General features: G+C 29.8%; 2 protein-coding genes and 2 long non-coding RNA genes across 4 annotated transcripts; all 4 read left to right on the top strand.

Moving 5' to 3' along the window:
* The first annotated feature begins 622 nt into the window (after nt 1-622).
* LOC124937039 lies at nt 623-1446 on the top strand. The gene is made up of 2 exons (XR_007099213.1): nt 623-957; nt 1040-1446. It is a non-coding gene; the product is annotated as an uncharacterized LOC124937039 (long non-coding RNA).
* Nucleotides 1447-20885: 19439 nt separating this feature from the next.
* On the top strand, nt 20886-21479 carry LOC124934972. The gene is made up of 2 exons (XM_047475450.1): nt 20886-20952; nt 21070-21479. The coding sequence occupies exons 1-2, from the start codon at nt 20886-20888 to the stop codon at nt 21477-21479; spliced, it is 477 nt and encodes a 158-aa protein (XP_047331406.1).
* A 17855-nt stretch (nt 21480-39334) lies between these two features.
* LOC124934971 lies at nt 39335-40934 on the top strand. The gene is made up of 3 exons (XM_047475449.1): nt 39335-39657; nt 39741-39981; nt 40857-40934. The coding sequence occupies exons 1-3, from the start codon at nt 39335-39337 to the stop codon at nt 40932-40934; spliced, it is 642 nt and encodes a 213-aa protein (XP_047331405.1).
* A 7548-nt stretch (nt 40935-48482) lies between these two features.
* LOC124937055 lies at nt 48483-49378 on the top strand. Its single transcript, XR_007099217.1, has 3 exons — nt 48483-48600; nt 48710-48889; nt 48972-49378. It is a non-coding gene; the product is annotated as an uncharacterized LOC124937055 (long non-coding RNA).
* Nucleotides 49379-72089: the final 22711 nt, after the last annotated feature.

Here is a 72089-nt window from a genome sequence, read left to right as displayed (position 1 = left end):
TATCTTTCTTTTTCGTCCTTCGCCTTCTTATAATAGTTTCCCATCTCAAATCAATGAACCAGCTCCGATCTCAAGCCGTCTTCTTCTTCTAATCATGTCGTCTTCCTCTCCTAGTCATGTAGTAGTCTCTGATCTTTTAATTTATTATAGATTACACTTTACTACACTTAGAAACAATTTCAATGATAAAAGGTTTCGATTTCGGTGTTGAAATCGTAAATATTTATTTTATATATTAGAGAAATGTTTTTTTGAACTAAATGAATAATTTCAATTTGAAAATAATTTCAATTTGAAAATAATTTCGTTGTTTTATTTTGTTAGACAAACCCAATATAACAAATATTTGTATATCCTGTTTATTATAAGTTGGAGGTGAATGTTAATTCACTAACAAATAATTGATTAAATTTTAAAATCTAAATTTATCTAGGACTTCAATATAATTTATACCTACCTAATTGCCCTAAACACAACACAACTGGGCCGAACGACCGGGCCCATAAGAAATGTCGGAATTTAACCTAGGAACATTTTCTCTAGCTAGCCGCGGCGGCTTCACTTCAAAATCTATAAATAGATTGTTATCACAAGTAATAGAACACAAGTAATTGATAGATGTTACAGAAGATTAAGATTATCAATGGAATTTTGATTGGAAGATGAAAGGTGAGAATCTTTTCTTTGAAAAGTTTTTTGTATACGGATTAGAAATCTTGAATTTTAATCTAACTTTTTTTTCTCTATCTATCTTATTCTCATCTATCTTATTCTCAGACTGAGTTCCGATTAGAAGATGAAAGGTGAGAAAATGATCATTGAAAAGGGTTTTCAATTCAGATGCTCAAGGACGAGAGTGATACCAGAATACGACCACTTCATGCCTACGATGGCGTATATAGAACTTGAAAAACTAGTGCTAATTAAGGAGGAGAAGAAACCGTCCTGGAATGCATGGTGAGAATTCCTAATTAAGTGCTGTTTACGATTCAAATGTTTTATAATTTGTTTCTTGATTTGTGTTTTTCTTATGATCCAGATGCTGAGGTGATTGCTTTGTTACCTGACGTTGAGTTCCAAGAGACGACGTTGAATAGGGGAGAGGACGTGAGGGAAAAGTCTACATTTGTCCTGAGCGCAGTTGCAAACATCACGACCCGAAACAAGCTTTGGGCGATATCACAGCAATACGCAGAAAACACGGCCTAGAGAAGAATTGGAAGTGTCCAAAATGCCTCAAGAAATACGCAGTAGAGGCAGAGACAGAGACCGACGCAAAAGAACACCTCTTTGTGGGTGAGAGAGGAATAAAAAGATGTGTAAATTATAGGGTATAAAATTAGGGTTTTCATTGGTGTTATTTTTTATTTCCAACTAATTATGTGTTTGGTTTGGTTGTGATTTTGAACATTAATGAAACCTTGATTTGTAGTTTGTTTCCCTTTACAGAATGATACAGTACTCTTATTAATGCAATAAGTTTTAAGTTAAATTTATCTACAGTAATGATAACATACTTAATAAGATTAAGTCAAATTTAATATTAAGTAAACAACATTTAAGAAAAATAAAAAAATGTAAATCAAAATTATTTATAACAATAATTAGATCAAAATATGAATTCACTAAGACCATAGACAAATAGGGCTAGGGCCAGCAATTTTTGACACGACAAGAATACACGACTCGGGCCGAATACGAAAAAATCAGGTTAGAGTCAGGTATCTTTTTGTTCGGGTCAAAATCAGGTCGACCTGTTTAATCTAATTAATAAAATGTCAAAATCGGGTCGACCTGACATGACCCAAAATAGACCTGATAACCCGTTTACAAGTTTCTTTTGTTGAGTTTTGTGTTATTTTTTTTACCCACTCGCTCATTTTCTTTTGTAAAATTTTGTATAAGTGAATTTGTGATTTAACTTTATTTTTATTTTGTATTGATGTCATTTTAATTTGAAATAGTGAGATATAAATTAATTACATCGAGTTTAGTTCGAGTTGGGTTAGGTAAATCGGGTCAAACGGGTCAGAATTATGTCAAACATAAATAAACAGGTTAAGTTTAGGTTAGAGATTTTTTACCCGAAATATTAAATATGTCAAATTTAGGTTAGAATAGTTGAACTCATTAACCTGTCAACCCAAACTCCCACAAGTAGCTCTATATAAGTGGTCTAAAAATAACAAAATTTTTATTTAATATTTAAAACAAATTTAGTATAAAGATGACTCATTTAACAAAATTAATCTTTTATAAATTTATATATTTATTAATTTAATATTATTATCTTTCTCTCTCCTTATTTTTATTAAATAATTAATCAATTTCTCATTTTACTTTTTTCTTTATTAATTAATTAATTTTGTTATTTATTTATAAATTTATATATTTATTAATTAAATATTTTTTTATTCTCTTTCCTTTTTTTTATTAAATAATTAATTAATTTTTCATTCTACTTTTTTCTTTATTAATTAATTTGTTGGGTCAAATTATTTTGACTAAGTGTTAAAATAATTTACCCCTGATATTTTGATGATGAAATAATTTATAAGTTTCAATACAGGTGTATTGAGACAACATGTCTCTAGACTTGGATCTAATGAGGGCAATTAGACCGATCTTGATTTTTATTCGCATAGAATTAGACGCACAGTCTAACTCATCGGAGTTAGACGTGTAGTCTAATAGACGTGTAAATTAGACGTAAGTCTAATGGAATTAGACGTATAGTCTAACTCATCGGAGTTAGACGTGTAAGTCTAATATATGTGTAAAGAATTAGACGGATGGTCTAATGAATGCACGGAATTAGACGTAAGTCTAATAGAATTAGACGCACAGTCTAACTCATCGGAGTTATACGTGTAAGTCTAATAGATGTGTAAAGAATTAGACGGATGGTCTAATGAATACACGGAATTAGACGTGAGTCTAATAGAATTAGACGTACAGTCTAACTCATCGGAGTTAGACGTGTAAGTCTAATAGATGTAAAGAATTAGACGGTTGGTCTAATGAATACACAGAATTAGACGTGAGTCTAATAGAATTAGACGTACAGTCTAACTCATCGGAGTTTGACGTGTAAGTCTAATAGATGTAAAGAATTAGACGGGTTGTCTAATTAGTGAAAGTTAGACGTGAGTCTAACTCCTTCAGATTAGTCTGAGGTAGAACCGGAATTAGACGTGGTAGTCTAACTCAGTGGAGTTAGACGTGTCGGTCTAATGGTTATAATAATTAGACGGGTTGTCTAATTAGTGAAAGTTAGACGTGAGTCTAACTCCTTCAGATTAGTCTGAGGTAGAACCGAAATTAGACGTGGTAGTCTAACTCATTGGAGTTAGACGTGCCGGTCTGATGGTTATAATAATTAGACGGGTTGTCTAATTAGTGAAAGTTAGACGTAAGTCTAACTCCTTTAGACTAGTCTGAGGTAGAATCGGAATTACACGTGGCAGTCTAACTCAGTGGATTTAGACGTACCCGTCTAATGGTTATGTAAATTAGACACGAGTCTAATTATATTAGACCAGGCGGTCTAATATACGTTTTTCATCAAAAGGAGTGGACTTATTTCACTAGACTAATTTTCTCAAATCCGTCTAACTAAAATACATCTAATGTTCTGTTCAAGCAGTACACTTGAATTTAGCATTTCTCTTACCCACGTGTTATAGTTGTACCCTACTCCTGCTCCACTTTCCAGTGAAGATTAGTACAACAGCTATATGCATTCAATCAAGGAATGCCACGTAAGAGAATTTACCTCACATTACCCGTTTTGCAGGTACATCCCTGATGGAATATTCGGCGCACTACCAGTTCGGTACGGCCACGATCCTTGTGCTCAGTACCTGCTGTGTACAATGGAGGCTTTCCAATGGAGGAGCGCCACGTTTCATTCTTGAAGATTCGATCGCTAGCCCCTGCTCAGTACTTAAGCAATCCTAAGGACAACGGACAATCTCCCTCAACCATTCTTACGAACAAGCATTCTGATTTTGCAGAGAGACTACTCAATCATCTTGCTTACTAAACTTATTCTGTGAAGCTTCTTTCTGAGTGTACTGTGTGTGAATCGAGAGAGAGAGCTAGAATCAAAACACCATTAGCTGAGTGATATTCTTCATCTTGTAATTGAACAGAAAGTGTTCTGTTCAATAGTGAGCTAAGTGTGTGTGCAAACTGTATTTGATTCTCATCATATTATAGTGAATCCTTCCGGTGGTTGGAAGAAGGGGTGACGTAGGAGAGTTTCTCCGAACATCCATAAACAAACTGCTGTGTTCTTCATTTCTATTATCTTTTCATATTTCATCTTGTGCTTCAAACCCAAGTAAACAATTCCGCCTTGAATCTGTTTCAAGTGTTTACACAAGTTTGCGTAGAATAGAAAGAGATATTAATCCCTAACAGGATTTCTATCAAACCGTTTTTCATAGGCCTTCATCATTAGCTAGACCCCCGTCTCTATTGATAAAGCCGATCCTATCAATTGGTATCAGAGCCCTGTTTCTATTCTCAAACCTTTCCTGAAAAATATCGAACATACCCAAAGATGCCAGTGCTACAGCCATTCCAACCTTCTCTCGTGAAAACTACATTGTTTGGAAGAAAAGAGTTCGTGCTTATCTCTCTTCTCTTCATGATGATATGTGGAGTGTTATCACAGAAGGTCCTATCAAGATTGATAAGGAGAAGGCCTACTAGACTGCTAATGAAAAGAGGTAGAATAACCTCAACAACATGGCTCTTGATGCTCTGTACAGATCTCTCGATGACAGTATGTTCAACTACATCATCGAATGTGACACTGCCAAAGAAGTCTGGGACAGACTCACTCAACTGTGTGAGGGCAACGAGAAAACCAAGGAAAACAAGATCATGGTTGCCACTCAACAGTTCGACAGCTTCAAAATACGTCCTGGTGAAACAATGAACGATTTCAACACCAGATTCAGCAAGATCGTCTCCTCTCTGTCCATCCTAGGCAAGACCTATAGCAACCGGGATCTTGCTATCAAGGTCATGCGTGAGACATAAAGACTATGGCGATGAGAGAATCCAAAGATCTGAACAAGATCTCTCTCTTTGATCTCTCCGCTAACCTCAAGGCCTATGAGTTCGAGCTGAACTGTAGGATGGAAGAAGATCAACCCTCGTCCGTTATTATTGCCAAAGCGTTGGTGACTGCTGAAGAGCCACCAACTACTCCGGATGTGAAGATGGCAGCTCAGCAGCTCAGCAGCGATGCCATGTCTCTCTTTGTGAAGAAGTTTGGTGACTTCATGAAGAAGAGCAACTCAAACTCAAACTCTTCAAATTCTAATGATAATAGAAAATCTAAAGCTAATGTAACTTGTTTTAACTGTGGTATTAAATGTCATTATGCATCGGAATGCCGGAAGCCAAAGCGTGAAGATTCCAAGGAAGATGGAAAAGAGCTGAAGGCTCTTATGGCCGGTGACGGAAAGAACAGAGGAAGCAGTCGTGGCTCGTACTTCTAATCTAGTGAAAGTGATGAAGAAGACATGGCTTGCTTCATGGCCAGAGAAGATGAGGAAGGAACTCAGGAAACTGATGTATTTGATTTCTCAACCGAAAGGTTTTCAAGGGAACAACTGGTAGCTGCACTAGATGACATGGTCATCGAGTACAGAAAGCTAGCAGAATCTCTAAATGAAACTAAATCTTCATCAGATTTAAATAAACCAAACCTGTCTAAAGAGGAAGAGTCACATGCTTTTGAAAAGAAGATTGAAGAAATCTCATCTGAAAATGAGATGCTCAAAGAACAGATTCAAACTCTTTCATCTGAAAACAAAAGGCTTAACTATGTTGTCTGTGCATGGACAAGGTCTGGTGATGCTGTCAAATATCAGATCAGCATGTTGAAACCTGCTGGATCTAGATCCGGATTGAGATTTGATAGCAATGATCCTAACCTGTCATGCAAAAAGTCAAAGCCAAATGACAAACTTAAGCCAATAAGTTTTGTCAAAGGAAGTATGACTGACATTGAATCTGATCTCATTCATGAAGAGTGGCTTTTAAAAATGAAATAGTCTATGTTCCACCAATTGTTAGCTGGCTTAAGAATAAGCTAGAAAAAGCTAATAAGTCTGGTAATTTAAAACCTGACTCTAAGTCAAGGAGTTTTAAAAGAAAACCTTCTTCAAAAGTCAAAGGATCAGTGGCTAGTAGGAAGTCATCTGCTAAGTCAAAATCTTATGCATTAATCACAACACAAAATGGGAAATCCATCAGAATAACTCAAATATGGATTTCTAAGGGACTAATTGATTGAGGACCCAATTGAGTGTGGGTACCAAGATTTGTAAATAGTTTATTTTGTAGGTGATGTAGGAGATAGCAGGAAGGAAGCTAGAAGAGTACTCCTCTGAGTACACAGCTTGGAAGATCAACAATTGCACTTGCCATTTTGGAAGAATAATTGATTTTATTTGTTAAAAATGTTTTTGGTCTTTGGACCACAAAAATTGTTTATAAAACTCTAATGTCCATATTCATTTTTGAGAAGAAAAATCTCTTTGGAATTAAAGATATTCTCTAAACGAATATCCTTAATCGGTCTAATTAGACAAGATTGTCGAAAAGAAACAGTATGTACTTAGACGTATTTTTACTCACAATCCATACATCTAAGTCTATATGTTGAGATTTTATATCCACGCAATTAGACGGACACGTCTAATAGACGTTAGACGTTTTTACGTCTTGAGCAAAAGGATGCTCACGTCTAATAAACACACGTCTAACACGTGTTGTTTATGCGGAATTAGACGTACACGTCTAATAAACATTAGACGGATCTGTTATAAACACGGAATTAGACGTATGCGTATAATACACTCATCCGTCTAATAGACGCTGTGTTATTTGTGAAGTAAGAAAAACGTCTAACTACGTGCCGATTAGACTGATCAGGGACAACTGTCACACGCTGAGAGCTATATGCTTTTCCCGCTCAGAATATCGAACAGTCATTTCTTAATAACATGAAGACACGTGTCTATCAAGTTTAGAGAAAATGACTGATATACCCTCATTTTTAATGATTACTTCTTGAAAAAGGACGTCTAACATTTATTAATGGGACATACCCCTAGAATAGACGGTTATTCTGTATTTCCATTTTTCATCTATATAAGGACATTCCTGCATGATTTTGAAAACTTTCAATCTCTCAAAATCTCCAAGAACCCTAGTTTCCTTGCATTTCTCTCACTAAAACTCTCTGGAATATCGTATCGATTCACATTCTCTCATAATGGTGAAGAAAATCATGCTCGGTCACTGTACTCTGCAGGTGAACTTTCCATCGGTGTATTCCTTTGATCAGCCGGAAATAGTGAAGATGTTCCAAACCTAGAATATTCTGGGTTGAGGAAGTATCTGGGCGGACCGTTCATCTTCTATGAAGATGAAGTTCGCGAGTTCTTCAAAACGGTAGTTATGGTGGATGATTCCATCATAGCAACCGTTAACGGAAAAGAGATCTCTTTTGATGAAGCGGTGTATGCGGAGTTCTTTAAACTTCCAACAGAGGGTCATCTGTTCGACTTGGTGCTCCCTTCAGAAATCATGGAGGAAATGAAGACTTCCTTCTCCGCTGACGGTTCTAAGATCCATGTGAATGGATATAAGAAGGTATTCAAACCCCACTTTGTTCTCCTAAACGACGTGGCGGCGAAGGCGCTGTAGGGGAAGGCCGGCTCTTTCAATCTCTATAGTCAAGACCGTTTTGACTATATGTGCGCCATTTCTAAAGGAATCCAAGTGAACTGGGGTCATACCCTGTTTCAGAATCTGTGCTACTCCATCAGCTAGACGAACAAGGAGAGTATCACGTATGCGGCTCAACTAAGTCACCTGTTGAAGTTTTTGGGAGTTCCTGTTGGTGAACCGACGCAGATTAACTCCGCAAGAGTTTTTACTACTTCTACGGTGGCCAACACTTTGATTAGGATGAAGAACAACCTAGAGTCTGCATCTGGGACTTCTAGTTTCCAGACTGGTGGAAGGCCTTCCACCTGATCAAAGCCATCTGCTTCTGTTATGTCAACAGGGGCAAAGAGAACCAGAATTGTGAATGAATCGGAGGCTAGTTCCTCCAGCATGAAAAGCCCAAGTCAGAAGGACACGAAATCTGTTGATTCAAGGGTGAAGCAAGGTTCAGGCGTACTTGCTACAACCCCGATGACATCATTATCTACTCCCTCTACCTTCTTGAGGAAACCTTAGAGGTCTTGTGCCTCAAAGGAGAAGAAGACAAAGGCGCCCCGCGCGTCTAAATCTGCTAAGGTAACGTCTTCTAAATCTTTGGCTACTGTGCCAAAATTTTTTGTTGCCGAAGTGGAACAAGCTGAATCTGTTTTCTCTCCCTTGAGAGAATCTGCTGAAGGGCCTGCTGTTGAGTCTGCCGGTCCAAATGTTGAATCTATTAACAGGGCGGAGTCCCCTGTTACTCAATCTGATCATGTAGCCGCCGGTGCTACAAAGTCGTTGATACCAGAACAAGGTGTTGTTCCTACCCTTGTTGAATGGTGAACCCGTCATTCCTGCTCCCAAGGATTCCTTGGTGGTCGGAAAAATTGTCTGTAGAGAGCTTCCTGCTGAGCTCTGTTTGAAACCCAATCGGCCTTCGAACTGTTGCGGGCCAGGAAAGGGACAAAAGGAATCGTTATTGGTGAACCAAGACCAGCTCCAAAACCTATAGAGGTTGTTGGAAAAGGAAAGTCTACTGCTTTTCAAGCTCCTGAAAAGGTATATGAAGCAAGAGGAATCGTTGATCTCATATTGGATCAAGTAAAAGTTCTTTCATCTGAAAAGTTAGGAATATATGATTCCTGGTGTACTGAGAGGCTTTCCTCTAAGTACAACGACTCTCTATCCAATACTTCCATAACGAAAGAATGGAAGAAGAGAGTGGCAAACGAGAAGAAAGTCCTAAAATGGGCAAGAACTTCAGATGTGGGTGAAGCATTGAACAAAAGAGAACTGGTGGAAGCTTGCATTCTTGGAAAAGCCCTGTTTCCAATCTATGAAGCCAGGAAAGCAAACTTCAACCCTGACGCAAGAGGAGCTGATGTTGAAGCAAAAGTGCTGAAGAAGTTGAATGATATCATAGAAAACTATGTTTTTGCTGCTTGCAGATACATTCATGGCGCTGATTGCTCTAGCGCAGAACTGTTCAACGAAGAAGAGGCCATGGACATTCCAAACGCCGATGAATCAGATGCTGCTCTCCTGATCGAATTCGGGACCCTGTCTGCCGAAGAGAGACGTATTCTAGATCATCATGTTCAAGAGCTTCCTAATGAAGAAAAGGGAATGGTGAATGTTCAAGAGCCTGAACAAGCTCTTGAGACAAATGTTGAAGAAGCAATCTTGGAAGATGTAGCTGATGAGGCTTTGAAAGCTCCTATTGAAGAAGATGAAATTGTAACCCCTGTTGCGAGAACAGAGGGTGTTCAAGAGAAATTGGCTGAGGTCACTCATCCTGAAACCGCAAGAACTGAGGGGGAACCCTCTAAAAAGAAAAATGATGAAGAAGAAAGTTCCTCGTCTGAGGAGGAACAAGATGAGCAAACAAAGGTTGTTAAGACCTACTCATTTCCTGATGGCGTTGTGGGAAGTGTTCACAAAAACATAACCACTCCCCGTCACTATTCTGGAAGTTTTCTCGAAAGATTTGAAAGGGCACAAAGAGAAATTGACGAAGGAGAGGCGCAAGATAAAGCGGCTAAGGATGCTGAAGTAAATCAATCAGCCTGAGCAATCCTTGCAGGTTCATACAAACTTTGAGCCTATTCAAAGTATGGCTGCAGAGTCAGAAGAAGTGTCTTCTCACGAAGGTCCATCTGCTGGAGGAGATAAAATGTTAAGATCTATGAGGTCTATGCTCTCCTCAATGCAACAGACTATGTGTCAGTCAATAATCTCCAGGGAGAGGAAAGAGCGAAATTCAGTAACATCTTCAAGATCGTAACTGAGCTAGATAAGACCCTGAAGATGAATACTTATGAGACCCATGTCTCGAATGTAAAGTTTTTAAATTTTCAACAGGAAAGCTTTAACCACCAAAGTGAACTTTTTGACATTGAGAGGCACATCAATGACGAACGCCACAAGGAAACCTTGGATGAATTCAGTTTGGTGAAAAATCAGCTGGTTAAAATGCAAGGTTGCATGAACAGAAATGACAATGAACGACAAGCATTTTCTGAGACCATTGCCAGGAAGTTTCAAGCAAAGGAGGATGCTTTGAACAATGCTAAAAGTGCTCAACCTCGACCAGTTCAAGGTGAGTCAAGCAGAAGGAACGATGGTGTAGCAACCGGGACCAGATCCAGGCAGGCCCCAAGTTCTGATGACAATCCTAGGCCAACCAAGAGAGGTGGTGGTCGAAGTGGTTCTGAGCGTGGTGGAAGAAATGGTGGCGGTCGGAGTAGGCTGTCTAATGTTGATCAAGGTGGGCGTGGCAATGTTGCTGAGCGTGGAGGAAGATCGAGTGCAGGAGGTCGTGGTGGTCGCGGCTATCCTCATTTTATGAACATGCTTCCCGGGCAAGAAATGAGCCCAACCGATCCTCGAGTGAAAAAGGAAGAACAATGATCTCTCCTCTTTTATTCTGCTTAACTTTATTGAACATGGTTTTTGATAAGTTTTTCAAATACTGGTTCTTTTGGATGAATGGATGTCTTGTTATATGTATGCAGGTTTAAATTTCTTCATCAAAAAGGGGGAAATTGTTGGGTCAAATTATTTTGACTAAGTGTTGAAATAATTTACCCCTAATATTTTGATGATGAAATAATTTATAAGTTTCAATACAGGTGTATTGAGACAACATGTCTCTAGACTTGGATCTAATGAGGCCATTAGACCGATCTTGATTTTCATTCGCATAGAATTAGACGCATAATCTAACTCATTGGAGTTAGACGTGCAGTCTAATGGACGTGTAAATTAGAAGTAAGTCTAATGGAATTAGACGTACAGTCTAACTCATCGGAGTTAGACGTGTAAGTCTAATAGATGTGTAAAGAATTAGACAGATGGTCTAATGAATACACGGAATTAGACGTGAGTCTAATAGAATTAGACGTACAGTATAACTAATCGGAGTTAGACGTGTAAGTCTAATAGATGTAAAGAATTAGACGGGTTGTCTAATTAGTGAAAGTTAAACGTGAGTCTAACTCCTTCAGATTAGTCTGAGGTAGAACCGGAATTAGACGTGGCAGTCTAACTCAGTGGAGTTAGACGAGCCGGTCTAATGGTTATAATAATTAGACGGGTTGTCTAATTAGTGAAAGTTAGACGTGAGTCTAACTCCTTCAGATTAGTTTGAGGTAGAACCAGAATTAGACGTGGCAGTCTAACTTAGTGGAGTTAGACGTGCCGGTCTAATGGTTATAATAATTAGACGGGTTGTCTAATTAGTGAAAGTTAGACGTAAGTCTAACTCCTTCAGACTAGTCTGAGGTAGAACCGGAATTAGACGTGGCAGTCTAACTTAGTGGAGTTAGACGTGCCTGTCTAATGGTTATGTAAATTAGACGCGAGTCTAATTATATTAGACCAGGCGGTCTAATAGACGTTTTTCATCAGAAGGAGTTGACTTATTTCATTAGACTGATTTTCTCAAATTCGTCTAACTGAAATATATCTAATGCTCTGTTCAAGCAATACACTTGAATCTAGCATTTCTCCTACCCACGTGTTATAGCTGTACCCTACTCCTGCTCCACTTTCCAGTGAAGATTAGTACAACAGCTATATGCATCCAATCAAGGAATGCCACGTAAGAGAATTTTCCTCACATTACCCATTTTGCAGGTACATCCCTGATGGAATATTCAGCGCACTACCAGTTCGGTACAGCCACGATCCTTGTACTTAGTACCTGTTGTGTACAATGGAGGCTTTCCAATGGAGGAGCGCCACGTTTCATTCTTGAAGATTCGACCGTTAGTCCCTGCTCTGTACTTAAGCAATCCTAAGGACAACGGACAATCTGCCTCAACCATTTTTACGAACAAGCATTCTGATTTTGCAGAGAGAGACTACTCAATCATCTTGTTTATTAAACTTATTCTGTGAAGCTTCTTTCTGATTGTACTGTGTGTGAATCGAGAGAGAGAGAGCTAGAATCAAAACACCATTAGCTGAGTGATATATTCTTCATCTTGTAATATAACAAAAAGTGTTATGTTCAATAGTGAGCTAAGTATGTGTGCAAACTTTATTTGATTCTCATCATATTATAGTGAATCCTTCCGGTGGTTGGAAGAAGGGTGACGTAGGAGAGTTTCTCCGAACATCCATAAACAAACTGTTGTGTTCTTCATTTCTGTCATCTTTTTATATTTCATCTTTTGCTTCAAACCCAAGTAAACAATTCCGCCTTGAATCTGTTTCAAGTGTTTACACAAGTTTGCGTAGAATAGAAAGAGATATTAATCCCTAACAGGATTTCTATCAAACCGTTTTTCATAAGCCTTCATCATTAGCTAGACCTCGTCTCTATTGATAAAGCTGATCCTATCATAATTAATTTATTTATATATTTTTCTACATTTTTAGGTTCATATTTTAGTATTTAATATTTGATTATTTTAATTTTATATTTTTCTTATTATTTTTCTAAATTTCCATATCAACATTGAATATTTTAAAATTATTTATCTTTTTAAGGAGGTAATACTTAAAAATTAGTCAAATTATAATGACTCATCCCCTTTAACAACAAAATATCACTTAATTTGAATAATAATGTATATTAATTTATCAAACATAATAGTAATAATCAAGATTATAAAAAAATAATAACTCAATGTTTTTGTTTATTATTATTATAAACACGAATAAAAATTTAAATAAAAAAGACTATTAATTTTATTTTTTTATATTAAAGAAAAAAGAAAAAAGAAAAATCTCACAAATATATTATGAATAAGAAGAGAAAATTTTCACAAAATATTATCAATAAAAAGAGAAAATTTTCGTAAAAATATTATGAATAAAAAAGAGATAGAAAGAGATAAATAAATAAAAAATAAGAGGAAGAAATTGATTAATTAATTTATAAAAAATAAAAAAAATGAATATATAATTAAAAATAAATTTTAAAAAAAATTAACTTTGTTTAGTAATATAGGCTAAATTAGTCAATTTTTATAGTATATATATGTATATTTAAATGGATTTTTATTTGTGTATAAATAAGATATTTTGTTTCCTATACTAGCGATAAATGTACATATTTCAAAACTCAATGTAATTATACAAATGCTATAAATTTGAATCTCATCTTAACATAAATTAGTTAGAATTATTTTAAATATTAATGTATTACATATATACAAATTGTTAGTTTAAGCAATGAGATTATTATCACAATTTATATAAAAATCCTTCCATTTCACGAGCTAGATGTCCTGCTTTTGCAATTTCGTGTTTTTTTGTTAGGCATATAGACTCAAAGAATGATTGTGATTTAGTGGTCTTTTGGCTATGTTTGTTAGGTAATATTTAACTAATAACTATATTAAATTTGGTTAAATGTTTGATTGAAATATTTTATATAAATATTATTTAAAATTTATATATTTATATATTTTTAGGTACAAATTTGTACTTAGAAACCGTTACAAACTAGTATAAAAATAATACTTTTATATGTACCCTTTTATTTTTATTAAGTTTTTTCTTCCCTAAATTTTTTTTTAGAAAGTTCATTCATTTTTTCGTCTATATAGTAATTCTTTATTTTTTCTTTTCATCTCTTTTCATCTAAAATCTTTTTCTTCATGGTTTTCATTTTCTTGAACTATTTTTCATCTAAACATGGATTTGGGGATATTCAGATAAGATTAAGGAAACTCATTACTACGAACATAAATTTGAGGAGATCCAGAGAAGAAATGAAACTCATTTCTTCAAGCATAGATTTGGAGAGAATCAGAGAAAATTCAAGAAACTTATTTCTACAAGCAAAAATATAGAGAAATTCGGAAAAGATTAAGGAAACACATTTCTAAAAGTATATATTTGGGGAGATTCGGAGAAAATTCGTATAAGATGATAACCTAAGAAGTTGAGGACGAACCCATTCAATTCTATACTTAACGACAACATTCAATTTATAATGGGTTTCACAACAATACATAATATCGATATTACAAAAATTAAAGTAATTTGGCGATTAACATGGATTAATGTAAAAATTATTGCACTCTAATACAAGGAATTTCTATACAATAGTTGAAAAATATTTACCAAATATACCATTCGATCCATCATAGGTTTCTCAACAATACATATTATTGATATTGCAAATATTACAGCAATTTAGTGATATATTGTAGTTGAAAGTTGAAAATTATTTGCTAAACAAGACATCAACAACATTATTCGTAATAATTTCCAAAGATAAAATAGCTAAGAAATTGCAATTGTTATAAATTTAAAGATATAATTACATTTTATAAAACCAAAACTATGAATAAATATTACAACAAAATGTTGAAAGCCAAAAACATAAGACATCAATATATTAAAACATAACCATAAAATATTTAAAAATAAAAACTATATTAACAAGACATAAATATTCTAAAACTTCAAAAACATTAATCAAAAGAATTTAAATATCAGTCATTTTTCTTACTTTTCTTGCTTCCATTTGAGCATTCTGGTTTATCCATGCTCATTTTAATTATTTTCACTGTCAAGTCACCCACCACATAATAAATCAAGCTATTATCAATCAAAATCACATATTTTATCTATCAAATTAATAAGCAACAACAAAATATTCATCAAAACTCAAACATGGTAACATATATATAAATGTACAGTAGTTCATATTATGCATAAAGAATCAAAAGTCTACAAATGAAATGAAATATTTTCGTCGTCTTCTCTTGGATGATGCAGATAGTTGTATGATTGATTGTTTGTATATCCTCTAGGAGAATATCAACTATTCGTTTATTGAAAGACAAATTTTCAAGGGCTAACAAGTTGTTATGCGAATGAAAACTTTTTTATGTGAGGTGTTGTGCACACATTCTAAATCTTGTGGTTCAAGATGGGTTGAGAGATTATTGACATCACTAGAAAGATAAGAGAAATTGTGGATTATATTAATTGATCGGATGGAAGAATCATTCTTTTTCAGAAATAGTTTATGATTGTATGTGTAACTTTCTAAATGTGGTTTCACTTCAACTTTCCAAATTTGATTTTCTAGTATTATATTTTCTTTTTATTAACTTATATGTTTCTTACTTAATTAATATATTTTATATAGTGATTTATATCAATTTATATTTAAATAAAAAAAATTAATCTTATTAACAATTGTTGTAATAATATTTTTTTCTTAAAAAACTAAACATGTTTACCAATTACTTGCAAGATCAATATAATCCTTTTTAAAAACAATATTTAAATTACTTGCAAGATCAATATAACTTTTTATTATAACAAATCACTTTTTAAAAGAAGTTAATAATTAATTTCAAAACAACTTTTTCTTTATCAATATTATTAAAAATAATAAATAAATAAATTGTATATATTTTTTAAAATGTTAAGTATATTATTTGTTGTACAATTCAAAGTTAATATATGGTATGATTTAATAATAAAATAAAAGTGTCCGTACTCTACTTATATATATCATGGATGTCATATTAAGAAAGAACAAAAATAAAATATAAAAATTATCCTAATATATTTTTTTTATTATTAATCCTTTCTTCACAAATTTATACATTGATTGATTAATTGGATATTATTATTTAACTAATTTTTTACAAGTGTTATTAAAAGAATTGTCCTTTCCTTTTATAAAAAAAAATTGTCCTTTCCTTTTATAAAGAACACACATTTTATGTGTCAACAAAATGATGAGAATATCGTACAATCAATGAAAGACTTGAAAAAGGAACAAATATTTTTTTTTTACTATATTTTTTATTAAAGATAATTTATGAACAAAATTAATAATTAAAATATTTATATATTTAATATATCCCAACCAAACAACATATGGATTTTAACAATTCAAAAGACACTAATTTCTACAAATTTAATTGTTCATATGTCTTATCAAAGCTTAGAATACATATTTAGTTTTTTCTATTCAAATTAATTTTTTTTATAATTAATATATATTCATTAGGGTTTATTGTTAAGATTAATGATATATATTAATGTTTTAATTATCAGATTATTATATAATTATTTTAAATCGAGAGATCTTTGTTATTAGAATTAAATGCATTTATATAGCTTAATGTTTAAAAATAGATAGTTAGCTGCTATTTAACTTTTAAATAAAGAAAAAACTAAATAAGTAGTGAAATATACCACCGTGAGATTATTTATATGCATCCAAATGCAATGAAAGATTTAAAAAATGTAATTAATCAAACTAATAGTTAGTTAATAAGATCTCTAAAATTAAATTAGAAAAATATAAACCCAACAAATTATAGACATGAAGAATGAATGATCCAAAATTCATGCCAAAAGTACTTTATATTTGACCCTAGATATATAACTACTTACATGCCTGGTTTTTTTCTTATATTATTATTATTCTTCTCGAAAAAGAATACCATGTTTTTTTATCATCTGTAAACTGAACAAGAAGAATGTATGTATATTTTTTTTTTATAATTGTCTTTTATTATATTTATTTCTTAACTACTAACAAATCATGCATCGTTATCATGTGCAGCTTTTTCTTTAGCTAGTAATCATGGTTGAAAGAAAAATGCATTATTATTATTCAACAACATCCATGTATAAGTTAGTGAGACCCAAAGATCATCAATCACACTTCGTTCTCATCATTCTCATTTCGAACATTACTTTGTCGGCCTATGAACTTTCTAATTATTCTCATTTAGAACACTACTTTATCCTCAAGTAAATATCATGTGTATGCTTAATTTCTTTCACAATGTAATCGGCATTTAACATAATATTTTAAGCATACTAATGATTGAAAAACTATTCGTCCCATCTGCAATACAAGGTTAGTTATAGACTTATAAAAAAAACCAATAGAGTGTTATTTTCTTCTCATTCTAGGTTAAGATAATGATAATAAAACTTAGTTTGAGACATTTTTCAATTTTAATTTTTGAAACAATTTTAGATTTTAATACAAGTTTATAAAACATTAACAAGTAATGTAAATGATTTTATAATTTTTTTTACCAAATTAATAAGTAATATAAAATTTGTATTTTTATTATCACAAAATATTAAGAACTTCTCTGTTTATTTATCAATAAATTTTTTTTTATCTTATATCAAAAATATATATATATACATAAATATTTATATGTTTCTTTTGGTTAATAGCAAGTACACAATTATTTATTAACATGAAAATTTATTTTAGTTGGGGGTACTAGAATAAAAAAAAGGATGAGAATAATAATATAATTTTTCTTTGAAATTATTTATTTAATTTTATTATAATAAGTAAAAAAAATTAAATAATTTGTATTTATTTATAACATTTATTTTCAGGAGTGTAATTGTACCGAAGAACCAAAGAATATGATGGAGATTTGGTTATTTTATTCGTAACTAGTAAGGTTTTATTAATTTAATAAAAAATAAAAATTATATAAATATATATTATGTTATAACTTTTATAAATTAATTTTACAGATTGTTGTTGGGTAATTAATGCAGCAGCTGTATAGATAAGAAAAACAGGTAAAATTAATTATTATTCTTTAAATATTATCGAAAATATATAAAATCAAATATCTTGATAAATTTGGAACAAACTATTGTTGATTTTGGAAGGAATTAAGAGAAATTAAGAAGTAAACAAATTCTGGATTATAAAAAATTCTTATGTAATACATAAGTGGGGACTAAATGGTATAATGAATTTTTTTTTTTATATAATATATTATCTTATCATATATTGGATGATGGAAAGAAACAAACAAACAAGACAAAAATAAATTGAAGAGAAAGACAACAAAGATAAAGAGTTAGACAACTTATAAGAAGGAAGATTATAAGATATTTAATTTATATTCTTTATTTTATTTTTTTTAGTTAACTATGTTATGTTTATTAGTACAATCCATTGCGTTTGGAAGGATTAATAAATTTTACATTTTCTTCATACTCGTCGTCATCAGTTTATGATTATCATTGTTATTAGTTCTGATTGTTTATTTAAAAATATTCAAAAATAAAGAATCTCAGTTTTAAAGTAACTCTAAAAAGTTTTTACTTTGAAAATTATTGTATATAACAAATTGAATATAAAATACAACATATGTATACATTAAAATATACAATATTCATCACCGGCATAATAATCATCATCATAACATATTTTACCACCAATATACTTTGTTTTCTAATGTACCTCACTTTCACACTTTGGTCAACCAACAAATACATTCACATATTTAATCATAATATTCTTTGTTTCCTAATACACCTCTCATATTACTAATCTCTATACCTCAGTTCGAGTATTTTGCACCACAACCATCTCATATCATTATTGCGACATATTTTACCCCAATTTGGCAAACCACCACAATCCAAACATCTCTCATCTCATACCTCATACTTTCATACTTTGGTCAAATATACATCTCAATTCACATATTTTTAACAAATATCACTTTAGAGCACCACGAAAAATGTTCCATCTCACCACGCCATAAATTTTCTAGATCCCAAGATTTACATTCCATATTGATTTTCTTTGTGTAACCAACACATTTAAAATGAGAGACATATCATACGCTTCTTCTATTAAGAAAAACATATTTCTTCTTAGTAGAAATCAAATTAATTACAACCTTTATTTTATTAGTCATGATAGATCGATCTAGAGAATTTATTTGAAGTTGCATGTCATTCACTTAACTCTAATCTAAAGTAATACTAGGCTAATTCGCGACCTCTTTGACCCCAATTCGGTAAACCACCACAATCCAAACAATCTCTCATCATACCTCACATTTTCATACTACGGTCAAATACACATCTCAATTCATATATTCTTATATTTTTAACCACCAATATCACTTTAGAGCACCACGAAAACTGTCACATCTCACCATGTCATAAGATTTTTAGATCTTAAAATTGACATTGCATATTGTCTATGTCTTTGTGTAGTCCTCACTAACTCATTTGAAACGGGAGACATATTTTATGCTTCTTCTATTATGAAAGACAAATTTCTTCTTAATAGGATTCAAATCAATTACACTCTTTATTTTGTTAGTCATGATAGATCGATCCCGAGAACTTACTTGAATTGTAAGTTATCAATTTTGCTAAGTAACGCTAGACTTCTTTATACACTTTTACACAATTGAGTTATTGAGGACTACACAAAGGCATAAGAAATATGCAATGTGATTCTTGTGATCGATCAAGAGAACTTACTTGAAGTTGTAAGTCATTCCTTTCGCTCTTATCTAAAGTAATGCTAGGCTACTTTACACACTATTGCCAACATTTTAATCCCTTATCGCGACGTCTTTTACCCAATTCGACAAACCAACAACCAATCACAATTCACTCTCATATCGTGACCTCACACAACTCTTATCCCTCCACCAAATCACAATGCACCCTCATATCGTGATCTCATACATATCTTATCTCTCGACCAAACCATCAATCAATTCACAATTGACCTATCATCTTCGTGACCTCACATTTTTTCACACACCCCTTACCCCTTATGCAATATGCAATATCAATCTTGAGATTAATATAGAGAACTTACTTGAAGTTGTAAATCATTCACCTCTCATATCGTGAACTCACACACCTCTTATCCCTCCTCCAAACCAACCACCAAATCACAATTCACATATCATATCGTGACCTCACACACCTTTTATCCCTCGACCAAACCAATTATCAATTCTCAATTGACCTGGCGTACATGGTGGCTACTTTAAGGGTGAAAACGGAGTGAGGAAGGGAACCCTCTCTCTTATTTTATCTTCGTATTGAAAATGGAGGTCTTTCAGAGTGTCTTAACAATATTCCGAAAGAACTGCCATTACAGATTTCACCATTTCTGCGAGGAGGAGAGGATTACACATCTATGTTTTGCGGATCAGCTATTTTTACTTGCGCACGCTGATGTTGATACTATTAACACTATTGAAGGTGCACTTAATTTCTTTTTTGATATTACAGGTTTAATGATTAACGAGGATAAGAGTTCGGTATTTTACGGTGGTGTTGATGATGATACAAAGGTGCAAATTCAAAACAATATGGGCATTAACGAATGTTTATTTCCGGTTCAGTATTTGGGGATTCCACTAATGGCTAGACAAATTCAGATTGTTCATTGTAGACCGCTCATTAGGAAAGTCAAGAACGTTATCATGGGATGGACGGTGAAGAAGATTTCTTATGCGGGCAGAATTGAATTGGTGGATAGCATTGTTATGGGATTCATTGGCTATTGGTCTCAACAGATTGTCCTCCCGAAGAAGGTTATGATTATTATGAAAGAGTTTGAGACCTTGATACATAATTTTATTTGGGGCAGCCAAGGCCGCGGGGGTAAGAAGGTTAATTGGACCGATGTATGCATACCTAAAAGTGAAGGGGGAATCAGTTTGAGGAATTGCGTGGAGTGGAACAAAGTTGTCACATATAAGCACTTATGGGCGATCCAAGGAAAGAAAGAGTTGTCGTGGGTTAAATAGGTTCACTCGAGGTTCATGAAAAACGAACTTATATATGCACAAGCAAAGTGAATGATGAAATGGAATGGTCTTTAAAGAAGATTCTGAAATTGAAAAACAATGTTTCTTCAATCTTTGACACTGGACTCGAGGATGGATGAGGTCCTCTCTTTTGGCATGATCCGTGGTTTGAGAGTCGGCCACTTATTGATTAAGAAGAGTTTTGAGGGATGAGGATTAGGAGAGATTATGTGGCTGCCACGGTTAAAGATATACACGGTGGGCTTTTGAATTTTATTATTAGGCGGACTACGAAGGGAAGAAGAGTTAAAGTCTAAAAAGATTTGGAATTTCATAAGGGAAAGAGGTCAAGTTGTTAATTGGGCAGCTCTTGTTTGGTCTTCTAAAGTCATCCTGATGCATCGTTTCATTCTTTGGTTGGCTTTCCGTAGAAGACTTAGCACTCGGGATCGAATTCAAGTTTACATGGACATTCCAGATGCTAGTTGCTTACTTTGTGATGGAAATGTGGAGGCGATTGATCACTTACTCGGGGGTTGTCCGTTTACAAGGCATGTGTGGAATAAGTTCACTTCGGCGATGTCGGAGGCATGGGAGGAAATTATAGTTGCTGCCCAAGATAGAACTAGGGCAAATAAATTTCCAGCAAACATTTTTAAGTACAATTTTGCCTCTATCGTGTATCATGTTTGAGCCGAAAGTAACGCACGGGTGTTCGGAAGAGTGCGTCGAAGTATTGACCAAGTTTGGAGTGATATTGTATTTGATTGCGGGGCACTTATGAGGACATGGAGGAGGATCCCCAAAGGCGAACGCGCATGGAATCTTTTTCGGGATTGGAAGATATCATACGAGGAAGTCACTTCTTTTAAAAAATTTAAAGCGAGATAAGAGTTTAATATGTTTGTTTTTATAATTCACTTGTTAAAGTCATGAACTTGTTATTTGGATTGTTTGTTTTTTTCTTTTAAACTATGGTTTTATCTTTATAGGTTGTTAGAAAGATAGACGGAACATATTTTTCTCCTTTTTGGGGATTTTTTAATAAAATACCGATAAGTCGTTTTTCAAAAAAAGTATAAATTAAATCATTAGGGGTATTTCCAAATGTTGAGGGTCTTTTATTGAGTTCTTGAGTGCACATCAATGTTATATGTGTTTGATTTCAATCTTAACCTGATGTGCAAAATTCTAAGAGTCTAATGGTTTGTATATGACTTTAGTGTATGTTTGGATAGATAGTGTTGATAAAATGACAGTTTGATAATTAAGTGCTTGCCTTCCAATTTGACTAAACATCTATGTGTATTTGTTTTGAAACTTAATAAAGTAGAACGTGATATCTTGGTTGTTGGCTGATTTCATTTAGTTCCATTCTTCTCGTATTAAAAACGACATGAACTTTTGCTGTTAACTAAGCTTACATTCATAGTTGCTGATGATGTGATTTCCATTTTTAGTCTATCTATGGGCAATTTAAAACCACTTGACTATAGCTGCGTCTGAATATAATGGCTAAATAGTCTATTGTCAGCCTCTTGTTAAATATTCAACTTTCATAACTCAAAATTAACAATAATAATAATAATAATAAAAAAAATATAAAATCAGTTATAATAATTCACACACTAAGATGAATAATAATTCTTCCTCCTTGATTGTATAGTTTCATGGGATTCTTTTTTGATGTGATAAACTTTTCAAACCCGGTCACTTTTCTTTGTTATTAATTTGAAAACAAGATAAACACTAGTCTCAAAATATACCTTTCACCAGCCTGATTCTGAGCTGCATTATTTTCACCAGCCTTTTTCAGTATAGCAGCTTGACAAGTAGACTACTTATGAACAACATTTTCTAAATATGTTTAATTTGAATTAATTTATAGGTGATTCTAATCGTATTGAATCCAATTAAACTGATTTATTAGGATTATCAAATTCTTCTAATTCATATATGATAGAATCCAACTCGCCAGTCAATTCTACACTTCTCATATCTAATTATGTTATTCAAGAGATTGAAGACAACTTAGATAAGGACAAAACATCTGAAGATCTTGTGAAAGAGGTTAATACGAGTTCATTTCTACCGTAAAAAATTACTTAAAAAATTTGGCATATGGGAAGAGTTTAAAGAAGTTGAGCTTAATGGTATCAAAAAAGCAGAGTGCATTCATTGTAAAACACATTTAACAATTTCTAAAAGCAAGTAGACTACTTCTTTTCGCCGACATTTAGACATGTGTAGTGTAAGATTGAACAATCAAAGTAATGCACACCATAAAACATTATTTAGTTACAATTCAACCAATTGTGCATCATTTCAGCCTACTTTTGTTTATATAATGTTTGATATGGGAAAAATGAGAGAGGCATCTGCTCATTGGATTTTGATGCATGAACATCCTTTCACTATCTTAGAAGAATAAGGATTTAATATGATAGTAAAGTTGGGTGTGCCTGAATGGAAAAAACATCACGTGTCACTAGAAAATTTGATTATGTGGTTGTGTATGAAAAAAAAAGTAGAAGTTGAAGAATTAACTAAGTAAGGTTGACCATGTGAGTTTAACAACAATATGTGGAAGTCTAAAAATCAAAAGATTGAATATATAGTGATGAATGGACATTGGATCGATTCTGAATGGAAGTTGCAAAAGCGAGTACTCAACTTTATACACATTCCTCTCCCTCGTATAGGTCTCCAAATATCAGATGCCATTTTCAAATTTGTGAAATATTGGGGAATTCAAAATAAAATATATTCCATTTCAGTTGACAATGCTTCAAACAATGATTCAACTATTCGTTTATTGAAAAGCAATTTTTCAAGGGCTAACAAGTTGTTATGCGAATGAAAACTTTTTCATGTGAGGTGTTGTGCACGCATTCTAAATCTTGTGGTTCAAGATGGGTTGAGAGAGATTATTGACATCACTGGTAATATAAGAGAAAGTGTGGATTATATTAATCGATCGGATGGAAGAATCATTCTTTTTCAGAAATAGTGCAGCAATTGCAATTGCTTGGGAAAAAGTTAATCCATGATTGTCGAACAAGGTGGAATTCGACATGTGAGATGTTAAGTTGTGCACTTAAATATTTTGAAGTGTTTCCACAATTTGCTAATCGAGATCCACATTATGATTGTTGCCCTAGTTTAGAAGATTGGGTAAAGGTTGAGAAAGTATGCTCAGTTTTACAATATTTTGGATTTTACACAAGTTATTTCTGGAAGTGAATATCCAACATCAAATTTGTTCCTTCAAGAAGTGAAAAAGATTAAAATGATGTTATATAGAAATTATAATATTGCGGATGATTTTGTACAAGCAATATTGCTTCAAAGAATGAAATCTAAATTTGATTGACAAATATTAGGGAGAGAACAATTTATTATTGGCCATTAAATATCACGTGTCACTAGAAAATTTGATTATGTGGTTGTGTATGAACAAGAAAAGTAGAAGTTGAAGAATTAACTAAGTAAGGTTGACCATGTGAGCTTAACAACAATATGTGGAAGTCTAAAAATCAAAAGATTGAATATATAGTGATGAATGGACATTGGATCGATTCTGAATGGAAGTTGCAAAAGCGAGTACTCAACTTTATACACATTCCTCTTCCTCGTATAGGTCTCCAAATATCAGATGCCATTTTCAAATTTGTGAAATATTGGGGAATTCAAAATAAAATATATTCCATTTCAGTTGACAATGCTTCAAACAATGATTCAACTATTCGTTTATTGAAAAGCAATTTTTCAAGGGCTAACAAGTTGTTATGCGAATGAAAACTTTTTCATGTGAGGTGTTGTGCACACATTCTAAATCTTGTGGTTCAAGATGGGTTGAGAGAGATTATTGACATCACTGGTAATATAAGAGAAAGTGTGGATTATATTAATCGATCGGATGGAAGAATCATTCTTTTTCAGAAATAGTGCAGCAATTGCAATTGCCTGGGAAAAAGTTAATCCATGATTGTCGAACAAGGTGGAATTCGACATGTGAGATGTTAAGTTGTGCACATAAATATTTTGAAGTGTTTCCACAATTTGCTAATCGAGATCCACATTATGATTGTTGCCCTAGTTTAGAAGATTGGGTAAAGGTTGAGAAAGTATGCTCAGTTTTACAATATTTTGGATTTTACACAAGTTATTTCTGGAAGTGAATATCCAACATCAAATTTGTTCCTTCAAGAAGTGAAAAAGATTAAAATGATGTTATATAGAAATTATAATGTTGCGGATGATTTTGTACAAGCAATATTGCTTCAAAGGATGAAATCTAAATTTGATTGACAAATATTAGGGAGAGAACAATTTATTATTGGCCATTAAAGCTATTTTGGATCCTAGGTTGAAAACTTGAAGTGTTGAATTTTGCTTCTCAAGAATATATTCGAATGCTGATGCCCAAGAAAAAAAATAGAGAGATTAAAAAAATTTATATGATCTCTACGATGATTATGTGACTGCAAACAATATTGAAGAAAGGGAACATTATAGTGGCAATAAAGTTGGAGGTGATGGTCAACCACAAGAAGATTTGGATGAATATATAAAGACAAATCAAGGTTTACGCCCTACAAGTTCTAAGTTGAATGATTATTTATCCAAACGTGTTGAGCCAAAGGTTAATCGAGATAAATTTGATTGCTTGGAATGGTGGAAAGTGAGTAGGATAACATATAAGATATTGTCGAAGATGGCTTGAGATATTTTGGCAATTCCAATAACCATGGTGTCTTTTGAATCAATATTTATTGTTGAAGCGAGGGTCATTGATGCTTATAGTTCATCATTAGTTCCAGAAATAGTAGAAGTATTAATGTGTGCAGGAGATTGGTGTAGGTGCCTTCATGGAGCGGAAAAAAAGACAAAGGTATGTTTTTACATTTAAATATTTGTAATATAATTTTTAAATTTAAATGTGTTTTGTTGTGTACACAAAGAGCCATAGATTAAAGAAATTGCGCTTCAAATTCCTTGAACAATAAAGCAACAAGAATCATCTCTATTTTATGTAAGACCCCAATTTTCTATATTAAAATTTTCCCTCTAGAGTTTTAGTGTTTAAAGCTTAAATTTGATTATTCTCAGGTCAATCATGATCATTATAATTTACTTTGGTGAGACTTTATTGTAAGATTATGATTAATGACTTCGTTTTTCATTCTGTAATTTCTTAATGACATTTGTGATAATGTCGTTCAATATTCAACAATTTTTTATTTTATAACTTGTACTATTTTTGTGATGAACATCTTCTAAATATTCAATTTCGATTGTAATTTTTAAATGATGTTTGTGATTGAATGAACATTTGTTATCTTTAAATTATATTATGGTATTTATATTTGTTATTTTAAAATAATGTTTTGATTATATATGTATAGTTTATCAAATATATATTATATTATGTTTGAGATATAATAGTGGTAGTAAAATGTAATTTTAATTAACAAAATTTAATTTTTGAGTTTTCGAGTTCGAGATCGAGTAGCTCGAATTGTCATCGAGTCGAGTTCGAGTATAAATTTTGGTGCTCAATTGAGTTCAAGTTCGAGTATTTATAATGTAATTCGAGTCGAGTTCGAGTAGTATGGTACTCGACTCGACTCGTTTACACCTTCAGGTTCATACACCTCGATTGAGAAATATAACTATAGGTTAGTCTAAGACTGATAGATTTTTATACATAGACCGGTAAATCCCAGCAAAGGATCGAGTCCTTGGCACCCTGACCGAGGGATTCCGGTACTCAGACTGAGAACTCGTGAGCCCATACCAAGGGTCTTTGAACCCCGACTAATAAAATCAGACCTGAACCTTATGACTCCGGTCCTAAGGTTTTTTTGGTTCCACTCTTCAAAATCCAAAATTATTTTTTAATTTTGGGTCCCCAATCTATTTTCTACAAATCTTGAGAGATTAGAAAATGACTTTAAAATATTTCTAGATGTTTCCCAAAAACATATTTTGACCAAGGTTCATTTGGTATTTATTTATAAACTCTAACACCCTTAAAAATGATTGAAATTCTTCAAGTATAATCCTCCATGGTGATCATCCACAACATGTACTAGCATTTTAATATTGTTGTTTCAATATTTCAAATAATGCTAAAACTTAGAAGAATGACTAAGAACGAAAGAATAATCGGTTAAAAACAAGAATTATACAACCGATTTTTAAAAAGCAAGTTCATCTAGTAGAGACTGTCTTTTAGCGGGTACAGAGGACATAATGCGCGAAAGCCTTTTACTAAGTATCACCAAACTTTGAACCAAACGAAACTAGATGTAAAATACGTTTGTACACGTACACCCTTTTTATTAATTTTCTTCAAATCAATTTGCGACTCTATCTTTCAAATAAATAAACGTCTTTAAATTAATTCTGTTTAATTAATTTAAACCGGATTTCATAACAATCAAATCGTCATTTTTTTATAGCAAATCCCCATATTATTGAAATTTGAATAAAATAAATTATTTTTACATAATTGATTTTAAAATATACCAGGTACTCTCAAAATCTTTTAAAAGTAATGTTTTATTTTAAAAGATGTCTGGAATGCAAGCCAAGGTTGAAATCATCGAACCTCGAGCCACTCTTGGCCCGCATACCACGTGTCAACCATGAGCGCCGCTATGGGATTCTCGGTGGTTACAATACCTATGTAGTTCTCAACAACTACATTTCCCATTTTTAATGCATTTTTTTCCACTTCAATAGGTAATTTAAACTCGAAAAGAGATTTAAGAATCTCAACTTTTGGTTTAAAATCTACTAGGTAAGTTTTGCCTTTATATTTCTCTTGATCATCTGCTTTTTGTCCTGCATTTTTCTTCCAAACTTCATTAACTTTCAAGTTGGAATTACTTCTGATAGTGTAGGTCTTGGTTTTGGGGCACTTCATAAGCTCCCTCATTATTTCCACACACCAGCTAACTATCTTCTTGTATTTATCTTGTTTTAGTAAGTTTTAATCCTGAAGATAGTGAATATTGAGTTGGATAGTAATTTGATGTGTTTTTTTACTAAGCATAATCTCTCTGTTCTTTGATTGGAATAAAAATTTTGTAATTTGATTCTTGAGTCCGTAGAGATTTTCCCTTTTGTTGTATCCAACCTTTCATATTCTATCCTTTTTAATTTCAGACATCAAACTTTCAGTTTCATTATGCACTTTTTCCTTACACTACTTAGAGCTCTGTTTCGGCATTTTCTCTTTCTTATAGCGTTGTTTATGTTCTATTTCATCTATCATTTTCTTGCTTGAATCGATTTTCACGAAGTCATGCACTCCTTTTTCCTTATTCTTTTTCTTTCTCCCCATCATAGTAAAAGAACTAGATAATACAAGAAAGCAAGAATGCAGACAACTCAACCAAACACAAATTACTTACAACCGAGAATAACCTACGACCATGAATGATCGTAGACTAGTGAACTAATGACCCTGTTTCACAACCCAACGCCCTAACGATCGAAATCAATCGATGATCGAGACCAATTACGACCCAAGCGACATGTTCTCAAACAACCCTAGCGACCGTATTTCCAATTTTCTGACCCAAGATTTGTGACACAAACAAATAATTTTCAAACGAACGTGTCAGACGTGCCGATCATACCGATTGTGTCGAATGTGCCGACGATCGTGATTGTGACCACGTTTCTCGTAACCTACAACCAAATCAAACAACTAAATTTTGTGTGACCATTCCGACTATCCCGAACGTGCCAAACGTGTTGATCGTGTTGATTGTGCCGAATGTGTTGATGGTCGTAATTCCAACGCAATTGTCCCATAAGGTTTTTGCTCTCGAAAAAAAATGATATTTTCTATCATATTAAATATACGAAAAAAATGATATTAAATATTATTATAGTAAATGATCATTAAAACGAATAAACTTAATTAAATAAATCTGTAACAAATGCAATTTTCTATTTTATTTGTACGGAAAATGAAAATTGAATTTATTAAACACTTAAAACAGATGACATTTAACCCCACCATTATATTCAACATGTCCCAAATGCACGAGACACACCATAGTCCACTATTCAATTCATTCTCTGAAATATATCCTTTTGGATTATCATATTATTTAATAGTTAATACAACTATAGAAACAATATTTTAGCAAAAGTATTTCATATCATCTTTGTAAAGTTTTTACTAGTAATATGAATTTATACTTCTATATAGTAGAAATTCGATAAATTAATAATCGATTGTTTAATAAACTCGATAAGATAATATTTTTGGTTGATCCCGACTCGGGGATAGGGTGCTAAATTAATAATTCCCTAAATTATAAGATAATACATTTTTAATAATTTCTTTAGACCCCATATAAAATATAAAGTTATAATTCCATATATATAGCATATTATATGAATGATTTATGAAAGTTTCTTGAAAAATGACTCAATTGTATTTTGTTTTTTTTTCAATCAATTTCCCCTTGAATGACGTCTCTAATTTTCCTTAGCATGGTAAAAACTTCTGGTGTTGTTTTCTCATAGCTCAACAAGAAATTGTTCAATGTGATTGCCGCTTGAATAGCTTCGTTTCGCGAAGGGGGCTCCATTGTAGAACTTTCATCATCTTCTTCATCAATATCATCTTTATTAATTTCAATAACACTTTCAATAATTTCTTCTGATTTGTTTGTGTTAACCTACTGTATTTTGATCTCTTGTTTATATAGAAAATATTTTAATGTCCATAAAGTGATAAATTGAACACAAGAAGGTTTCTTTCAAATTGGGCCATTCATTAGATATACAGTACATGCATTATATATACAATAATTAAGTGGAAGTTTAAAGTTGTTTGTAAACTAAGTATTTTATTATAAATTAATAAAATATTAATTAATATATAAATTAATAATTATTAATTTATCTATTAACTAATAACTCTTTTAATTAATAAATTTTGGTCGTCTCAAGTGTATTATTTTATAGAGTTTCTACTGTATATTTATACCATATTTAATATAAAAGTGTAACTAATTCTTAAATGTAATCATTTTCTTATATTACTTAATTTTAATTTCTTATTATATTTTTATTAATATTATATAAAACTTATTATTATATAATATGTTTAATATATTTTATATAATTTTAATATTATTATTATATATAATAATTTTAATATTATATGTTTTTTAAAAATAATCCAATATTATAATTAAAAAATAATATATATATATATATATATATATATATATATATATATATATTTATAATGATATTATTAATACTATTATAATTTTTTTATACTTTAAGTAGATTATAAATAATATTGTTTATTGTATATATTATTTTTATTATTATTTATTTTATTATAATTATTAATAATGTTTAAATTAAATAAATATAATTTTTAATTTTTATTATAATTAATTTTTATATTTATTATTTTACTATATTTTTATTACTAAAATTTTACCTGCTTAATTTATGAATTTTAAATAATTATTTTAAATAAATAAAATTAAGACCAAAACATGACTAAATAATTAATTGAATTAAATATTGTGATAATTAAACTCCAATTAATTAAAATAATGGCCTAACAAAATAAATTAATAATTTGAGATAAATATTATACTCAATTTATCTCAAATTAATTTTAAGAGGTCAAAGTAAATTAAAATAAATAATTTAGGATAAATGTTGTATCCATTTTATCTCAAATAAATTATTTATTAAACCATAAGAATATACAAAAATAAATAAATAAATAAATAAGCAAAATAAATATCATATTTATTAAATATACTTTGTATATGGTAAATAAAGCCAAAGAGATGAAATAAAAATCAATTTCAAATAGGTCTAATAAGCTCTAAGACTGAAGATGGGACATAATCTACTACAACTGAAATCTAGAACATTCCAGTAGCAAACGTTACAGTCATGAGATGAGCACCCATGCTCCATCCGACGCCCATGAACGTTCTGCGTAGCCAACGATGCTTCCACGCAATAGTGAATCAGTAGACAAACGCTTCCAACTACCTCAATCCAAACCTGTGCGGATCACCCATCGCCAACAAATCGCTAATGGATTGCCCAACATCCGCGCTTAGGCTCGAAACAATATCGTTTTGGCCCCTCATCGGTGCTCAAATGTTGAAGGAGGAAACGATGTCGTTTTCGGCCTACTTTGTCTTCTTCCTCGCAACGACGAACTAGATAAGAACAATTTTCATCTTTGATTTCTCAATGATGGAACTTTGTCATTTCTCCACCATTTGACTTCGTTTAAACGTTGAAATAATCACCCTACTCCGGTGATCATTTCACCTACAACCTAGGGTAATATCATGGCATATACGGACAATTGGTTGAAGAACAAATAAAAGACCACTAATGACCTTTTGACCAAGTTGAAGTCACTTTGTTGATCAACCGACTTGGGAGGCTATAAATAGCTTCCCCTGGGCAAACTGAAGGAAATAAATCCAATCTTAATCCCTCAATCAATCCAGAAAAATCTGTCATTATAGATTTTCAAACTTTTTTAAAATTTTAGAAATTTTGTGTAAGATTGTAGAACTCAGATCTGACATTCAGAAAGCTTCTTAAAGTGTTCAGGAGTGTTCTCTAACTCATAGTAATCTTACAAACATACTGTAATTTGATTTACATGTTTAAATTGATTTTTTTTACATTTCAGTTTGACCGGTTTCATATACAACTTGCTTATCTGATTTTTTGATTGGAAAAATGACCCTATAATCATTTATAAGATTTCTATCGAAACAAAACTGAATCAATCAACCTAAATCAGAAATACTCAAATTTAATTTTGAAATTTATCAAAATCGGGTTTCTATTACTCAAGAACAACAACTCACAAATATTTTCAATACGTTTCTAAGGATTTTAGAAACATATTCAAGCCAATTCAACGTCATCCCGGTCATGTTTGATTAAAAACAATATTTTTTATAAAAAATAAAATTTTCAGTTCTTGAATTAGTTAAAATGAATAATTAGAGTTCATATTTTGGTTTTATTCAACCATATGAAGTATAAGAAAGCTATTGGTTAGCTCATTACACATCTTTAAACATTAAAGCTCACAAACACGATTTTTAATCAATATTGTTTGAGTTAAGTGAGACATCATCCCGATCGAATGATGCATCGGGATGATATTATAAAATATCATAGGGACTATACAAAGATCCCCATGCCCTTGGATCAAAAGTCCAATGCCCTAGTCGAAATCATCAAAATTGTAGTTTGATGTTATTGATGTCCAACTGAAGGCTCAACCTGAGTTCGATTTTCGACCGAGAAAATTGAACCCTTCCCTAAACTTGACCGAGAATTTCTAATCTAGATCGAGAAAATTCAGCTTAGGACCGAAAGCTCCTCGCACCTTGACCGAGAAATATCACACATGACCGAGAGCTCTCCTCACACCCCGACTGAGAAATCTCACACCCGACCGAAGACCTCCCACACCTCGACTAAGGAATCTCGCACCCCGACCGAGGATTCCTAATCCAGGAACGAGAAATTCAATTTTTTTAAGTAATAAAGAAAATAATGAATAGCTAAATTAAAATTCAGATGCATAAGAGTAGAGAGTCGGAAAGGTAATAAATAAATAAGTAAAAATGTTAATAATATGATATAAGGAGAGTAAAGAAAAAGAATAATAGTTAACAAGGCTTGGAAGCAAACTACTAGCGCCTATCAGCGAGAACTGGGCTTGGCTTGGTTAGAAGTGCCCGCCCATTCTGTCTCGCCGCCTGCCAAAAAGAATAATAAATTAATCAGAGGAAAATGTAAACTAATATATATAGAAAAGTAATTATATATTTTACATAAGGATTATTAAACTTCAAGATTGATTAATTAATTGCATCGCATATATATCAATATAATATCTTAATTATACATTATTAATATTTGTTACTTTTATATTATATTTTGACTTTGAATATATAATTCTTTAGTTTGATTTACATTTATGATTAAAAGAAAATAGTTAAATTAAGATATGAGTAATTAATAATTTGTGCTATCTGGGCTAACTCAGCCCATAATTTTGTTTTACCTGATTTGATATAGTTAATGGTGCTTTCTTGCATAGGGTATTTTGATTTTTTTTATAAATTATATATATATATATATATATATATATATATATATATATATATATATATATTACATAAGTATTTAATTTATTAATTAAAATACTAACATATTTTTATTTATTTCATTAAATTTAAATTTTAAATAAATAAAAATTATTTTAAATAAATTTTAAATAATAATTTTTTTAATCAATTAATTTACATATACTGTGTAATCTGTTTTAATTTATGATTGTATGTGTCACTTTCTAGATGTGGTTTTTACTTAAACTTTCAAAATTTGATTTTCTAGTATTACATTTATATCAATTAATATATTTTTATTAACTTATATGTTTCTTACCTAATTAATATATTTTATATAGTGATTTATATTAATTTATATTTAAATAAAAAAAATTAATCTTACTAACAATTGTTGTAATAATATTTTTTCTTAAAAAACTAAACATGTTTACCAATTACTTGCAAGATCAATATAATCCTTTTTAAAAACAATATATAAATTACTTGCAAGATCAATATAACTTTTTATTATAACAAATTACTTTTTAAAAGAACTTAATAATTAATTTCAAAACAACTTTTTCTTTATCAATATTATTAAAAATAATAAATAAATAAATTGTATATATTTTTTTAAATGTTAAGTATAATATTTGTTGTACAATTCAAAGTTAATATATGGTATGATTTAATAATAAAATAAAAGTGTCCTTACTCTACTTATATATATATATATATCATGGGTGTCATATTAAGAAAGAACAAAAATAAAATATAAAATTTATCCTAATATATTTTTTATTATTAATTGATTAATTGGATATTATTATTTAACTAAATTTTTACAAGTGTTATTAAAAGAATTGTCCTTTCCTTTTATAAAGAACACACATTTTATGTGTCAACAAAATGATGAGAGTGTCGTACAATCAATGAAATACTTGAAAAAAGAACAAATATTTTTTTTACTATATTTTTTATTAAAGATAATTTATGAACAAAATTAATAATTAAAATATTTATATATTTAATATATCCTAACCAAACAACATATGGATTTTAACTATTCAAAAAGCACTAATTTTTACAAATTTAATTGTTCATATATCTTATCAAAGCTTAGAATACATATTTAGTTTTTTCTATTCAAATTAATTTTTTTATAATTAATATATATTCATTAGGGTTTATTGTTAAGATTAATTATATATATTATTTTTTTAATTATCAGACTATTATATAATTATTTTAAAATGAGAGATCTTTGTTATTAGAATTAAATATATATATATATATATATATATAGCTTAATGTTTAAAAATAGATAGTTAGCTACTATTTAACTTTTAAATGATGAAAAAACTGAATAAATAGTGAAATATACCACTGTGAGATTATTTATATGCATCCAAATGCAATGGAAGATTTAAAAAAAATGTAATTAATCAAACTAATAGTTAGTTAATAAGATCTCTAAAATTAAATTAGAAAACAATAAAGCCCAACAAACTATAGACATGAAGAATGAATGATCCAAAATTTATGTAGAAAGTACTTCTATATTTCACCCTACATATATAACTACTTACATGATTGGTTTTTTTCTTATATTATTCTTCTTCTTTTCTCGAAAAAGAATACCATGTTTTTTATCATTAGTAAACTGTACAAGAAGAATCTAAATTTTTTTCTTATGATTGTCTTTTATTATATTTATTTCTTAACTACTAACCAATTATGCATTGTTATCATGCATCTTTTTCTTTAGCTAGTGATCATGGTTGAAAGAAAAATGCAATATTATTATTCAAGAAACATCCATTTATAAGTTAGTGAGACCCAAAGATCATCTATCACACTTCGTTCTCATCATTCTCATTTCGAACATTACTTTGTCGGCATGTGAACTTTCTAATTATTCTCATTTAGAACACTACTTTATCCTTAAGTGAATATCATGTGTATGCTTAATTTCTTTCACAATGTAATCGACATTTAACATAATATTTTAAGCATACTAATGATTGAAAAACTATTCGTTCCATCTGCAATACAAGGTTAGTTATAAGGTTAGTTATAGACTTATAAAAAAAACCATATACTGTTATTTTCTTCTAATTCTAGGTTAAGAAAATGATAATAAACTTAGTTTGAGACATTTTTCAATTTTGAGTTTTGAAACAATTTTAGATTTTAATACAAGTTTATAAAACATTAACATGTAATGTAAATGATTTTATAATTTTTTTTGTACTAAATTAATAAGTAATATAAAATTTGTATTATTATTATCACAAAATATTAAGAACATCACTGTTTATTTATCAATAATTTTTTTTATCTTACATCATTTTATATATATATATATATATATATATATATATATATATATATATATATTTAAAAATATTTACGTTTCTTTTGGTTAATAGCAAGTACACAATTATTTATTAACATGAAAATTAATTTTAGTTGGGGGTACTAGAATAAAAACAAAAGATGAGAATAATAATATAATTTTTCTTTGAAATCATTTATTTAATTTTATTGATAATAAGTTAAAAAAAAATAATTTGTATTTGTTTATAACATTTATTTTCAGGAGTGTAATTGTACCGAAGAACAAAAAGATATGATGGAGATTTTGTTACTTTTGTTCGTAACTAGTAAGGTTTTATTAATTTAATAAAAAAATAAAAATTTATATAAATATATATTATGTTATAACTTTTGTAAATTAATTTCACATATTGTTGTTGGGCAATTAATGCAGCAGTATAGATAAGATAAAACATGTAAAATTAATTATTATTGTTTAAATATTACGGGAAATATATAAAATCAAATATCTTGATAAATTTGGAACAAAGTATTGTTGATTTTGGCAGGGATTAAGAAAAATTAAGAAGTAAACAAATTCTGGATTATAAAAAATTCTTATGTAATACATAAGTGGGGACTAAATGATATAATGAAAAACCTTTTTTATACAATATATATTATCTTACAATATGTTGGATGATGGAAAGAAACAAACAAGACAAAAAAAAAATTGAAGAGAAAGACAACAAAGATAAAGAGTTAGACAATTTATAAGAAGGATGATTATAAGATATTTGATTTATATTCTTTATTTTGTTTTTTAGTTAACTCTATTATGTTTATTCGTACAATCCATTGTGTTTGGAAGGATTGATAAATTTTACATTTTCTTTGTACTCGACATCATCAGTTTGATTATCATTGTTATTAGTCTGGATTATTTATCTAAAAAAATTTTAAAATAAACAATCTCAGTTTTAAAGTAACTCTAAAAAGTTTTTACCTTGAAAATTATCGTATATAACTAATTAAATATAAAATACAACATATGTATACGTTGAAATATACGATATTCATCTCTCTATCATCATCACTAGTGTAATCATCATCATCGTAACATATTTAACCACCAATATACTTTGTTTCCTAATGAACCTCACTTTCACACTTTGGTCAACCAACCAATACATTCACATATTTAATCATTAATATTCTTTGTTTCCTAATGCACCTCTCATATTATTAATCTTTAGACCTCACTTCAAGGATTTTGCATCACAACCATCTCATATCATTATTGCGACATCTTTTACCCAAATTCGGAAAACCACCACAATCCAAACATCTCTCATCTCATACCTCATACTTTCATACTTCGGTCAAATATACATCTCAATTCACATATTTTTATATTTTAACATCAATATCACTTTAGAGCACCACGAAAAATGTCCCATCTCATCACGCCATAAATTCTCTAGATCTCATGATTTACATTGTATATTGATTGTCTTTGTGTAACCAACACATTTAAAATGAGAGACATATCATATGCTTCTTCTATTAAGAAAGACATATTTCTTCTTAGTTGAAATACAATTAATTACACCCTTTATTTTGTTAGTCATGATAGATCGATCTAGAGAATTTAATTGAAGTTGCAAGTCATTCACTTAACTCTAATATAAAGTAATGCTAGGCTACTTTACACACTATTACCAGCATTTTAATCCCTTATCGCGACCTCTTTGACCCCAATTCGGTAAACCACCACAATCCAAACAATCTCTCATCATACCTCACATTTTCATACTACGGTCAAATACATATCTCAATTCATATATTCTTATAATTTTAACCACCAATATCACTTTAGAGCACCACGAAAATTGTCACATCTCATAATGTAATAAGATTTCTAGATCTTAAAATTGACATTGCATATTATCTCTGTCTTTGTGTGGTCCTCACTAACTCATTTGAAACGGGAGACATATCTTATGCTTCTTCCATTATGAAAGACAAATTTCTTCTTAATAGGATTCAAATCAATTACACTCTTTATTTTATTAGTCATGATAGATCGATCTCGAGAACTTACTTGAATTGTAAGTTATCCATTTTGCTAAATAATGCTAGACTTCTTATACACTTTTAAACAAATGAGTTAGTGAGGACTACACAAAGACATAAGAAATATGTATTGTGATTCTTGTGATCGATCAAGAGAACTTACTTGAAGTTGTAAGTAATTCATTTCGCTCTTATTTACACACTATTACCAATATTTTAATCCCTTTTCGCGACCTCTTCTACCCCAATTTTACAAACCAACAACCAATTACAATTCACTCTCGTATCGTGACCTCACACACCTCTTATCCCTCCACCAAACCAACCACCAAATCACATTCACACTCATATCATGACCTCACACATATCTTATCTCTCGACCAAACCAACAATAAATTCACAATCCACCTATCATCTTCGTGACATCACATTTTTCACACACCCCTTACCCCTTATGCAATATGCAATATCAATCTTGAGATTAATCTAGAGAACTTACTTGAAGTTGTAAGTCATTCACCTCTCATATCGTGACCTCACACACCTCTTATCCCTCCTCCAAACCAACCACCAAAACACAATTCACATATCATATTGTGATCTCACACACCTTTTATCCCTCGACCAAACCAACTATCAAATCTTAATTGACCTGGCAGACATGGTGGCTACTTTAAAGGTGAAAATGGAGTGAGGCAGGGGACCCTCTCTCTTCTTTTATCTTCGTATTGATTATGGAGATCTTTGAGAGAGTATTAACAATATTCCGAAAGAACTGCCATTACAGAATTTACCATTTCTGCGAGGAGGAGAGGATTACACATCTAAGTTTCGCGGATGACCTATTTTTACTTGTGCACGCTGATGTTGATATTATTAACACAATTGAATATGCACTTAATTTCTTTTTTTATATTACATATTTAATTATTAATGAGGATAAGGTTCAGCATTTTACGGCGGTGTTGATGATGATACAAAGGTGCAAATTCAAAGCATTATGAGCATTAGCAAGTGTTTATTTCTGGTTCGGTATTTGGGGATCCACTCACGGCTAAACAAATTCAGATTGTGCATTGTAGACCGCTCGTTGAGAAAGTCAAGAACGTGAAGAAACTTTCTTATGCAGGCAGAATCGAATTGGTGAAGAGCATTGTTATGGGATTGATTGGCTATTGGTCTCAACAGATTGTCCTCCCGAATAACGTATGAACAAGTCTGTTAAAATCTCTAGTTGACGCTTAAAATCTTACGATTTTACTATTTCACATATGGTTAACGAGTCTAATTTTATATAAACTCTTAAGTAGGTAAACTTGTACAATTTTAAATTTACGATAATAAGATTTTACGATTTTATGAGTTTATAAATAATTTCGATTTTACGATTCTATACAATTTTAATTTTATAAAAACAAATTTATATTAATTAAATTGAAAATTAAAGTAATTATTTATTTAAATTAATTAATTAATATAATTAATTTTGTAAATATAATTTTTATAGTATTATTTACTTATTATTATTTTTTAATTAATTTTATATTAAATTATATAATTTCTTAAAATTGGCTAAGTAAAAAATACTTAATTATATATATAAATAATAATAATATATAATTATTATTTTTCAAATTAAACTTTTAAGATTTTACGTAAACTCTAAATTTTACGAGTTTAAAACTAGCTAATGATTCTACGCAAACTCTCGATTTTGACAGTCTTGGTTATGAAAGAGCCTGAGACCTTGATACGTAATTTTATTTGGGGCAGCCAAGGCCACGGGGGTAAGAAGGTTAATTGAACTGATGTATGCATGCCTAAAAGCGAAGGGGGAATCAATTTGAAGAATTGCGTGGAGTGGAACAAAGTTGTCACATATAAGCACTTATGGGCGATTCAAGGAAAGCAAGAGTCGTTATGAGTTAAATGGGTTCACTCGAGGTTCATGAAAAATGAACTTATATATGAACAAGCAAAGTGAAGGATGGAATGGCATGGTCTTTAAAGAAGATTCTGAAATTGAAAAATAGTGTTGATTCAATCTTTGACATTCGACTCGGGGATGGACGAGGTACTCTCTTTTGGCATGATCCTTGGTTTGAGAGCCGACCACTTATTGATAGAGAAAATTTTTTAGGGATGAGGATTATGAGAGATTGTGCGGCTTCCACGGTTAAATATATACACGGTGGGCTTTGGAATTCTATTATTAGGCGGGCTCCAAAGGGAAGAAAAGTACTTGATCATTTGAGTGGTATCCAATTGAACGATAGGGCTGATGTTCATTTGTGGAATGCTAAAGAGGATGGAAAGTTAAAGTCTAACAAGATTTGGAATGTCATAAGGGAAAGAGCTTAAGTTGTTAATTGGGCAGCTCTTGTTTGGTCTTCTAAAGTCATCCCGATGCATTGTTTTATTCTTTGGTTGCTTTCCGTAGAAGACTTAGCACTCAGGGTCGAATTCAAGTTTACATGGACATTTCGGATGTTAGTTGCTTACTTTGTGATGGAAATTTGGAGACGATTGATTACTTACTCGGGGGCTGTCCATTTACAAGGCATGTGTGGAATAAGTTCACTTCGACGATGTCAGAGGCGTGGGAGGAGATTATGGCTGCTGCCCAAGATAGAACTAAGGCAAACAAATTTCCAGCAAATTTTTTAAGTACGGTTTTTCCTCTATCGTGTATCATGTTTGGGCCAAAAGTAACGCACGTGTGTTCGGAAGAGTGCGTCGAAGTGTTCACCATGTTTGGAGTGATATTGTCTTTAATTGTGGGGCACTTATGAGGAAATGGAGGAGGATCCCCAAAGGCGAACGCGAATGGAGTCTTTATCGGGATTGGAAGATATCATACGAGGAAGTTACTTTTTTTTAAAAATTTAAAGCGAGATAAGAGTTTAATATGTTTGTTTTTATAATTCAGTTGTTAAAATCATGAACTTGTTATTTGGATTGTTTGTTTTTTCTTTTAAATTTTGGTTTTATGTTTTTAGGTTGTTAGAAAGATAGACGATAAGTTGTTTTTCAAAAAAAATAAAAATAAATCATTAGGGGTATTTCCAAATGTTGAGGGTCTATTATTGAGTTCTTTTGAGTGCACAACAATGTTATATGTGTTTGATTTCAATTTTAACCTGATGTGCAAAATTCTCAGAGTCTAATGGTTTCTATATGACTTTAGTGTATGTTTGGATGGATAGTGTTGATAAAATGACAGTTTGATAATCAAGTGCTTGCCTTGCAATTTGATTAAACATCTATGTGTATTTGTTTTGAAACTTAATAAAGTAGAAAAGGGTTTGGATATCTTGGTTGTTGGCTGATTTCATTTAGTTCCATTCTTCTCGTATTAAAAACGGAAAACGTTTGCTGGTAACTAAGCGTACATTCATAGTTGTTGATGGTGTGATTTCTATTTTCAGTCTATCTACGGGCATTTTAAAACATGTATGCACGTCTATGAAAATTTTTGATTAGAATCGTTAACATGATTTATAGCATATTTTAGAACTTGAATGTGTTTGTCGGATTCCTGCATATAGCTGGTGTTGAAGCCCACGAACCACTCGACTATAGCTGCGTCTGAACATAAGTCACTCATTTACTAATAGCTAAATGTCACTCATTTACTAATGGCTAAATAGTCTATTGTCAGCCTCTTGTTAAATATTCACCTTTCATAACTCAAAATTAAAAAAAAATAATAAAAAAATATAAAATCAGTTATAATAATTCACACACTAAGATGAATAATAACTCTAGCTCAGCTCCGTTGCTCCCTGGTTGTATACTTTCATGGGCTTCGTTTTTTTGATGTGATGAACTCTTCAAATCCAAGATAAACACTAGTCTCAAAATATACCTTTCAATTTACAAGTTTGATATTATCAACAAATATTATATGCCAAGTGTATAAATAATAAGAATATAATAGTCAAGGATGGGACGGATCTATGTAGGGGCTCGAATGGGCTGAAGTCACCCAAAAAAAAAAAAATTACGATTAAAATTTGATATTACCTCATAATTTTTAGAAAAAATTCAATTGAATTCACTATTTTGTTTATTTAATTATTAAAAATTTTGTAAAATTTAACTTTATTTACCCATTTTATCCAAAAAATTTTCGTTTTTTTTTAGCCCACCATAATTTTTTTTAAACCCACCCATCACCGAATCATGAGTCATCCCTGGTAATAGTGTTTGTAAGGATTATGTTTATAGGAAATCACCAATGATTTATTTTCAGTTATTGATATTTCTCAATATTAAAAAAAAATATATATATATATATAATATTAATTTCTAGCATTCACATGAAAAAAAAATACAATTTTGATGTTATTAGTCTCATTTAGTATCTAAAATAGTATTGGAGTCGTATGAGTTTTGGATTTTGCACTGTGAATTTCATATTCAATTCCCATGTTTCAAAAACTATAATAAAAACAATTTAAATAAATAGTATACATGTTATTAAGATGGCAGATAGACATAAGTTTTGATTTACACGAGTCATACCAGCTCCCTGCTCCGTATCGCGGCAAATTATGTTGTTTCTTAACGACGATATATAATAAAGCACCGTTGAAAGTTTTCTTAACCCTGTGAGCTTCCAGATTTGAGTTCATGTGAGGTGCAGGCGTTTTTTCACACCAGCCTGATTCTGAGCTGTATTATTTTCACCAGCCTTTTCCAGTATAGCAGCTCGGCAAAACGCTCTATAAGAGCTTTCCTGAGTTGATCAATCTTGTTTTGATCAATGTTAAGGATCTTACTGACAAGAACCTTTTCTGAAGAGGAAAGGATTTCAGATAATTGCAGCACGGTTCCACAACAATCATCTCAAACAGATTGTAAAGCTCGGCTGGATCAAAATCATGCCAGCTTATAGTTGCAGAAAAGCCAATATTCATAGCTGCATCTAGAACATCTGGAGACTTGATGATCTCAATTGAGATCTTTTGACCTACTAATAATATCATTGTACATCGATCTTAGGATATTATGAGCAAGACACTCCATTATGGTAAAATATCACAATTCTCCGTGATTGAGATGACATATTAATAACCTTGGAAATATTATCTTCCATTAGTCCAGAAACATACAATGTTTGTTTAGAAATTAAAATAAATGTCTTTCATCATCCATGTTAGCAAAGAAGTGAGTTACGAATTCATTATTTTCAGGCCTTCTTAGTTTAATAACAATCTTCACTATGAATTTCCGTTTCGTGAAGTTTGAAATCGATCTCAAAGAGATTTCAAAACAAAGAAGACCGGAAAATAACGATATCACGACTCACTTTCTTAATAACATGGATAGAAGACATTCTACGTTCTTACGTTGGTATTATTTCCAAACTCAAAAGTAAGTAGCATCGGTAATTTTTTCCCACAAATTTATATGTTTTTTCAGAAGTGTCACAAATGGAAATTTGACAAAAAGATCTAACTTACAAATAAATCTGTCAGCTTATCAGATATTTGTTTTTCTCATATCATTCTGCCTACTAAACTTGCCATAAAACAAATTAATATAATAGCAATAAATTCAAGAATAAAAGAACATTATACCTATATTGTCATTTATCAAATAGTACAAATGCATACCAGGAATCATACCAGCTTCTAATCCATTACTCTTGCTCTACTTTTCATTTCGGGAATCTTTGAAACACTCACTAATGGTTTTCTCCGATGAATCTAGATGCAGCTCTTCATGTTCATCACATTTATTTATTACTGTATGATTGAAGTTTTTTTCTTCTCTTTAAAACTATGATCAATTAGAAGTGGCTGATAAGGACCTAATTTGATCCGAGTTATTTTAGATTTTTATTATGTTTTTCTTTTGTGTTTTTCAAAAAAACATGTTTATAGTTTTGTTTGTCATTATATTTATCAAATTACTTAATTTTCAATAAATATAAAAAAAATCTTACTTTACTCTTATTAAATTTAAATTTTAAATATAAGAGAACTTTACAATCATTTATTTTAACCAAATTTCAAATAACCCAACATTATTTTTTTTTAAGATAAAACAATATATATGCTGAATTCCATTAGTAAATGTAAAATTCATAAAAAAAAATAGTAACAATAATATATATATATATATATATTTCATAAAATAAACTTTACCACATAAATTTCAATGATGATAAATATTAAATTTAAAAATGATATTAATTATTTATTTTGTATTATAATATATATATATATTAATTTTAATTTATTTTAACTATTACTTATTTACCACTTTAAATGCCTTTAAATAAGTTTATCACCTCATTACTATTTTAAAGACAATTAAATATGTATATATTTATTATCTTAATTTATTTTAACTAGGTTACAGCTTTCTTTACCAATTTAAAATACAATTAAATAAGTGATAACAATAAATATATATTTTTTCATTAGAGTCTTTTTATTTAGATTTACAGGAAGGAAGATAAAGGAACTATACCTTCAATATTCAATAATAAATGGGATTAACTTAAAGATGGTGAAAGACTATCATCATGTTAGCTTCCTACAAAACAAAACAAAAAATTACTAGATTATGTAAAGCCTTCGTTAATAAGTCAAATAATTAATCGTAAAACCAACCATAAACAAAAGTTTAGTAAATCATAAAAATAAACAATTTGACTTCAGATCTGTAATATTAGAGTAATGATAGTTCAAATGCATTAAGGAAAACAAAATAAAAATAGCTTAAGAGTTTGGCCTGATAAAATTAGAGTAATGATAGTTCATATGCATTAAGGAAAACAAAATAAAAATAGCTTAAGAGTTTGGCCTGATAGTTCACATGCATCAATCTAAGAGAGTTTGCAAGAGAGGTATGCTTCAAATAGATTGATAGAGTTTGCAAGAGGTATGCTTCAAATACGATTATCTGCAAATATATCAAATCAAAAGAGAACTATGACTAAGAAACAAACGAGGAGATCAATTAATCAAAGGCCTAGATCAATCAATCACAGACTTGATAGAGATGTGAAGAGGAAGAGTGCATGTGAAGAAGAGTGCGGAGGAGAAAACTATTAGGGTTTTGCGTTTCTTTAGAATGACAACCAGGGTACTTATATAATCATTTATTTATAATTATATATTTAATTAATTAAAATATTTGTATTTTTTGAAAAAAATTATAAATCACTAAATATTCCAATTAAATAATTAATTGAAAATAAACCACTACTTTTAATAAGTTTAATTATTAAAAATTATAAATCATTTTATAACACTATAAGAATATATGATTAATTATATTTAATTATTAAAAGAAAAGTACTTTTTAAGGGGATTCTTCTTTTTGTTATTGAGAATTATATATTTTTATTTTTTTATTATTAATATTATTATGTAAAATCATTTTTAATTTAGTTAGCAACCTGATTTAATTTTTTTATTTAAAAAAAAAAATTTAATACACATATTTTATCTCTCCTTCAATACGACCATCTTCAAAATCATAAAATTCTAACATGTATTCTTGCGTCTCTCTTAATATAATATATGAATTTATTTATTTTATTTATATATAATTTTATAATTTAAATTATTTCACATACAATTATTAATTCTTTGATTGAATATATTAAAATTTATTTAATTTTAGTATATTTTTAAAATGATTATTTTAATAAGTTATTTTAAAAAAAAATAAGAAAAAGTCAATTTATTATTATAAATTTAATAAAATTATTATAATATATAAAAAGATGTGATAGAGGGAGAAAAATTAGTGGAATAGAAGAGAGAATAAATATTATTAGTTGCGAAAAAAATGGGAAAATAAATATAAGGAGAGCTGAAAAAATGGGAGAATAAATGTAAGGAGCTGGAAGAGAGAAAAGGCCAAAAAAAAATCATAGGCCTCACCATCTTTTTCATTTCCTCACTCAATTCTCTCTATTATTTTTATTATATTATTATAAGTATAACATATTTTCAAATTCAAGGTTAACTCTATTTCCCTTTATTAGATTAATTATAAATATATAAAATAAAAATATAATTATATAATATAAATAAAATGAATTAAAAATAAATATATGTATTCAGTCTCTCATTTATTTATATATATTTATATATATATATATATATATATTAAGTTAAAATATTATAATTTAATATATAAATTAAAAAATATTAATATTTTTTTATTTAATATTTATAATATTAAATTATATAATTTAATATATTGAATTTATTGATTAATATAATTAATATATAAGTGTATAATAGTGTAAATATATTTTTTTCGTTTTAGATAATATTGAACAAATTTTAAGTACTTAAAGTTTAGATATTTATATTTGTTAATTTAATTTTTATCTTTAAATATTATAATTATTGAATACTTAAAATTCATATTTAGATATATTTTATTTTATTTTATTTATTTTTGTTAATTTATTCATTAAAATTATATGTAAAATTCACCCAAAAGATGAATTTATCTTTTTTTTTTTTATAAGTACTACAATTTTAGTTATCTAATTTATAAATTTTAAAAGAATTAAGAATTATTTTGAATAAATAAAATTTAAAATAATTAAAATTAAGACTCATGATTAAATAAGATGAATAAAGAGTGTTCATGTCTTGATTTCATTCCATCCCTATACCATGGGTATAAGGAAACTATTGGCAAATTCCTTATACCCTATTAAACTCTTAAAATCAAAAACACGTGTTTTACTCAAGAAATTGTTTGAACAAATGGAACATCATCTCGTTCAAATGATGCATTGGAATGATTTTATATATGATCATCGGGACTAGACGAACCTCCTCATGCCTTTAGATCGATGATTAAGGCCCTAGTCAAAAACATCAAACCTGCATTTTGATGTTCTTAACGTTCGACCGAGGGTTCGACCTAAGTTCAATTTCCGATCGAGAAAATCGAACCCTCCCCTGCACCTGATCGAGAAAACAAGTCTGGCATGGTTCTCGACCGAGGATTTCTAGCCTCGAACGAGAACTCCCCGCACCTCAACCGCGAGATCCCCGTATCAAACCAAGAGGTCTTATCCTCGACTGAGGACTATTCTGCACTCGACCGAGGATTTTCTAGTCCCGATTTAGAGCTCTGACATCGAACCGGGAGATATTAGTCTCGACTAAGGACTCCCCTGTATTCGACTGAAGATCCGGCCGAGAGGTCTTAGCCTCGATCCAGAGGAATTGTCCTAGGGTCCATTTGTTTGAAGTTTTAATTTTAAAAATTGTTTGTTTTTAAATTAAAAGCCCTAAATCATTTTCTAAATAAAAAAAATAAAAAACAATTTCAAAATATTTTTATAAAAAAATATTTGAATAAAGTCCCTATTTTGATTTATTTTTGACTTCTAATATTTTATGCATGCTTAAGACTTGAAGAATGATTGGTTAAGTAAAACTTAATAAAACCAATTTTTTAAAACCATAATTTTATAAAGTAGACAGTTTTTAAAGAGGAAATAGTGCTAAATCTTTCTCAAGTATCAAAAAAAAACAAAATTTAAAAAAATCTATAGTCAAAATAAGTTTGTAAACAAAATATTTATTGATTTTAAATTAAAAATCAATTGACCATGTTTTCATTAAATAAATAATATTTTTATTAATTATTTTAAATTAATTTAAAATACATATTTCTTTTAAAATAAAATTATAGTTTGATTATTTTAAATTTTATTTAAATGGATCACAAAAATTAATTATTATCATAAACATGTTTTTATAAATCTTTTAAAATAATATTTTATTGAAAAAAATTGACACACAAAACGAGGTTAAAATTGTTCGAATCGAGACAAGGGATTTCTAGAGTTACACTTTCTAAATTTTATAAAATTATTGCAATATATATAATTGTATTATGTTTTCCATCTTTTTCTATCTACAATTAAAATAAACTTTTTTTTCTCATGGATTATATAAAAAATTATAAATTAATAATTTAATATACAATCTTAAAAAAAATATTAGTGTTTAATTTAATTATTTTTTATTTAATATATATCAAATTATAAAATTCAATATATTAAAATTATTGACTAATATAATAATACGTAATACTCTTAGGCGGTAAGATTTATTTTGCACTTGTTTTGCATTGTAAGTCATCAAATCAACGTCGTAATCACCATTGATTAAAGGAAGCGCAATCGACATAGACGACACAACACAGGCGGCACGATATGCACAAACGACACAGCACGATCGACACTTGCGACACGATATAGTCAGCCATTGAGTGTTTCTAATATAGGGTTTCTTGTGCATTTGTTAGCGCCGCTGGAATTTATCTTCGATTGTAGTTTATCTGTGATCATTTCTTAAGATTTTTGTAATTATTTGTTCTATTACTCTATTTATGTCATCATAGGGAAGGGGAAGAACAAAAGTAATAAATTTAAAGAAGTAAGAGAGTTTATTCTGGAAGAAATTGAGAATATTGCAAGAAAAGAGATTGAGAGGATAATTGATAAAGTTATGAAGAAAGCTTTCGGTTTAGATACCCAATAGAAAAACCGAAAGCTTCACAGTCATTCTACCCTAATTATCTTTCTTTTTCATCTGGCCGCCGCCTTCGCCTTCTTATAATAGTTTCCCATCTCAAATCAATGAACCAGCTCCGATCTCAAGCCGTCTTCTTCTTCTAATCATGTCGTCTTCCTCTCCTAGTCATGTCGTAGTCTCTGATCTTTTAATTTATTATAGATTACACTTTACTACACTTAGAAACAATTTCAATGATAAAAGGTTTCGATTTCGGTGTTGAAATCGTAAATATTTATTTTATATATTAGAGAAATGTTTTTTTGAACTAAATGAATAATTTCAATTTGAAAATAATTTCAATTTGAAAATAATTTCGTTGTTTTATTTTGTTAGACAAACCCAATATAACAAATATTTGTATATCCTGTTTATTATAAGTTGGAGGTGAATGTTAATTCACTAACAAATAATTGATTAAATTTTAAAATCTAAATTTATCTAGGACTTCAATATAATTTATACCTACCTAATTGCCCTAAACACAACACAACTGGGCCGAACGACCGGGCCCATAAGAAATGTCGGAATTTAACCTAGGAACATTTTCTCTAGCTAGCCGCGGCGGCTTCACTTCAAAATCTATAAATAGATTGTTATCACAAGTAATAGAACACAAGTAAGTGATAGATGTTACAGAAGATTAAGATTATCAATGGAATTTTGATTGGAAGATGAAAGGTGAGAATCTTTTCTTTGAAAAGTTTTTTGTATACGGATTAGAAATCTTGAATTTTAATCTAACTTTTTTTTTCTCTATCTATCTTATTCTCATCTATCTTATTCTCAGACTGAGTTCCGATTAGAAGATGAAAGGTGAGAAAATGATCATTGAAAAGGGTTTTCAATTCAGATGCTCAAGGACGAGAGTGATACCAGAATACGACCACTTCATGCCTACGATGGCGTATATAGAACTTGAAAAACTAGTGCTAATTAAGGAGGAGAAGAAACCGTCCTGGAATGCATGGTGAGAATTCCTAATTAAGTGCTGTTTACGATTCAAATGTTTTATAATTTGTTTCTTGATTTGTGTTTTTCTTATGATCCAGATGCTGAGGTGATTGCTTTGTTACCTGACGTTGAGTTCCAAGAGACGACGTTGAATAGGGGAGAGGACGTGAGGGAAAAGTCTACATTTGTCCTGAGCGCAGTTGCAAACATCACGACCCGAAACAAGCTTTGGGCGATATCACAGCAATACGCAGAAAACACGGCCTAGAGAAGAATTGGAAGTGTCCAAAATGCCTCAAGAAATACGCAGTAGAGGCAGAGACAGAGACCGACGCAAAAGAACACCTCTTTGTGGGTGAGAGAGGAATAAAAAGATGTGTAAATTATAGGGTATAAAATTAGGGTTTTCATTGGTGTTATTTTTTATTTCCAACTAATTATGTGTTTGGTTTGGTTGTGATTTTGAACATTAATGAAACCTTGATTTGTAGTTTGTTTCCCTTTACAGAATGATACAGTACTCTTATTCATGCAATAAGTTTTAAGTTAAATTTATCTACAGTAATGATAACATACTTAATAAGATTAAGTCAAATTTAATATTAAGTAAACAACATTTAAGAAAAATAAAAAAATGTAAATCAAAATTATTTATAACAATAATTAGATCAAAATATGAATTCACTAAGACCATAGACAAATAGGGCTAGGGCCAGCAATTTTTGACACGACAAGAATACACGACTCGGGCCGAATACGAAAAAATCAGGTTAGAGTCAGGGTCGACCTGTTTAATCTAATTAATAAAATGTCAAAATCGGGTCGACCTGACATGACCCAAAATAGACCTGATAACCCGTTTACAAGTTTTTTTTGTTGAGTTTTGTGTTATTTTTTTTATCCACTCACTCATTTTCTTTTGTAAAATTTTGTATAAGTGAATTTGTGATTTAACTTTATTTTATTTTGTATTGATGTCATTTTAATTTGAAATAGTGAGATATGAATTAATTACATCGAATTTAGTTCGAGTTGGGTTAAGTAAATCGGGTCAAACAGGTCAAACGGTCAGAATGGTCAAAAATAAATAAACAAGTTAGCTTTAGGTTAGAGATTTTTTACCCAAAATATTAAATATGTCAAATTTAGGTTAGAATTGTTGAACTCGCCACAAGGTAGCTCTATATAACTTATATAACTGGTCTAAAAATAACTAAAATTTTATTTAATATTTAAAACAAATTTAGTATAAAGATAACTCATTTAACACAATTAATCTTTTATAAATTTATATATTTATTAATTTAATATTATTATCTTTCTCTCTCCTTATTTTTATTAAATAATTAATCAATTTCTCATTTTACTTTTTTTTATTAATTAATTAATTTTGTTATTTATCTACAAATTTATATATTTATTAATTAAATATTTTTTATTCTCTTTCCTTTTTTTATTATTAAATAATTAATTAATTTTTCATTCTACTTTTTTCTTTATTAATTAATTAATTTATTTATATATTTTTCTACATTTTTAAATTATTTCATATTTAATTATTTTAATTTTATATTTTTCTTATTATTTTTCTAAATTACCATATCAACATTGAATATTTTAAAATTATTTATCTTTTTAAGAAGATAATACTTAAAAATTAGTCAAATTATAATGACTCATCCCCTTTAACAGCAAAATATCACTTAATTTGAATAATAATGTATATTAATTTATCAAACATAATAGTAATAATCAAGATTATAAAAAAATAATAACTCAATGTTTTTGTTTATTATTATTATAAACACGAATAAAAATTTAAATAAAAAAGACTATTAATTTTATTTTTTTTATATTAAAAAAAAGAAAAAAGAAAAATCTAACAAATATATTATGAATAAAAAGAGAAAAATTTTACAAAACATTATCATTAAAAAGAGAAAATTTTCGTAAAAATATTATGAATAAAAAAGAGATAGAAAGAGATAAATAAATAAATAAAAAATAAGAGGAAGAAATTGATTAATTAATTTATAAAAAAAAGAAAAAAAATGAATATATAATTAATAAATAAATTAAAAAAAACTTTGTTTAGTAATATAGGCTAAATTAGTCAATTTTGATAGTATATATAGGTATATTTAAATGGATTTTTATTTGTGTATAAATAAGCTTTTTTGTTCCTATACGAGCGATAAATGTACATATTTCAAAACTTAATGTAATTATTCAAATGCTATAAATTTGAATCTCATTTTAACATAAATTAGTTAGAATTATTTTAAATATTAATGTATTACATATATACAAATTGTTAGTTTAAGCAATGAGATTATTATCACAATTTATATAAAAATCCATCCATTTCATGAGTTAGTTGTCCTGCTTTTGCAATTTCAAGTTTTTTTGTTAGGTATATAGACTCAAAGAATGTTGAAATATTTTATATAAATATTATTTAAAATTTATATATTTTTAGGTACAAATTTGTACTTAGAAACCGTTACAAACTAGTATAAAAATAATACTTTTATATGTACCCTTTTATTTTTATTAAGTTTTTTCTTCCCTAATATTTTTTTTAGAAAGTTCATTCATTTTTTCGTCTATATAGTAATTCCTTATTTTTTCTTTTCATCTCTTTTCATCTAAAATCTTTTTCTCCATGGTTTTCATTTTCTTGAACTATTTTTCATCTAAACTCGTTTATATAAACATGGATTTAGGGATATTCAGATAAGATTAAGGAAACTCATTACTACGAACATAAATTTTAGGAGATGCAGAGAAGAAATGAAACTCATTTCTTCAAGCATAGATTTGGAGAGAATCAAAGAAAATTCAAGAAACTTATTTCTACAATCAAAGATATGGGGAAATTCGGAAAAGATTAAGGAAACACATTTCTAAAAGCATATATTTGGGGATATTCGGAGAAAATTCGTATAAAATGATAACCTAGGAAGTTGAGGACGAACCCATTGTTTGAAGACAAGACTAAGAATACAAGACTAAGAATACAAGATTTTAACATACACAATAATTTTTTTTTGAAAAAGTTAATTTTCTATCTTTTGATCTCAAAACGACTGATTTATCTACTAGTTTAGAAAAACTATATAATAAAATAGAAAATATATCATTTTAGTCTTATAATTGTTCTCCGATCTTTCTCTAACCTTTAAGAGAGAATCAAACCAATACTCGTTACAGGTTCATTTATAAATACTATTGTTTCCTTGAATACTTATTTGAATGATTTTGTTCTTTTTCTTAATTGATAGTTGAATCGGTTACATGGTAATAAGATTCCTTATTCTGAATGAATATATAATAATAATAATAATAATTGATTTTAATCATCTGCTACTCTATGAAAATGAAGATAAATTAGAAGAGATAAACAAAACTAATTGAAGTAAATTAAAATTACATTAATTAGAAGAGATGATTTTAATCAATCTGTTCTAACTATGAATTTGATTAATCCATCATGTACAATCTAATCTTTAAACAATAATAACATTGATTGAGATGACATTTTTCTAAAATATCATATTAAAAATAAAAAACATTTACAGTAAGTGAATATGAAAAACTAATAATGATATCATCTAACATAACATATTGATAAGAACCAAATATAAACTTTCACTTTTGAGTCATATTGTTTGATTAGTCTTGAGTTTGTCTTAACCAAAAGTTGTTAAATTACTTTATTATTAATTCTTCAAGTGTGCTTGTTCCCCTTCTTCCTTACCATGAAAAGTCTTTCTGATGAAAAGAAAAAGAAGGCGTTAAGAAACCCTCTTGGCCCAGCCCTAGACACTCTAAGATCATTTTTCAAACTTGCTCCCATTGATCAATTAAAGAGAGATTCAACAACTAAAAGAAAGATTGATTATTCGGGATCCTTTCTTTCTTCAAACGGAATGCACAAAGATAGAAATATAATCAGACTTATTCCCGATCTGAACCAAGAATTCTCTTTCTTCATCACCAATCAAATCACTATTCGCGATTCATGATTCTATTTTATCATCAACCCAATACCCATTCACGTTTTTTCATTTTTTTATCAATGAATAGACCTCTTTACTTGTATGACTTAGATGTTTCATCTTTCTCGAAAAAGTTATTCGATTAATGGGATTTTCTATGATACTTATAAGATCGATAAGAATGATATTTTTTTTAGAGCATATTGATTTGACCCCATAAGCGAGACCACCACCCAATAACTCATATTGCTTTATTAGTCTTGAGTTTTGTTTGAGATGTGACTGATGTATGCTTAGATTAATACATCTTCTTACTAATAATATTAGATTTTAATTATCACTATAAATAGATGGATTCTACTGATGATGAATATTATAGTGACAAAGTAGATAATTATGACGATCATAATGCAATTTGTATGTTTTTGAAATGATATAAAATGAACTCTAATTTTTTTTTGCAAAGAATGGTCATGATACTTGCTTATGAGCGATGCTTATCAACTTTCTAATCTATTTATCAATCTATCAATACCGCACAACTAAAAACATACACTATAAATAGGATGACAAAACCCAATGATAAAGGATAGAAGGACTTTCCTTCGTTTATGCAATTTGATGGAGGTGTTAAGGTTATCTCACTCCAAAAGTGTATCTTTTAAGAAAAGATAGATATATTACTATATATTCTAGCTCATCATATTAAGATAAGAAAATTTTCATTTGCATTTTATCGTTCCAGATGGACAATTAGTAAATATGTGCATGAAATGTTAAAATTCGTTATAAATCTTCAAGTTGACCTACTAAAAAAAGTCAAAGACTCTCCAAAATTCTCATACAAATGAAAGATGGAAATGGTTTGAGGTAAATAATAAATGTATTGTTTCTATATACTAATAAAATACATGTTTTTTATTTTATTTTTTTATATATGAATAAAATTATTTAGGAGTTATAGATGGAACATATATTCTACGGGAGAAGATATAAAAGAAATATATATAATTCGAAAAGAACAAATTACAACAGACATGCTAGGGGTTTGCTCTCATGATATGATGTTCATTTATATATTACATGGTTGGGAATATTCTGTTGTTGATAGTAAATTTTATGAGATGCAATTAGTAGAAACAATGATTTAAAATTTCCTCGAGATAAGGAATATATAACTATTTATTCATATAAAAAATTAGACATTAACATATGTTATTGTTACTTAGTAAAAATGTTAATAAATAATTACATTATTACATGTTACTATTACCTAGTAGAAGTTGGATACACAAATGAAGAAGGATTTTTAAAGGACACAAGTACCATTTAGGATCTTAGGATGTTGCACGAACACCTTCTAACTGCGAAGAATTTTTCAGCATAAAACATGTTGCTGCAAGAAATGTTATTGAAATGAAATTTAGTTTGTTCTAACTTAGATGGGATATAATGAGAAGGCATATGTTTTATCCAATTAAGACGCAATTTCGTTTAATTAACATCATTTTATGCCATCCCAAACGATAAAAAATTTTGTATTGGAAGAGGTTTAAGATTTGGTAAAAATAAAAAAGTATTTTCAATGTATCACGTTCAAGTTTAAGTTATATAATTTTATCTTTGCAAAAGAAAATACATTTTTATAATAAATTGTTTTTGGATTTTTTGTTCCTAAAGAGTTTTTATACAAATATAATTTCTAAATAGTTTGACATGTATATTTGATGATTTATTTAAGATATATTTTCTCTTTCTTTCCAATTGAGGTAAGTGTTGTATGAAGGTGCTATGTAAGGGGGTTGTATATATCATTACTCTTATTTAAAATCTCTAAATTTTATTCATCAAGTTTATATATATATATATATATATATATATATATATATATATATATATATATATATATATAAATATATATATATATATATATATAAATATATATATATATATATAAATATATATATATATATATATATCAAAATTCATTATTGATATATCATTACACTTAACGACAACATTCGATTTATAATGGATTTCACAACAATACATAATATTGATATTAAAAATTAATGTAATTTGGCGATTAACATGGATTAATGTAAAAATTATTGCACTCTAATACAAGGAATTTCTATGCAATAGTTGAAAAATATTTACCAAATATACCATTCGATCCGTCATAGGTTTCTCCACAATACATATTATTGATATTGCAAATATTACAGCAATTTAGTGATATATTGTAGTTGAAAGTTGAAAATTATTTACTAAACAAGACATCAACAACATTATTCGTAATAATTTCCAAAGATAAAATAGCTAAGAAATTGCAATAGTTATCAAACTAAAGATATAATTAAATTTTATAAAACCAAAACTATGAATAAATATTACAACAAAGTGTTGTTTAAAAATAACAACTATATTAACAAGACATAAATATTCTAAAACTTCAAAAACATAAATCAAAAGAATTTAATTATCAGTCATTTTTCTTACTTTTCTTGCTTCCATTTGATCATTCTGGTTTATCCATGCTCATTTTAATTATTTTCACTGTCAAGTCACCCACCACATAATAAATCAAGCTATTCTCAATCAAAATCACATATTTTATCTATCAAATTAATAAGCAACAACAAAATATTCATCAAAACTCAAACATGGTAACATATATATAAATGTGCAGTAGTTCATATTATGCATAAAGAATCAAAAGTTCTACAAATGAAATGAAATATTTTCGTCGTCTTCTCTTGGATGATGCAGATAGTTGTATGATTGATTGTTTGTATATCCTCTAGGAGAATATCAACTATTCGTTTATTGAAAGACAAATTTTTAAGGGCTAACAAGTTGTTATGCGAATGAAAACTTTTTTATGTGAGGTGTTGTGCACACATTCTAAATCTTGTGGTTCAAGATGGGTTGAGAGAGATTATTGACATCACTAGAAAGATAAGAGAAATTGTGAATTATATTAATTGATCGGATGGAAGAATCATTCTTTTTCAGAAATAGTACAGCAATTGCAATTGCCTGGGAAAAAGTTAATCCATGATTGTCGAACAAGGTGGAATTCAACATTTGAGATGTTAAGTTGTGAACTTAAATATTGACCAGTGTTTCCACAATTTGCTTATCGAGATCCATATTATGATTGTTGTCCTAGTTTAGAAGATTGGGTATAGGTTGAGAAAGTATGCTCAGTTTTACAATATTTTGGACTTCTACACAAGTTATTTCTGAAAGTGAATATCCAACATCAAATTTGTTCCTTCAAGAAGTGAAAAAGATTAAAATGATGTTAGATAGAAATTTTAATGTTGCGGATGGTTTTGTACAAGCAATGATTCAAAGAATGAAAGCTAAATTTGACAAATATTAGGGAGAGAACAATTTATTGTAGGCCATTAAAGCTATTTTGGATCCTAGGTTGAAAATTTGAAGTGTTGAATTTTGCTTATCAAGAATATATTCGAATGCTGATGCCCAAGAAAAAAATTATAGAGATTAAAAAAGTTTATATGATCTCTACGATGATTATGTGACTGCAAACAATATTGAAGAAAGGGGACATTATAGTGGCAATCAAGTTGAAGGTGATGGTCAACCACAAGAAGATTTGGATGAATATATAAATACAAATATAGGTTTACGCCCTACAAACGTGTTGAATGATTATTTATCCAAACGTGTTGAGCCAAAGGTTAATCGAGATAAATTTAATTGCTTGGAATGGTGAAAAGTGAGTAGGCTAACGTATAAGATATTGTTGAAGATGGCTTGAGATATTTTGGCAATTCCAATAACCATGGTGTCTTTTGAATCACCATTTAGTACTGAAGCGAGGGTCATTGATGCTTATCGTTCATCATTAGTTCCAGAAATAGTACAAGTATTAATGTGTGCAGGAGATTGGTATATGTGCCTTCATGGAGAGAAAAAAAAGACAAAGGTAAGTTTTTACATTTAAATATTTGTAATAATTTTTAAATTTAAATGTATTTTCTTGTGTACACAAAGAGCCATAGATTAAAGAAATTGCGCTTCAAATTCCTTGAACGATGAAGCAACAAGAATCATCTCTGTTTTATGTAAGACCCCAATTTTTTATATTAAAATTTTTCCCTTCAAAGTTTTAGGGTTTAAAGCTTAATTTTGATTATTCTCAGGTCAATCAAGATCTTTATAATTTACTTTGGTGAGACTTTATTGTAAGATTATGATTAATGACTTCGTTTTCATTCTGTAATGTCTTAATGACATTTGTGATAATGTCTTTCAATATTCAACAATTTTTTATTTTATAACTTGTACTATTTTTGTGATGAACATAGTCTAAATATTCAATTTCGTTTGTAATTCTTAAATGATGTTTGTGATTGAATGAACATTTGTTATCTTTAAATTATTTGATGGTATTTATATTTGTTATTTTAAAATAATATTTTAATTATATATGTATAGTTTATCAAATATATATTATAATATGTTTGAGATATAATAGTGGTAGTAAAATGTAATTTTAATTAATAAAATTTAATTTTAGAGTTTTTGAGTTCGAGCTCAAGTAGCTCGAATTGTCATCGAGTCGAATTTGAGTATAAATTTTGGTGTTCAATCGAGTTCAAGTTCGAGTATTTATAATGTAATTTGAGTCGAGTTCGAGTAGTATGGTACTCGACTCGACTCGTTTACACCCCTAGGTTCATACACCTCGACTGAGAAACATAGCTCCAGGTTAGTCTAAGCCAAGGTTGAAATCATTGAACCTCGAGCCACTCTTGGCCCGCATACCACGTGTCAACCATGAGCACTGCTACGGGATTCTCGTTGGTTACAATACCTATGTAGTTCCCAACAACTACATTTTCCCATTTTTAATGCATTTTCATCCACTTCAATAGGTAATTTAAACTCGAAAAGGGATTTAAGAATCTCAACTTTTGGTTTAAAAACTACTAGGTAAGTTTTGCCTTTATATTTCTTCTGATCATCAGCTTTCTGTCCTACATTTTTCTTCCAAACTTCATTAACTTTCAAGTTGGAATTACTTCTGATAGTGTAGGTCTTCGTTTTGGGGCACTTCATAAGCTCCCTTATTATTTCCACACACCAGCTAACTATCTTCTTGTATTTATCTTGTTTTAGTAAGTTCTAATCCTGAAGATAGTGAATATTGACTTGGATAGTAGTTTGATGTGTTTTTTTACTAAGCAGAATCTCTCTGTTCTTTGTTTGGAATAAAAATTTTGTAATTTGATTCTTGAGTCCGTAGAGATTTTCCCTTTTTTCTATCCAACCTTTCATATTCTATCCTTTTTAATTTCAAACTTCAAACTTTCAGTTTCATTATACACTTTTTTCTTACACTTCTGAGATCTCTGTTTCTGCATTTTCGCTTTCTTAGAGCGCTGTTTATGTTCTATTTCATCTATCGTTTTCTTGCTTGAATCGATTTTCACGAAGTCATGCACTTCTTTTTCCTTATTCCTATTCTTTCTCCCCATCATAGTAGAAGAACTAGATAATACAAGAAAGCAAGAATGCAGACAACTCAACCAAACCCAAATTACTTACAATCTAGAATAACCTACGACCATGAATGATCGTAGAATAGTGAACTAGTGACCCTGTTTCACAACTCAACGCCCTAACGATCGAAATCAATCGATGATCGAGACCAATTACGACCCAAGTGACATGTTCTCAAACAATCCTAGCGACCGTATTTCCGATTTTCTGACCCAAGATTTGCGACACAAGCAAATAATTTTCAAACGAACGTGTCAGACGTGTCGATCATACCGATTGTGTCGAATGTGCCGACGATCGTGACTGTAACCACGTTTCCCGTAACCTGCGACCAAATCAAACAACTAAATTTTGTGCGACCATTCTGACTATGCTGATCGTGCCAAACGTGTTGATCGTGTCGATTGTGCTGAGCGTGTTGATGGTCGTAATTCCAACGCAATTGTCTCATAAGGTTTTTTATCTCGAAAAAAATGATATTTTCTATCGTTCTTCGTAATATTATAATTGTCAGTTTTACTTGTAATCAATTAAAGAATGAATATTCAAAATAATTTTCTTAATATTTCAATGAAAACAAATTTATCATAAGGTTTGGATCATATTCAAAGATGACCTTAATTATGAAACCAAGTTTACCATAAAGATAACAACATGAAGAATTGGCATTGCTTAAACATATAGGTAGATTCTCACTTTTGGACATTAACATTATTAATGAGAACATCACAATTGATTATAATTGGGATGATTTTGAGTACGTGGATTTTTTGGTAAAATATTTAAAAGTAATAACATATGATGATAATATAAAAAAAATAAAAATAAAATTATTTTAATATTTTGATTAATACATTGAGTGATCATATAATATATACTAGAACTAGAGTAAATTGATATGTTTAGTGTTTATTATTGATATAACTCAAACTGAAGAAGTCTTCCCAAATGAATACAAAGAAAGTGATGATACCTCTAATAAAACATATGTTATTGCCTAGGCCCATCTATTATAAGGCTAGTTTGATTTAAGCACAAATAAATTGTGATTATATAATAAGTTGTTACACTAATTTACATAAATAAGTTATCTTGTATAAATAAAATCAAATATACTTGAATATTTAGTGAATAAGTGTAATAATTTGAAACAAATAAAAATGACAACTTGAAACGATTGCGGATAACAATAACGATAATTGAATATTATTATACGTAAATGATCATTAAAACGGACAAACTTAATTAAATAAATCTGTAACAAATGCAATTTTTTATTTTATTTGTACTAAAAAATGACATTGAATTTATTAAACACTTAAAACGGATGACATTTAACCCCGCCATTATATTCAACATGTCCCAAATGCACGAGACACACCATAGTCCATTATTCAATTCATTCTCTGAAATATATCCTTTTGGATTATCATATTATTTAATAGTTAATACAACTATAGAAACAATATTTTAGCAAAAGTATTTAATATCATCTTTGTAAAGTTTTTACTAGGAATATGAATTTATACTTCTATACAATAGAAATTCGATAAATTAATACTCGATTATTTAATAAACTCTCTAAGATAATATTTTTGGTCGGTCCCGACTCGGGGATAGGGTGCTAAATTAATAATTCGCTAAAATTATAAGATAATACATTTTTGATAATTTCTTTATACCCCATATAAAATATAAATTAATAATTCCTTATATATAGCATATTACATGAATGATTTATGAAGGTTTATTGAAAAATGACTCAATTGTCTTTTGTTTTTTGTTGAAATAAATTTCCCCTTAAATCTCGTCTCTAATTTTCCTTAGCATGGTAAAAAACTTCTGGTGTTGTTTTCTTATAGCTCAACAAAAAATTGTTCAATGTGATTGCTGCTTTAATAGCTTCGTTTCACGAATGGGGCTCTATTGTAGAACTTTCATCGTCTTCTTCATCGATATCATCTTTATTAATTCAAATAACACTTTTAATAATTTCTTCTAATATATTTGAGTTACCTACAATATTTTGATCTTGTTTATATAGAAAATGTTTTTAATGTCCATAAAGTGATACATTGAACACAAGAAGCATTATAAGGTGGGAGATTGAATGTTTCTTTAAAATTTTGTCATTCATTTGATATACAGTACATGCATTGTATACAATAATTAAGTGGAAGTTTAAAGGTGTTCATAAACTAAGTATTTTACTATAAATTAATAAAATATTAATTAATATATAAATTAATAATTATTAATTTATCGATTAATTAATAACTCTTTTAATTAATAAATTTTGGTTGTCCCAGGTGTATTATTTTATAAAGTTTCTACGGTATATTTATACCATATTTAATATAAAATTGTAACTAGTTCCTAAATGTAATCATTTTCTTATATCACTTAATTTTAATTTCTTATTATATTTTTATTAAAATTATATAAAACTTATTATTATATAATATTTTTAATATATTTTATATAATTTTAATATTATTATTATATATAATAATTTTAATATTATATATATTTTAAAAATAATCCAATATTATAATTAAAAAATAATATATATATATATAATGATATTATTAATACTATTATAATTTTTTATACTTTAAGTAGATTATAAATAATATTATTTATTGTATATATTATTTTTATTATTATTTATTTTATTATAATTATTAATAATGTTTAAATTAAATAAATTTAATTTATAATTTTTATTATAATTAATTTTTATATTTATTATTTTATGACATTTTTATTACTAAAATTTTACCTACTCAATTTATGAATTTTAAATAATTATTTTGAATAAATAAAATTATAACTAAAACATGACTAAATAATTAATTGAATTAAATATTGTGATAATTAAACTCCAATTAATTAAAATAATGGCCTAACAAAATAAATTAATAATTTGAGATAAATGTTGTACTCAATTTATCTCAAATTAATTTTAAGAGATCAATCTAAATTAACATAAATAATTTAGGATAAATGTTGTATCCATTTTATCTCAAATAAATTATTTATTAAACTCTAAGAATATACAAAAATAAATAAATAAATAAACAAAATAAATGTCATGTTTATTAAATATACTTTGTATGTAACCAAAGAGATGAAACAAAAAGTAATTTCAAATAGGTCTAATAAGCCCTAAGGCTGAAGATGGGACATAATCTACTACAACTGAAATCTAGAAGATTCAATGTAGCAGACGTTACATCCATGAGATGAGCACCCATGCTCCATTCGACGCCCATGAACGTTCTGCGTAGCCAATAACGTTTCCACGCAATAGTGAATCAGTAGACAAACGCCTCCAACGACCTCAATCCAAACGCGCGCGGATCACCCATCGTCAACAAAGCGCTAATGGATTGCCCAACATCCGCGCTTAGGCTCGAAACAATGTCGTTTTGGCCCCTCATCGGCGCTCAAATGCTGAAGGAGGAGACGATGCCGTTTTCGGCCTACTTTGTCTTCTTCCTCGCAACGACGAACTAGATAAGAACAATTTTCATATTTGATTTCTCAAAGATGGAACTGAAGGCAATGAATCCAATCATAATCCCTCAATCAATCCCAAGAGAAATCTGTCATTATAGATTTTCAAGCTTTTTTTAAAATTTTGGAAATTTTGTGTAAGGTTGTAGAACTCAGACCTGACATTCAGAAAGTTTCTTAAAGTGTTCATGAGTGTTCTCTAACTCATAGTAATTTGAAAAACATACTGTAATTTGATTTACATGTTTAAATTGACTTTTTTTATATTTTAGTTTGACCAGTTTCATATACAACTTGCTTATCTGATTTTTTGATTGGAAAACGACTCTATAATCATTTATAAGCTTTCTATCGAAACAAAACTGAATCAATCAACCTAAATCAGAAATACTCAAATTTAATTTTGAAATTTATCAAAATCGGGTTTCTATTACTCAAGAACAACAACTCACAAATATTTTCAATACGTTTCTAAGGATATTAGAAGCATATTCAAGCCAATTCCACGTCATCCCGATCATGTTTGATCAAAAACTATTTTTTATAAAAAAATAAAATTTTCAATTCTTGAATCGGTTAAAATGAATAATTAGTGTTCATGTTTTGGTTTTATTAAACCATATGAAGTATAAGGAAGCTATTAGTTAGCTCCTTACACATCTTTAAACATTAAAGCTCATAAACACGGTTTTTAATCAATATTGTTTGAGTTAAGTGAGACATCATCCCTATCGAATGATGCATCGGGATGATATTATAAAATATCATAGGGACTATACAAAGCTCCCCATGCCCTTGGATCAAAAGACCATGTCCCTAGTCGAAATCATCAAACTTGTAGTTTGATGTTATTGATGTCCAACTGAGGGCTCAACCTGAGTTCGATTTTCGACCGAGAAAATTGAACCCTTCCCTAAACTCGACCGAGAATTTCTAATCTAGACCGAGAAAATTCAGCTCAGGACCGAAAGTTCCTCGCACCTTGATCGAGAAATATCACACATGACCGAGAGCTCTCCTCACACCCCGACCGAGAAATCTCACACCCGACCGAAGACCTCCCACACCTCGACTAAGGAATCTCACACCCGGACTGAGGATTCCTAATCCAAGACCGAGAAATTCAATATTTTTTATTTTTTTAAGTAATAAAGAAAATAATGAATAGCTAAATTAAAATTTAGATGCTAAAGAGTAGAGAATCAGAAAGGTAATAAATAAATAAGTAATAAAGTTAATAATATGACATAGGGAGGGTAAAGAAAAAGAATAATAAATGACTCAGAGGAAAATGTAAACAAATATATATAGAAAAGTAATTATATATTTTACATAAAGATTATTAAACTTCAAGATTAATTAATTAATTGCATCGTATATATATCAATATAATATCTTAATTATACATTATTAATATTTGTTACTTTTATATTATATTTTGACTTTAAATATATAATTCTTTAGTTTGATTTACATTTATGATTAAGAGAAAATATATAAATTAAGATATGAGTAATTAATAATTTGTGCTATCTGGGCTAACTCAGGCCCATAATTTTGTTTTATCTGATTTGATATAGTTAATGGTGCTTGCTTGCATGGGTATTTTGATTTTTTTTTATAAATTAAATATATATATATATATATATATATATATATATATATTACATAATTATTTAATTTATTAATTAAAATACTAACATATTTTTATTTATTTTATTAAATTTAAATTTTAAATAAATAATAATTATTTTAAATAAATTTCCAATAATTATTTTTTTAATCAATTAATTTACATATAGTTTTAATTTATGATTGTATGTGTCACTTTCTAAACGTGGTTTTCACTTACACTTTCAAAATTTGATTTTCTAGTATTATATTTTCTTTTTATTAATTTATATGTTTCTTACCTAATTAATATATTTTATATAGTGATTTATATCAATTTATATTTAAATAAAAAAAATTAATCTTATTAACAATTGTTGTAATAATATTTTTTTCTTAGAAAACTAAACATGTTTACCAATTACTTGCAAGATCAATATAATCATTTTTAAAAACAATATTTAAATTACTTGCAAGATCAATATAACTTTTTATTATAACAAATCACTTTTTAAAAGAAGTTAATAATTAATTTCAAAACAACTTTTTCTTTATCAATATTATTAAAAATAATAAATAAATAAATTGTATATATTTTTTAAAATGTTAAGTATATTATTTGTTGTACAATTCAAAGTTAATATATGGTATGATTTAATAATAAAATAAAAGTGTCCTTACTCTACTTATATATATCATGGATGTCATATTAAGAAAGAACAAAAATAAAATATAAAAATTATCCAAATATATTTTTTTATTATTAATCCTCTCTTCACAAATTTATACATCGATTAATTTGATATTATTATTTAACTAAATTTTTACAAGTGTTATTAAAAGAATTGTCCTTTCCTTTTATAAAAAAAAAATTGTCCCTTCCATTTATAATGAACACACATTTTATGTGTCAACAAAATGATGAGAATATCGTACAATCAATGAAAGACTTGAAAAAAGAACAAATATTTTTTTACTATATTTTTTATTAAAGATAATTTATTAACAAAATTAATAATGAAAATATTTATATATTTAATATATCCTAACCAAACAACATATGGATTTTAACTATTCAAAAAACACTAATTTCTACAAATTTAATTGTTCATATGTCTTATCAAAGCTTAGAATACATATTTAGTTTTTTATATTCAAATTAATTTTTTTATAATTAATATATATTCATTAGGGTTTATTGTTAAGATTAATGATATATATTAATGTTTTAATTATCAGATTATTATATAATTATTTTAAACCGAGAGATCTTTTTATTAGAATTAAATACATTTATATTGTTTAAAAATAGATAGTTAGCTGCTATTTAACTTTTAAATGAAGAAAAAACTGAATAGGTAGTGAAATATACCACCGTGAGATTATTTATATGCATCCAAATGCAATGAAAGATTTAAAAAATGTAATTAATCAAACTAATAGTTAGTTAATAAGATCTCTAAAATTAAATTAGAAAAACATAAACCCAACAAATTATAGACATGAAGAATGAATGATCCAAAATTCATGCCAAAAGTACTTTATATTTGACCCTAGATATATAACTACTTACATGCCTGGTTTTTTTCTTATATTATTATTATTATTCTTCTCGAAAAAGAATACCATGTTTTTTTATCATCTGTAAACTGAACAAGAAGAATGTATGTATATTTTTTTTTTATAATTGTCTTTTATTATATTTATTTCTTAACTACTAACAAATCATGCATCGTTATCATGTGCAGCTTTTTCTTTAGCTAGTAATCATGGTTGAAAGAAAAATGCATTATTATTATTCAAGAACATCCATTTATAAGTTAGTGAGACCCAAAGATCATCAATCACACTTCGTTCTCATCATTCTCATTTCGAACATTACTTTGTCGGCCTGTGAACTTTCTAATTATTCTCATTTAGAACACTACTTTATCCTCAAGTGAATATCATGTGTATGCTTAATTTATTTCACAGTGTAATCGACATTTAACATAATATTTTAAGCATACTAATGATTGAAAAACTATTCGTCCCATCTGCAATACAAGGTTAGTTATAGACTTATAAAAAAACTCATAGACTGTTATTTTCTTCTCATTCTAGATTAAGATAATGATAATAAAACTTAGTTTGAGACATTTTTCAATATTGATTTTTGAAACATTTTTAGATTTTAATACAAGTTTATAAAACATTAACAAGTAATGTAAATGATTTTATAATTTTTTTTGTACCAAATTAATAAGTAATATAAAATTTGTATTTTTATTATCAAAAATATTAAGAACTTCTCTGTTTATTTATCAATAATTTTTTTTTATCTTATATTAAAATATATATATATATATATATATATATTTATATGTTTCTTTTGGTTAATAGCAAGTACACAATTATTTATTAACATGAAAATTAATTTTAGTTGGGGGTACTAGAATAAAAAAAAGGATGAGAATAATAATATAATTTTCTTTGAAATTATTTATTTAATTTTATTGATAATAAGTTAAAAAATAAAATAATTTGTATTTATTTATAACATTTATTTTCAGTAGTGTAATTGTACCGAAGAACAAAAGAATATAATGGAGATTTGGTTACTTTTGTTCGTAACTATTAAGGTTTTATTAGTTTAATAAAAAAATAAAAATTTATATAAATATATATTATGTTATAACTTTTGTAAATTAATTTCACAGATTATTGTTGGGTAATTAATGCAACAGCTGTATAGATAAAATAAAACAGGTAAAATTAATTATTATTCTTTAAATATTACCGAAAATATATAAAATCAAATATCTTGATAAATTTGGAACAAACTATTGTTGATTTTGGCAGGAATTAAGAGAAATTAAGAAGTAAACAAATTCTGGATTATAAAAATTTCTTATGTAATACATAAGTGGGGACTAAATGGTATAATGAAAAACCTTTTTTATATAATATATATTATCTTATCATATATTGGATGATGGAAAGAAAGAAACAAACAAGACAAAAATAAATTGAAGAGAAAGACAACAAAGATAAAGAGTTAGACAACTTATAAGAAGGAAGATTATAAGATATTTAATTTATATTCTTTATTTTATTTTTTTAGTTAACTCTGTTATGTTTATTAGTACAATCCATTGCGTTTGGAAGGATTAATAAATTTTACATTTTCTTCATACTCGTCATCATTAGTTTAATTATCATTGTTATTAGTTCTCGATTGTTTATTTAAAAATATTCAAAAATAAAGAATCTCAGTTTTAAAGTAACTCTAAAAAATTTTTACTTTGAAAATTATCGTATATAACAAATTGAATATAAAATACAACATATGTATACATTGAAATATACGATATTCATCTTTCTATTATCATCACCGGCGTAATCATCATCATCATCGTAACATATTTAACCACCAATATATTTTGTTTTATAATGAACCTCACTTTCACACTTTGGTCAACCAACAAATAGATTCACATATTTAATCACAATATTCTTTGTTTCCTAATACACCTCTCATATTACTAATCTCTATACCTCATTTCGAGTATTTTGCACCACAACCATCTCATATTATTATTGCGACATATTTTACCCCAATTCGGCAAACCACCACAATCCAAACATCTCTCATCTCATACCTCATACTTTCATACTTCGGTCAAATATACATCTCAATTCACATATTTTTAACATCAATATCACTTTAGAGCACCACGAAAAATGTCCCATCTCACCACGCCATAAATTTTCTATATCCCAAGATTTACATTCCATATTGATTTTCTTTGTGTAACCAACACATTTAAAATGAGAGACATATCATACGCTTCTTCTATTAAGAAAAACATATTTCCTCTTAGTAGAAATCAAATTAATTACACCCTTTATTTTATTAGTCATGATAGATCGATCTAGAGAATTTATTTGAAGTTGCATGTCATTCACTTAACTCTAATATAAAGTAATACTAGGCTAATTCGCGACCTCTTTGACCCCAATTCGGTAAACCACCACAATCCAAACAATCTCTCATCATACCTCACATTTTCATACTACGGTCAAATACACATCTCAATTCATATATTCTTATATTTTTAACCACTAATATCACTTTAGAGCACCACGAAAACTGTCACATCTCACCATGTCATAAGATTTCTAGATCTTAAAATTGACATTGCATATTGTCTCTGTTTTTGTGTAGTCCTCACTAACTCATTTGAAACGGGAGACATATCTTAATAGGATTCAAATCAATTACACTCTTTATTTTGTTAGTCATGATAGATCGATCTCGAGAACTTACTTGAATTGTAAGTTATCAATTTTTCTAAGTAATGATAGACTTCTTTATACACTTTTACACAATTGAGTTAATGAGGACTACACAAAGGCATAAGATATATGCAATGTGATTCTTGTGATCGATCAAGAGAACTTACTTGAAGTTGTAAGTCATTCCTTTCGCTCTTATCTAAAGTAATGCTAGGCTACTTTACACACTATTGCCAACATTTTAATCCCTTATCGCGGCCTCTTCTACCCCAATTCGACAAACCAACAACCAATCACAATTTACTCTCATATCGTGACCTCACACACCTCTTATCCCTCCACCAAATCACAATGCACCCTCATATCGTGATCTCACACATATCTTATCTCCCGACCAAACCATCAATCAATTCACAATTGACCTATCATCTTCGTGACCTCACACACCTTTTATCCCTCGACCAAACCAATTATCAAATCTCAATTGACCTGGCGTACATGGTGGCTACTTTAAGGGTGAAAACGAAGTGAGGCAGGGGGACCATCTCTCTTCTTTTATCTTCGTATTGATCATGGAGGTCTTTCAGAGTGTCTTAATAATATTCCGAAAGAACTTCCATTACAGATATCACCATTTCCGCGAGGAGGAGAGGATTACACATCTATGTTTTGCGGATCAGCTATTTTTACTTGCGCACGCTGATGTTGATACTATTAACACTATTGAAGGTGCACTTAATTTCTTTTTTGATATTACAGGTTTAATGATTAACGAGGATAAGAGTTCGGTATTTTACGGTGGTGTTGATGATGATACAAAGGTGCAAATTCAAAACAATATGGGCATTAACGAGTGTTTATTTCCGGTTCAGTATTTGGGGATTCCACTAACGGCTAGACAAATTCAGATTGTTCATTGTAGACCGCTCATTAGGAAAGTCAAGAACGTTATCATGGGATGGGCGGTGAAGAAGATTTCTTATGCGGACAGAATTGAATTGGTGGATAGCATTGTTATGGGATTCATTGGAATTGGTCTCAACAGATTGTCCTCCCGAAGAAGGTTATGATTCTTATGAAAGAGCTTGAGACCTTCATACATAATTTTATTTGGGGCATCCAAGGCCGCGGGGGTAAGAAGGTTAATTGGACCGATGTATGCATGCCTAAAAGTGAAGGGGGAAGGTTAATTGGACCGATGTATGCATGCCTAAAAGTGAAGGGGGAATCAGTTTGAGGAATTGCGTGGAGTGGAATAAAGTTGTCACATATAAGCACTTATGGGCGATCCAAGGAAAGAAAGAGTCGTTGTGGGTTAAATAGGTTCACTCGAGGTTCATGAAAAACGAACTTATATATGCACAAGTAAAGTGAAGGATGAAATGGCATGGTCTTTAAAGAAGATTCTGAAATTGAAAAATAGTGTTGCTTCAATCTTTGACACTCGACTCGAGGATGGATGAGTGTTAGGATCTAGGTCGCCGCTGGTGGACCGGGGGTTGGACCGGTTAGCGGTTCTCACTCGAAGGGTGGTGATTAATCTGGTTAGAGATTAACACCGGGGTTTCAATACTACACAACCTGTCACAAACCCTTGAACTAGGTTCAAGCGCGGAAGAGGTTTGCTTTCAGGTTGAAGCGGTACACGTGTATGATAGGCGGAGTCGGTTTCGGATGATGGAGATTTGGAGATGGTGGGTCGGTTTTGGCAATCTGGATGTTCGGTGTGATAAGTAGAGATTTGGTTTGGAGCGGTATGGATAAATTAGTCGGTTATGTAATGAAGCCAACAGAAAGTAAATAACACAACAGATTTTATGGATGTTCGGAGATAAAACTCCTACGTCACCCCTTCCTCTCGAAACCGCGAGAAGGATATTCACTAAGGAATACAAGTACAATTCGATCGAGACTTATTTCCTGCTCGATAACACGCTTACAATTCACACCGAAATTGTAGCACACACTTAGAATTTAGCACTTAGGCTTTCTTAGAATACCACACTGTTATCAATTGTAATAAATGCTTTCAACGCTTCACTTGTCTCACTTAATGTCCCGCTTGGTAACTCTTAGTAACTACATTTACTCTTCTGCAACTGCCTCCTTTTATAGGTGAAATATGCTAACGGTCATATTTCGAAGCCTTGAATCTGATTGGCTGATCAGAGATGCAGTGATTCAGTGTCTCAGACCTGCCGGTCATCTCCTCAGACCTGACGGTCAATCTCAGACCTGGTGTCCTGTTTCAGACCTGCCGGTCTGTACGGCAAACCTGCTGGGTTTGTCTTTTACTCAATGTAGGCACTGTCTGCTTGGACAGTTGTCTGTACTTTGAAGATTTCCTTTCTGGCTTATCCCGAAGTAGAAGGATCCGGTAGTACTGTCTTCTGCAGCCTACAGGCTTTCCTCAGACTTGCATGGATATGGAAGTATTCAGTCTGCTCCTTTGGTATCATTCTCAACAGATACCCAAAGTGTCTTCTTGTACTAGTCGGCCACTTGACTTGGCCTAGGTTGACCGCTTGACTTGGCCGAATGTCTTTTGATAGTGAAGTAACCGGACTTCTTCCGGTTATGATTGCCTTATGGATTGATCGGCTGTATGATGGTTCCGGTTTTGAGCTTTGGCCGATCCTTCCTCTGTGCGGTCACGTACCGAATACTCTTGATCGGTTTGGTAGCTTGACCGGTTCGGTTTCTTCAGTTGGTTTTCTTTTGTTCATCCGGTCCGGTTTCTTGTTCCTGTATGGAAGGTTTGTTTAAGTTAGGTTTATTCGAACCGGTATGAATTTATCTAACAATTTCTCCCTTTTTGATTATTTTATTTAAAATTATCAAAATTATGTAAGTTTGCAACCGTAGGCCGGTTGTTTTGTTTGGCCGGTTTTTGAAAAAGACTTAGAGAATTTTTCGAAAGATTTTGAGGGAGGAGTTTTTGAAGGATTTTGGAAGAATCTCTATCATTTATCTAACAATTTCTCCCTTTTTGATTATTTTATTTAAAATTATCAAAATCATGTAGAAATGCAAAATAAGGCCGGTATTCAAAAATAACTTTATATATTTATAGATAACCGGAAAAGACTAAGCAAAAATACTAAGGCAAGTAAGAAAAAGAAGGATAGTCCCTATTCCGAGTCCGTGAATTCGTAGGCACTCTTCTTTCTCTTCGGTTGCGGTGGCGGTTGCGGTTGCGGTTGCGAGGAGTGTCGTGGTCGTTTAGATCGGGACCGCAGCTGTTCTTCGAATTCATCCTCGACTTGGTCGTCTTGCTGCGAAGTACCCGTCTCGACCGGGTCAGAAATTGTATTGAGCATCTCCACAATCCGAACTTTCTTAGGAGCCGGCTTCTTTCTTTTCTTTGGTTCTGAAGCAGAGGCGGTCGCCTTCTTCTTTTTCTCGTGTTCCTTTGCAAATCCCGCCAGCCTTCGTTGCTCCGTTTCTAATCTTTCGGCATCCGCTGCGGCCTGTCTGGCCAATTTCTCAGCATATCCTGGATATAAGATCTCGGCCCTTCTTATTCTTTCGGCCTCTACTTCTTCCTCGGTCAGCTGAGTCGCTCGCGGCACCTCTTTGTCTTTGCTAACTTCGGCGTCCAGCCTTTCCTGGACTCTCTTAGCAACCAGAGCATCGGCCTCTATAGCCGCGGCATCCGCGTTTTCCTTAGCTTTCAGGATTTCGGCCATCTGTGCAGTAAGTGCCTTTACTTCGGCCACGAGATCTTCGTTTTTCTTTTCCAGCACCGAGACCCGTTCAATTGTCGTGTCAACCCGTTCGAAATCCTTCTTTAATTCCGAAGTGATACCCTCCAGAGCTACAATATGCTGAGCACAGTTTGCTCGCTCACCGGCCTCTTCCCACAGTCCGGTGCTGAGTTCCGCTAGGCGTGCTTGATGTTGATCCACAACCTTCTTTGTCACATCGGCGAACTGCATGGCCGTATCGAAAATGTTCTCGCATCTATCCTTGAGCGGTTGAAGCTTAGAGACGTTGTGTTCAAGTATGCGGTCATCAATCTGCTCCGGTATTGATGCCTCAAACTTTTGAAGCCGGTCTTCAATCTGCCCTGATGTGGATACTTCAAATTTCTTGAGTTGCTCACCAATCCGTCCCGAAACGGATGCTTCAAACTCTTGGAGCCGGTCTTCAATCCATTCCTTAGGAGGAACTGAAACGGTGGCTTCCGGTGGTGGAGAGGGTATTGACTGTTCGGTGGGATCGGGATCGGCTCTTGCACTGGAATCTATCAGTGCAGCATTCTCA

This window comes from Impatiens glandulifera, chromosome 4, assembly GCF_907164915.1.
Source record: "Impatiens glandulifera chromosome 4, dImpGla2.1, whole genome shotgun sequence".
Classification (NCBI taxonomy): Eukaryota; Viridiplantae; Streptophyta; class Magnoliopsida; order Ericales; family Balsaminaceae; genus Impatiens; species Impatiens glandulifera.
This window is presented reverse-complemented; position numbering and strand designations above follow the sequence as displayed.

Bases quoted from the DNA above. Each gene is read 5' to 3' on its own strand.
- LOC124934972 (XM_047475450.1), top strand. From the start codon at position 20,886: ATGTTTCTTCAATCTTTGACACTGGACTCGAGGATGGATGAGGTCCTC. The intron at 20,953-21,069 runs GTTTGAGAGTCG...TTTTATTATTAG, and splicing joins CTCTTTTGGCATGATCCGTG to GCGGACTACGAAGGGAAGAA.
- LOC124934971 (XM_047475449.1), top strand. From the start codon at position 39,335: ATGGCATGGTCTTTAAAGAAGATTCTGAAATTGAAAAATAGTGTTGAT. The intron at 39,658-39,740 runs GTTAAAGTCTAA...GGTCTTCTAAAG, and splicing joins AATGCTAAAGAGGATGGAAA to TCATCCCGATGCATTGTTTT. The intron at 39,982-40,856 runs GCAAACAAATTT...AGCATATTTTAG, and splicing joins CTGCCCAAGATAGAACTAAG to AACTTGAATGTGTTTGTCGG.